Source organism: Akebia trifoliata, chromosome 5, assembly GCF_017979445.1.
Source record: "Akebia trifoliata isolate Shusen 1 chromosome 5, ASM1797944v1, whole genome shotgun sequence".
In the NCBI taxonomy this organism is placed as follows: domain Eukaryota; kingdom Viridiplantae; phylum Streptophyta; class Magnoliopsida; order Ranunculales; family Lardizabalaceae; genus Akebia; species Akebia trifoliata.
This window is the reverse complement of record NC_141379.1, coordinates 14,579,169-14,651,257: the sequence shown is the minus strand read 5'-3', so window position 1 is coordinate 14,651,257 and position 72,089 is coordinate 14,579,169. Positions and strand designations below refer to the sequence as shown.

General features: G+C 34.6%; 1 protein-coding gene and 1 long non-coding RNA gene across 5 annotated transcripts; one reads left to right on the top strand and one right to left on the bottom strand.

Annotated features, from left to right (window-relative positions):
• Positions 1 to 19,321: 19,321 nt before the first annotated feature.
• LOC147401540 (L-ascorbate oxidase homolog) lies at positions 19,322 to 23,023 on the bottom strand. 4 transcript variants are annotated; one of them, XM_086442855.1, is made up of 3 exons: positions 22,883 to 23,023; positions 22,512 to 22,799; positions 19,322 to 20,775 (listed from the first exon to the last, which is right to left on the bottom strand). In XM_086442855.1, the coding sequence occupies exons 2-3, from the start codon at positions 22,751 to 22,753 to the stop codon at positions 19,362 to 19,364; spliced, it is 1,656 nt and encodes a 551-aa protein (XP_086298981.1). In that variant the 5' UTR covers positions 22,754 to 22,799; positions 22,883 to 23,023; the 3' UTR covers positions 19,322 to 19,361. The 4 variants fall into 4 exon arrangements, with proteins under 4 accessions (XP_086298981.1, XP_086298983.1, XP_086298982.1 ...); XM_086442857.1 differs by having other exon boundaries at positions 22,512 to 22,795; XM_086442856.1 differs by having other exon boundaries at positions 22,874 to 23,018.
• LOC147401539 (uncharacterized) lies at positions 22,858 to 39,962 on the top strand. The gene is made up of 3 exons (XR_015178547.1): positions 22,858 to 23,578; positions 33,360 to 33,470; positions 36,553 to 39,962. It is a non-coding gene; the product is annotated as an uncharacterized LOC147401539 (long non-coding RNA).
• Positions 39,963 to 72,089: the final 32,127 nt, after the last annotated feature.

Genomic DNA, 72,089 nt, shown 5'->3' with positions numbered 1-72,089 from the left:
TATTGAGGAGATTTTGTTTACTCTTGAGTAAACATCTTTTAGGATATCTTTTGAGATGAAGTGGAGAGATTTGAATTTTTTTAGTAACATGTTTATTCTTAAATCTTGATTTTTTATGTTTTTCATTATTTGTATTAAATGTTGGTTACGGTGATCTTTGTCTAAAATTTTATCTAATATTTCTAGTATGAGTTTTTCCATTTTCAGATAGAACATTTAACTGAAACATATTTATGGAAGATGAGGTAGAAAAGACTGAATCTAAATGCCATGGGCATCCACATTCATCTTCTGAGGACTTATTTTCTTTTGAAGAAGAGGACATATGTAATTCATTTCTTTTTTTTTAAACTTTTGAGATGACATTTGTTTGTTGTGTGGCCAGGTTTTCCACATTTATAGTAAATAATTCTTTAGACTTATTTTTTTTTACTTTAGGATCTGAATTGGTTTTTTCTTTTTGAGAATTCTTTTTGGATTTTTTGAGGATTATTTGTTGACATAATTTTGAAATTTGTAGAATTTTTAGGTCTTCTACTTATTTTTTGTGAGGGTGCTCTAACATTTTTTTTTCGAATTGGTAGCAGAAATCTCCCAATTCTTTGTGAGATTTTTGCTTTTTTATTTATATTTTTGAGTTTTAATTCTGAACAAAGTTTTAATCCTACCACATTGACTATTTGTATGAGTATTCCAAATGAGAGTATTGATAATAATTTATGCTATCTACTTCTCCTTTAAGACTTTTTCTTACTTTGTCTATTAATAGTTTTGGTAATCCTAATAAAAATTTTTCTGTCAAAATACATCATTACATCCATGATTTAAATAGTATAATTTAGATAAATATACGTCTTTATACCATATAAAATCAGTTAATGTTGGACATTTTAAGTTCATTAAGATTTTTCTATATTTTTATCCCATTTCATCTAGCATTCCATTAAAATGGAGGAAAATGGTTGATATTAAGGTTAAGAAACCATCTGGTTCTTCTTTTCCTTTTTCATTTAGTTCTGGTTTCCCGTCTTCTTTTAGTTTGATATGTTTTATTATATTGTTTTTATATTCTTCACTTATCATATTATACCACCATCCATATAATTGGTTTGTGAAGTCACCGACAACAGATTTTGTCATATGTTCTATTGATAAATTATAGCGACTACATGCGTTTTCGAATATTATCATTTGGAAATTGTATTGATGACTCTTTTTATCCGTCTATGTTCCATTCGTATATTTCATTTCCATTATAATGTTTGGTTGGGTTTATTCTTTATTCAAATTGAAGGTCTACAGGTATAGGTCTTCTATAATAGTTTTTTTTGTTTTATATATAATTTGGCCTAGAATTGTTTGTTCTTGGATATTTAGACTTTTTCATTTATTTATTTGAAGATTTTTTTAGTTATTGTCAAGAGATTGTGATTCTAGGTTTTTAAAAGAGTTTGTAGAGGAAGAGTCAGAGGAATTTTTCTCTTTCTTCTTCATCTAATTTTTTGTTTATTTGTTCAAATAGAACATTTATTTTTAAATTTCCTTGAATTCTTTTGTTATTTCATCTAAAAAGATTAAGTTGTTTCTACAGGAGGTAATCTTTTTGAAGGTGAAAGGGTTTTTTTTTACCTTTATTGGCATTGTTGATGTTTACCCTATATATTTGTTTTAGATTTATTAGATATTGATCCTATATGTTGGCTTAGTTGGTGAAGATAGGTATTGTGTAATTATTTTTTTCTATCACATGAGATAGATCCTTTTGTGGGCAGGGATTTCTTTTTGAAATTGCGTTTCAAACTTTAGAGATGTTGCATTGAATTCATGATTTTTATAGCTTTAAAAGGAGAAAATGTTGATTCAATTTTTTTCATTTTTGTTGTTGTTTCCCATGTTTGTATTTTTTGTTTTAACATATTTACAGAAAGAGTTCGATTTGGTCTTGCTTGAGTTTTTAACCATATAAACAAAAGACTATGTACTTTTTTTTTTCATTTCTATTTCTTCGAACCATTTTTTTTATATTATCTTTTGTTTGGTGAGAGAAGTTTTTAAAAACTATTTATTAAAAGGGTTATTTAGAATTTCTTTTTTTTAGTAATTTTTTTTATTATGAAACTTTTTTTTTTAACAAATCATATTTACTTGTCTAGGTGGTTTATTGAAGTTAGACTTGGTAGGGTTATATTTTGTATAGAATTCTTTTTGTTTTGTATATATTGGATAGGAGATATGAATTGGAACAGTATTATATGTTTTGTTAGTCATTTAATCAAATGATTTTCTTGATGATGAACTAGTTGATGGCTTTAACACAACATAGTTCTTTTAATTAACTATATCGAAATTGATTTCTATAGTACCATCAAAATGTTTGATGATATTTTCTATTTGATCTTTTTATTTTGGAATTGTTTCTTGGGCTTCTTTATTTTCCATGAACTATTGAGATCAATGGTGTCCCATTGAATCTGTTTTAGGGTTATTATAGTGTTTCTAAAATTTGTAAGAACAATGTTGTCAGTCCTTTGGTTTGACTTTGATAAGTGACGTTTTTTATTAGAGACATCATAGATATTACAGTGATGTTATCTGAGTTTGGCATATTGAATTATTTTGTTTGAACGCCTAGGGTCAAAGATTTTGAAATTGTTGGGTCTATCAAAGAGAGAGAGAAGTTTGGGAAATAGTTAAAGAATACAGGACCTATCATGTAATGGTGCCTAGATCATTCCTATTAACTGAACAGAAAATTTGAGGTGTCTTCTATCTCTGACATGAGCCAGAGCATATTTATTAGTTATGTTTAGTTAAGAGAACTATTGTTACTTGAATTAGGCTAAAATGGATATAATTGTATTTTTTGTTTTGAAGTTTTTGTAACAGATCATGGGGAGTAATTAGATATTTTCTAATTTTGTTGAAATAGACATTGCTTGTTCTAATGTATTTATGATGTAATCATTTTTTTTAATTTTGATTTGTCTTTATAGATTTCTTTTGTAGGAACTTTTGGAATAATCCAATTTTTTATAGATTGTTCTATGTTTTCGTATGAAATTTCATCATTTTATTTAATTGATATTGTTTTTATTGGGTTTGTTTGAGAAGAATTATTACTTATTTGTAATTTTATTTTAAAATGTTTGAAAATTATTTCCATTTAAACCAAATTAAATTTTTAAATTTTTTTCGTTCCAGTGGCTAGCCAAGGATTTACTACTCGACTTACAGAACACTAACTATGAGCTTTACCACCCAACTAGGAAGCCTCAGACCTAGATCTAAATCCGATTTGATTTTAATGAAAGATAAAAAGTAAAATAATTAAAAAGAAAAATACAGTAAGAATTAACAGAGAGTATGAGTATTGTGTTGTAGAATCAAATTGAAAAACCAGGAGGCTACGACGAACTACCCTATATACATCGACAAAAGCTAGCTTCGGTCCAACGGTGATGGAGCCCTATGTTTTTATCTTTGACTATACAAAGTACAACGTATGCAGAAATTATAACAAAATATGAATTTATAAATTGGAAAATATATACCTTCGATTGATACTTTTGAAATTTACATATACTTCTGGAAACTTTTGAGACTTGGCTCTAATACCACTTACAAGATCAATTCTATTTTAACTTATAGGATTGAAGGAAACTTTACATCCAATTCTGTAATGTTTGAAAGGTTTTCTCTTTTTTTCTTTTTTAGTTTCGATGATCTTCAATGTAAAAGAACTAGTTTGAGGATTACTAAATATGGAAATATGGAATTATAGAGGTTAAGACAGATTGATTTTTTTTTTCCATTCTTGAGGAGGTGCATTTCTTATTTGGATCTTCTTCCATAATTGTATGAAACAATATTATCCTTGAAGTAGACATATAGATCACTTTATAGATATTAACAGGTGAAAGGGACGATTGGTTCCAGTGAAATGAAGGAAAAAAAGCCGACCATTCATGATGAGTTCCGTTTCTAACCTATCTTTGCATAGCTCGCACTTATCATTCTCTCCATTGGTCAAAAAAGATCAAACTGGATGAACTCACATTATGAACAAGTGAGATTAAATACATCCCTCCTTTATATCATAAAAAAAATCTCTTACACCTAATTTTTGGATGTTTTTGAAGCAATCTGGAACATAGACCTTGATTGTAAAACCAAGTACAGTAAAGTAGTTTTGTTCAGTACAAAAAAAGTTGGTCATACATCTATTGGTAGTTGTGATCATCCAGTTGTTAAGTTTTGATTAAGAAAATATTAAGTTATATTGTCTAGTTTTTAAGTTTTGATTAAAAAATATTACTTAAATGATTACTTAGTGTATTTGTATTCTATTTTTAGTCTACATTTATGGTTTTATTGGTCTGATGGCGAGTAGATTTCTGATTAAAGGAATCTTCATAGTATTCAGTGCCCATTTTATTCTAATTTCTTCTACATTAATAATCGTGTTATGATAATAAACACTTGTCGTGCACCTGGATATCCACTAGAGGAAATTGTTGCACTCTTCAACAGTCTTACAGATGGTGGTGTTCATGCTTCATTGTTGTTTTGAATCATACGATGTAGTTTATCCACGATGATGAATTGTTGCATTCCTCAACAATCTTGAAAGTCATATGAGGTGAAATTCTTCAACCGACTTGATCATCTAATGTTTGATACATTTCCATTGTTTCAATTTGATCCTGTTTGGGTTTGTTGTGGACTTCTAATGGTCTCTAAAGCCTTGTCCCAACATTTAGGGTCCAACTAAAATGATTTCTAGTCCTTTGGTAGAATTCCATATCTGATTAATGCATTCATACCTTCTTTCATTGCCTCAATTTATGTTCCTTTTTTCCCCAATGTTTTCGGTTTTAGGAGGAAAAGCCATATGAAATTGACATCCCATTGAGATTCATAGCTTATGTTGGCTAGATTATTTTTTTCATCTAGTAGCTTGATATTCTTCTGGCTTTTTAATTTGGTAATTTTTTTAATCTTGTTTTATTATGTATTTTGATATCTATATAATGGCTCTTAAGTAGACAATGCTAATGTAACTAATTGACTTCCTGCATATGTGAAAAGGTGGCTATGTAGAAATTATCTATGTACACAAAAGGCAGAAGGAGAGCCAATGGAAAATTGGGCGAAAACTACATAGAGATATCGCTATGGCAAAGTATGGAAGGAATATTTGCGTGTGGCGCTCGATCTAGTGGCACTTAGTGAAAGCGCCCTCGATCCACGGGGTGCGTGGATCTACTTTTGACCTTTGAGGTTTGGGAGTCGCCACCTAGTTATTATGGTCTAGGAACCAAATTTTGACTCTAAAAGGCAAATATACTAATTTACGAAAAAAAATTGAATCCGGGGATCACATTACGGGGTTGGAAGGTGTTAGGCACCAACCCCGCCCGGCCAATGCCGATCTCTACTTAACCCAAATAAGTCTACATTGCTAACAAAAACCTAGATAGAAAAAGAAAGGAAAAAAATAAAATAAAATAAAAGAGACTTTACCTTTGAACGCAACGGTTCTATTCCTTCAGATTCAATAAAACTGCTCCTTGTACCGTTCTCCTTACTTCGTTCTATCTTTGGATTTGATTTCGGATCTCCGAGGTAAGGTATCTCTTCCTTTGATTTGAATTCTTCGAATTTTGTTATCGATTTTAGGGTGTTTTTGAATGGTTTTTAGGTGTTCTTTAGGCTAAAATCGAGGAAGGGATGTTAGGTAAGGAGTTGGGGCTTCAAAACTAGGGTTTATGGGAGGCTAGGGGGCTTTTAGACCTACTTCTCTTAGGGTTTATGATTTGATACGAAAATAGGGTGTGGGGACCTCTATTTATAGAATTTTTTAAGGGTTGATTTGGATAGAGTTAGTGTTTAATTAGAGTTCTTTTAGTTAGAGTTGTATTTTAGTTAGAATTGTTTTAGATAGAATTGTATTTTAATTAGAATTCTATTAGGTAGAGTTGTATTTTAGTTAGAACTCTATTAAATAGACTTATTATTTAATTAGAACTCTATTAAGATTTTGACTTTTGGTCTTATTTGATTGACTTTTAATATTTTGACTTTAATCTTAATTGATTGACTTTTAATATCTTGACTTTAGTCTTGCTTAATTGACTTTAATTTTGACTTTAGTATTGCTTGATTGACTTTAATTTTTTGGAGAACCCCCCTCGATTATATCTTTAATCCTTTGGGCCCCCAGATGGAGGGGTCCTTAAAGAAATATCTCACGAACCCTCAACAATTTTTCATGAGAATCCGATTGATCGATTTTTTTAGTTCAAAATTTTAAATTAACTTCATTAATGTTTCACTTTAATTATTTAATATTTTATTTATTAATTTTGAAATTTTTAATTATGAAAATTGTGAAATTATCGTTTTGCCCCCAGAGAGGACTTTTCACGTTTTAAGTCAGTTTTTAATGTTCTAGGATGTTTTAGAATCGATTTTTCATAAGGAATTCAATGGAAATATTAGTTTGTGTTATTTATGAATTTTTTTGTGTAAAATGATCATGAACTTTATGAGGGGCATTTTCGTAATTTTGTCAAATTCTGTTAAAATTGGTGAAATAATTTATTTGATTTCGATTTGTTGTTTTATGTGTTCGAAAGGGTTTTCCTAATCGTAACGTAGGCTCTAGGATTGTTTTGATGTTAAGGGTATTTTGGTAATTTGGTCAATTTTTAGTGATTTTTATCGTGAAGCTTCTTTTTTATCTGCAAGATGATGATTTCTATATTTCTGTGGTCATATTTTCCTAGCGTAGCGTGGTTTCTAAGATTTTGTCAGTTTGAGATACCTCATCCGGATTTCTGAAACACATTTGATAACAAAATAAAGCAATGGAATACACATTCATCATTGGGAAATCATTGCGATCGAGTTGACGAGTTGATTAATCAGGCGGATGCAAAAATGGGATGTCTACAGATGCCCCTCTTTGGCAGAGGGTTGAAGCAAACTAGATAGCAAATCTATTTTGGTAGATAGTGCGATATCTGAATGCCAAAGTTAGTGACAGTTCATTTTGCAGCCTGATTTAGCAATTCGTCAGGGTGTTCGGATCTTGGAGGTTACAGCTCTCCCCGAACTAAAAGATTGTCAGGTCCTCGAGTTTGAGCTCCCACTGACAGTGTCAGATCCTTGAATTTTATAAAATTCTCCCCGACTAATGCAAAAGTGCACGTGTGTGCAATGGTGTGTTGCTTACTCAGTAAAAATGTGTCAGGTCCTAGAGATCTTCTCTTACTGACAATTGAAATGTGCTTATGCAACGAAAACAATCATGGCAAGGTCGAAGAATGAGGTAATTGGAGTCATAACATTGTAGGAACTTCTTTAAATCCTATTTGAAATTCTTTTTTAGAGTTCGAAAAAGTATGAGTCTCGTTTATCGGACTCGAACCTATTGTAACCACGCTTCTCGGGCTAAATAACTTAAACAATCCTGTTAATCTAATATGATTCAAACAAAGCTGGAGTCTCGTTTCTCGGACTCTGACTAAGGTTTAGAAGAATTTAAACAATCCTATTAAAATTGGAGTCTCGTTTCTTGTACTCGAGCTAAGGTTTATAGGCACTTCAAAAAACCTATTCATTCTATGATTCAAAAAGTTGGAGTCTCGCTTCTCAGACTCGACCCTACTCATTCTATTATTCAAAAAGTTTGAGTCTCGCTTCTCGGACCCACACTTAGGTTTGTAAGCACTTCAAAAAGCCTATTCATTCTATGATTCGAAAAGTTAGAGTCTCGTTTCTCGGACTCAAACTTAGGTTTATAGGCACTTCAAAAAGCCTATTCATTATATGATTCAAAAGTTGGAGTCTCGTTTCTCGGACTCGAAGTTAAGTTTGTAGGCACTTCAAAAAGCCTATTCATTCTATGATTCAAAAAATTGGAGTCTCATTTCTCAGACTCGAACTTAGGTTTATAGGCACTTCAAAAAACCTATTCATTCTATTATTCAAAAAGTTGGAGTCTCGTTTCTCGGACTCGAACTTACTAAGCCACGTTTCTCGGGCTTAGATTCATAGGAACTTCAACAATCCTATTAATTCATTTTATGATTCAAAATTGAGCTCAAAGTTTGAAAGATCAGGCCTTTATTGGCTTATCATGCATCTGGATTCATAATTATCATTGGGCTTAGTCGGACTTTTAAGCTTTTGTAAGATTTTCTTTTTATCATGTGATTAATAACAAAAATTCAAAAATACCCCTAGTTTCAAGGTTGGCTTTAATTGTAACTTGACTACGAGATTGGTGGAATGGATTACACTTGAAAAATATGGACTTTGATGTATGACAGATAGAAGAACTGACATTCCCTTAAATTTAAGACTCTTAAGGTTATCATATGTGCAATAAGGAATTGATCATTTTCTTTCGAATTTCTTTTGAAAAATTCTTGAGCTGGACTTAAAAAATCTTGATAAATATTAGAATAGAAGATCTTTCTCTTCAAAGTAGTTGATGATTCTACACCTTACATAAACGAACACTTGAACAAGTAAACATACTTTTGAAGATCCTAGAATGTTCAAGATGATTTTTGATTTTTTCGACTTCAATATTGTTTTCGTCGGATGTGAGCTCTTAGCTGAAAAATGAATATTGTGGCTTGAATGGTTCTGCATTTTCTAGTTTCTGCACAAGCTTCCTTCTGAATTTTTCTTCTTGATGGGACCTTTCCTCCCATTTGATGATGTCCTAATTTTTGCCTAGATCGCCTCTTCAGGTTTTCAATCTAGCGGGCTTTATTTTTCTTTTTCTGATGATACCTTGATTTTTGCCTAGGTCGTCTTTTCAGGTTTTCAACTTAGCAGATTTTTTTTTCATGACTATGCCCTAAATTTTGCCTAAGTCGCCTTTTTGGGTTTTCGACTTAACGGGCTTCTCTTTTTTCTTGATGATCTTGAATAACCAACTCGACAACTTCTTGGTTCCCTGCACCTTAACCGAATCAATTAGCATTCAGGAGGACTTAATAGGTGGGCTTAGGATATGATTTAAAAAGAAAAGATATAAGGCTCAACTTCCCAAAATGCCCCTAGTTTGATATTCTCTATTTTCTGTCATTCTTTTCTGTAAATTCTTTTGACTTTTTTTTTCTAATACCCCTAGTTTGGCATTCTTTTTTTTTCTACCAATTTTTTTTAATGCCCCTAGTTTGGCATTTTTTTTCTTTTGAACTTTTCAATAGGGGATTTTTCTTTTGGATAACACTTTTCTTAAGAGAATACACTTATTCTTCGCGTGACCGGGTCTGAAGTAACTTCTTAGGTTGCCTACGTACCCCAAATATATTTATTTTTTTCTTTTGGGATCAGGTCAAAGCGTAGTTCATACTAAGATTCCCTCCCAAGGTTAGTCAATGTGGTTTAGAAAGAAGAGGCTATTGATTTTTTAAAAGCTGCGAGAGGCTAAAAAAGGCTTTTTTTTTTGTAAGATAGGAAAATAGTTCGATCAAAGGAAGCCTCCTTTGGTGAATGCTACTCGACTTGGTCAAAGTTTCAGGAATTCGACATCTAGATTGCTCTGTCAAGTAAGGTTTTCTTTTGGATAATGAATATTCTTCAGTCTTCTTTTGTTAAATCGAATATGATCGAGTTTTATGACTGTTCAACTCTTCTGACACTTCGAGAAAATCTTTTATTCTCTTATGAATGAAAACTCTCCTCTTTTGAGTGAGAAACATGGTAGATCTACTTGCGAGTCTTAGCGACTTTGTCGATGCTTTCAACTATACCATTTTTGACTAATAATCTTTGACTTTGAAATCGCTCTTGACTTTACGTCTTGATCTATGTTTTTGTGTAATCCATCCATATATTCTTATGAGGCAATGCAAGAAACATTGTTGAATTTCTTAAGTAAGTTTACTATTCTTATGTTCTTCTGAGGATAATGTATCACCCATTTGTACTTTTTGAGTGTACTCTTTAATTCAAATATTTATCGAGCTTGATTAGTGAGCTTTGAGTCATTTCTCGTGTTATGTTCAAATCGTTACTATACGCATGATAATCAGAAGCTTCTTTATTTTATTGGAATTAAAAAACATAAACTGACAAACTCGTCGAAGACTCGAGAGTAAGACTAACGTAATTGAAAAAACTAACTGGATTTAATGACTGACAAAAACTGGATTGAAACTCAAAGAAAAATCAGGGATAATTATGTACAAAGCGAGAAGGTCCTTCTGGGTGGATGGACTACTTGGACTTAACATTGGTACTTTGACTAGACGACTTTTTTTACGGACCTAAAGTGGTACAGATGGAGGTTTAGAACGTTTGGGACCAATTATTACCTGATTGGAAGTAAACCAAGGTTAACCATTGACTCTAAAGGTTTGACTATTAACCACATGATTAAAGTTTTGACATAAAATAACCCAAGTCTGGCGGAAAATATCGAATCCAAATGCACCATAAGTCTATAGTGACCAAGAAAGTGAGAATGATTAAACGCGGGTCTACCCCTGATTGGGATTGAACCTTTGATCAGACAAACTAATTTGATCCTAAGATCGAATCTTTCTATACAAAGTGGTCTGGATCTTTAAAAGTGAAACCAATTAGTCCAACTGATTTGGTATTGATCAGTTTGATCCATTTGTCAATTGGGCCAACCGGTTTAAATGGTTCAAATTAATTGGTACATTTCACAAATTGAGTCGCATCGATATTGCGGGTTTTGTTTGATTATTCTGGATCGGTCTGTCCACCTACCTGTTGGTTGGATTGAATAAAGTAACCTAGGAACACCCATAGTCAGTTCGGGTCGTGACCTATAGGAAGGCTTCTAGACTCTAGGTTTACTACGTGCAATGCATTTTTATCTAGCCACCCTTGCCCAAGCACACCTATATACCTCTCGATACGTGGTGACTTGGTTTGATATACCGTATAGGTGATAATCTAAAACCTCAACTCACTTCTCTGAAGCCAAAAACAGTCAGTTTGATCTCCAGTTGAGAGGTGGGGCACAATGCTGAGCAAGGGCCCACTTAAATACCACTCGTCTAGAATAGACGTAGTCTATCCCCCTCATACAATAGGGTACATCGGGGCAAGATCTTGCTTAGGCACCGGTTTTGACCAAGAAGTGCAATTGATATACTTGGATTACCTTTTATATACCTACGGGTACGAGTCAAGAGTTGTAGCTTTCATAAATGGTTTGGCATCCCACGAGGGGACCGACCACGTACTAGTACTATGTTGGAAATCGGGACATGTGACTGTGTAGCTCACAATAGGTAAAAGGCTCAGGTCGCTCCAGCCTGGGTGCATCAATATATCTCTCAAAATCACCTGATCAGACGGTATTGATGCCCCAGTTTGATATACCCTAAGGTATGTGACTGGAGTTGTGGTTTTCATGAATGACGTCGCATCTCCAAAGAGATCGGGCCACGCACTAGTGCCACGTTGGCTATATAGGACGTGTAAGTGTGCAAAACAGTAAACGTGCATGTGGTGTGTGCAAAACAGGGTGGGGTGTGCCCAAGGCCTTTTTCAAACACATGGGCCCATGGGCCAGATTATGTCATCACATATGGATATCAAATGAATATTGATCAAGAAAATAATACAAAACCCATCACATCGAAATTAAGATGAAAGCAAACACATCACAAATATATCTATAGAGATCATGGCACATTATATGGGCATATAACACAAATAATAATTAATCTTATCCAATCAAGGGTTACTTTTGGGTGATCCAAAATAAATCGAGATTCCAATAGATGTTACATTGATGATAGAATGACAATGGTTGAGATGAGCTCACTCTCAGGAACATTAATTGTGCTAACATTAGATAAATTCGGATTTTCTGTGAATTAGGAAAATACAATCCGAACTTGCATCGATGATATCTAAGGCTCACGATAACGAAATCGAATGAACTCAAGTTCTAAATTAATCTACTCGATGAAATCTACATTTTATTAACAGGTGCCCAGACTTAGTTCTCACTAGAATGTTCTATAAAAATGTTTTAACATTGCTGTCCCAACCTTCATTCAGAAACAATTCTAGATTTACAGATTGAACTTGCATCGATGATATTTAAGGCTTCCGATAACGAAATTGAGTGAACTCAGGTTCTAAATTAATCTACTCGATGAGATCTACGTTTTATTAAAAGTTCCCAGACTTAATTCTCACTAGAATATTCTGTAAAAACGTTTTAACGTTGCTGTCCCAACCTTCATTCAGCAACAATTCCAGATTTACAGATTGAACTTGCATCGATGATCTAAAGCTTTCGATAATGAAATTGAGTGAACTCAGGTTCTAAATTAATCTACTCGATGAGATCTACATTTTATTAAGAGGTTCTCAGACTTAATTCTTACTAGAATGTTTTGTAAAAACGTTTTAACATTACTATCCCAATCTTCATCATTCCATCATTTTCATATGTCAATTTGAATCTTTCATTATTTAGGGGTCATCAAAAAGTGATCCTTAATTGGAGAAAAAAAATGCAATACCCAAAATCATCTACAATCAAGTCACAAAAATAAATAAACAGAAAAAATAAATAAAATAAATCGAACTAAATAATAAAAAAAAACTAGGTCATCTTGGCAATGCTCCCATACTTGGGGTTTTTCAAGTTTGATCCTCAATAGTCCCCAGTGGAGTCGCCACTGAAAGCGCCCTCAATCCGCGGGGTGCGCGGATCCGCTTTTGACTTTTGAGGTTTGGGTGTCGCCACCTAGTTATTACGGTCTAAGAACCAAATTTTGACTCTAAAAGGCAAATATACTAATCTATGAAGAAAAACTGAATCCGAGGATCACATTACGGGGTTGGAAGGTGTTAGGCACCAACCCCGCCCGGCCAATGTCGGTCTCTACTTAACCCAAATAAGTCTACATTGCTAACAAAAACCTAGATAAAAAAAGAAAGGAAAAAAATAAAATAAAATAAAAGAGACTTTACCTTTGAACGCTGCGGTTCTATTCCCTCAGATTCAATAAAATTGCTCGTTGTACCGTTCTCCTTACTTCGTTTTGTCTCCAGATCTGATTTCGGATCTCCGGGCAAGGTATCTCTTCCTTAGATTTGGATTCTTCAAATTTTTTTATAGATTTTGGAGTGTTTTTGAAGGGCTTTTAGGTGTTTTTAGGCTAAAATCGAAGAAGGGATGTTAGGTAAGGAGTTGAGGCTCCAAAACTAGGGTCTATGGGAGGCTAGGGGGCTTTTAGACCTACTTCTCTTAGGATCTATGATTTGATACGAAAATAGGGTGTGGGGACCTCTATTTATAGAATTTTTTAAGGGTTGATTTGGATAGAGTTAGTATTTAATTAGAGTTCTTTTAGTTAGAGTTGTATTTTAGTTAGAATTATTTTAGATAGAATTGTATTTTAATTAAAATTCTATTAGGTAGAGTTGTATTTTAGTTAGAACTCTATTAAATAGAGTTATTATTTAATTAGTACTCTATTAGGATTTTGACTTTTGGTCTTATTTGATTGACTTTTAATATTTCGACTTTAGTCTTAATTGATTGACTTTTAATATCTTGACTTTAGTCTTGCTTAATTGACTTTAATTTTGACTTTAGTCTTACTTGATTGACTTTAATACCTTGACTTTAGTCTTGCTTGATTGACTTTAAATTTTTGGAGAACCCCCCTCGATTATATCTTTAATCCTTTGGACCCCCAAATGGAGGGGTCCTTAAAGAAATATCTCACGAACCCTCAACAATTTTTCATGAGAATCCGATTGATCGATTTTTTTAGTTCAAAATTTTAAATTAACTTCATTAATGTTTCACTTTAATTATTTAATGTTTTATTTATTAATTTCAAAATTTTTAATTATGAAAATTGTGAAATTACCGTTTTACCCCCAGAGAGGACTTTTCACGTTTTAAGTCAATTTTTAATGTTCTAGGATGTTTTAGAATCGATTTTTCGTAAGGAATTCAATGGAAATATTAGTTTGTGTTATTTATGAAATTTTTTGTGTGAAATGGTCATGAACTTTATGAGGGGCATTTTCGTAATTTTGTCGAATTTTGTTAAAATTGGTGAAATAATTTATTTGATTTCGATTTGTTGTTTTATGTGTTCGAAAGGGTTTTCCTAATCGTAACGTAGGCTCTAGGATTGTTTTGATGTTAGGGGTATTTTGGTAATTTGGTCAATTTTTAGTGATTTTTATCGTGAAGCTTCTTTTTTATCTGCAAGATGATGATTTCTATGTTTCTGTGGTCGTATTTTCCTAGCATAGCGTGGTATCTAAGATTTTGTCAGTTTGAGATACCTCATCCGGATTTCTGAAACACATCTGATAACAAAATAAAGCAATGGAATACACATCCATCATTGGGAATCATTGCGATCGAGTTGACGAGTTGATTAATCAGGCGGATGCAAAAATGGGGTGTCTACACTTAGGATTCATCTTCTTAGTCTCGATAATGGATCAAAGCATGGTGCAATTAATGACACAAAACATGACAATTTCAACATTGGTCGGAAATACAAGAAACGGGTTTCTTCAAGCATGATTTCATTATCAAATTGTAATTAGTTTATTTACGTAAGTTATTCAAGAACAAAGTGTATTTAGTTTATTCATTTACTGTAATAAGTATAGTTATTATAAAATGATTGAAGAAAATGAACAACTCTCATTTTTAGCTCTAGGGTTTCCAAAGGGATGGGTAAAAGGTTGGACATACTTTTGAGGCTTAGGGAGGTTCTTAAGAGAGTATTTTGACAGAATTGTTTTGACTCGAAAAACTTCTTCCTTTTTCATTGAATAGGCCTCTCTATTTATAGACTTTTGAGAGACTTTGGGGGATTAAAGAGTCTCAATCTTCCCAAGAGCACAATATTTGGAAGAATACCTTCATTTGTGACCTCCGTAACCTTGTCTTTAATGGTCATTCTCAAGCTTTCGAGTTTCACAATCCAAAATCTTTAAATGTCAAATGGGTGAAAGTGCAAGATGTTCTAGAGAATTTCCTTTGGAGGGTAAAATAGTCAAGGTCACTTTCAATTTACTTGAAACTTGAGTAGAAAGAGCTATGGAATATGAGATGAGAAATGGGCTTATTAGTCATTGACCATGAAGTAGTCTCAACAAAGTAGGGGTAAGATGTTATTGTTCACTTGTGAGAATTAAAGGGACCAAGGTCAATGGTGAGGGAATGAGCCAAAGAACTTCAAGACCTTGGTGTATGGTATTGGGAGAGGATAAAATAAGGTTAAAATGGTAAAAGGCTTCTGGTCTCCAAAAGAAAAGGGAGTTAGAGAAGCGTGAGGTAAGATGGAAGAGAGTTCAAATTGAGAGGCTTGACCAAATTACCTTAGATCCAAATATGAGATGATAGATGGGGTAAAAGTGGGGTCAAAATAGTAAAAGGGCTTGTGGTCCCAAGAAGGTGAGTCTTAGTAAAGAGACAAGTGGAGTGGTACCAAAAGAATGAGGCTTAATGAAGAAACAAAATAAGTGGTCCAAAAAGAATGTAGCTTAATGGAGAGATAAGTGGAGTGATTCCAAGAGAATGAGGCTTGAAAATAGAGTGGTCCCCTCAAGTGTTTCTGTGTATATGTAGGTGAAATGGAGAAATGATGAAATTCAAAATAGGGTTCGAACAAGCTTGGTTTTGGGTTTGCTAACAAGGCCCATGGGCCCTGGCTCTTTTTAGTGGTAGGTCCTTAAGCCCTTTATGTTGCTACCTTGGACCGAATCTTTCTTACGCATGTTTCTTGATCTCTAAAGCACAATCGAGGCAAAATGGGGTGTTTAAACTCTTTAAGGAGTGTATTTTTGTTGGTTAGATTCTAGAGACATACTCATAAGTTGAACATGTCCTTGAGGGAACCTTCACCTTAAGCATAAAATTGTGTCCACTTGAGACTATTTTTGGTTGGTTATAAATCTAAAAAGATCTACACTTTTGACTCATAGCCTTTTAAGGCAAAAGAATGTGGTAGGTGTTATGCGTATATACATGTAATGTTTACAAATAAATTTATTCATGGACTTAGTTATGAGAGATTGCTTCACATTGTGAAGACTTACTCCCTCAACCTTAAGTTATTAGAAAGCAAGAAACTAACTAAAAATTTAAATTGCTTGAAAATTAAATGAAATTGAAGGAACTAGTTATGAAATTAAATACTCTTAAAGAATTTATTATGCACTTAAAAAATGAAGATTACTTCATATTGTGCAGGTTTACTCTGTCCTCCTTATGCCATTTGAAAGTAAAGAAAGAATGTAGACTAAATTGCTAGAAATTAGAAGTACTTTAAATAGAAAGAAATAGATGATATAGAAGTGGATTTGAGAGGGATTAATACATAAAAAAGCAAAATAAATCCTACACCCCACGTTAGTCATCTTCTTTATATTGCTCTAAGCTTTAAGGAGGGATGGGAAAATGAATGGATATAATTTTAACTCTTTTAGAAGGCTTCAAAGACCAAATTTGATAGAATTTTACGACTCCAAACTTGTCTCTTCCATTTTCCTTAAATGGGTGTCTATTTATAGGCTCTAGGGAGACCTTTATGGATATAAGTATCTAATTTCCTTAATTTCTAAATATTCCCAAGAATATCTAAATGAATAACTTCAAATGCACTCAAATGATTTTTCATTAATGGTTTTTACACCACTTTGAGTCTTACCAATCATGATCATCAAAAGATAAAGCTGTAATAACTTATAAGGTTCTAAATAATTCTATAGGGAGAGTAAAAGTGATTAAGTCCCTTGAATGTGGTCAATCTCTAGAGATCCTTGTAACAATGGCATGTAATTTGTGATATGGGTTATGGGCTTTTAGGGAAATTGCACTAGTTAGGCTTCTAATAACTTGAGGGTAGAAGTGTAAAGGGCCAAGAGATTCTATTGAGTGGGCAAAATGGTCAAGATCCCTTGATTCTAGTTAATTTGCAAAGAACTATGTAAGAATTATGTAGACTTGGTCTTGAATTAATAACAAGAATGGTGGGCACAATGGTCGATTATCCTAATTGAGTTTTAAAAATTAAGGATAGAAGGGTAATTCATTTTTGGTGGGAACAAAATGCTGACAATGGGTCAAGATTGAAAGAATAAAAGAATTACTAGAAAGCCTAAGTGAAAGAATTATGTGAAATCTAATGCAAGGGCATAGTGAGAAAATGATGAGATGTTTTTTAGGAATAAAAACCAAATTGAGGGTTTAAGACGTAATTTCCTTAAGAAAATTTTAAGCACTTAAGTGCACTCATTCCTAACACAGCCGTATAACTGAACTTAGCCTTAAGTAAGTGAAGGCCAAAGCAATTTTAGCCTAGACATTAGCTGAGCAAAGGCCAAAGTAAAAGGCAACATGTTAGGTGAGTAAAAGCCAACATAGGGAACGACTGGCCATTAGGTGACTAACGGCCGATGCATGGTTAAGCTTGACAATTGGTTAATAAAAGCCATCCTTAAAGTGGGTCCTACTTGATTGATTGAAAGTCTATTTGGTTGACCTTTCCTCATTGAATTTTGAATGAACTCTTGGGCTCGGTTAGGGCAAAATTGGGGTGTCTACAATTACCTTAATCATGGTCATCATCATAATCATGATCACCATCATCATTTTCATGGTCACGGTCATTGTGATGTCCTAATCATAATCATAATGATGGTTATCATGACACAACAATGAAGATCATTATTATGGTTATAATCATAATAATTTTGGTTGTCATCATCACCAACATGACTCTAATATGACCTTGATCATGATGTTGATTACATAGTGATGATAAGGATGATGATCATAATCATGTTGTTGATATAACAATGTGTTGGAAAAATATGGGATTTATCCCTTGTGTTTGAATATTAGTGTAAGTGATAGTGTTAAGTGGTTTGTTTTTAAGTTGTTGTGTAAATGTTTAAGTCTCACATCGATTAGAAACAACTAAAGATTGTAACTCTTATAAGGAATCTCTGACATAGTATAATGAATGCAAAAGAGATATGGATAAAGCCCCTGCACACATGAGGGCCCATGGGTTCTAAGCGGATTTGGATCTTTTGGTCCAAAAAACCTTAATGTACGTGTGTACGCATGCGATGCGTGCACAAAGGGGTGCAAATCTCGGATTTAAGCCTCACGTTGGTGCGTGTGAAAGGCCCACTTTTGCTAAAGTTTGTTGGGCTCTTTTCTTGAATTATTTTATCCATTAAGTTGAACTCAACGAGTTACAACTCGTGACTATTCTAAGAGACACAAGTGGTGGTTGTTCTAAAGTCCTCACAAAGTATCTGTTCAAACAGTCACAACTAAAGAACATTTTCACCAATTATGGTGTCTATCTAGACAGACATTTCCAAATCTATAAATTCTCATCCTTTCTCTCATCCACATAACAAAGTTTTGAATTTACTTGCAATATTTTATTCAATTTTTCTTGTATTTTCTCGAGAATTTTTAAAAGTACAGTCATAGTACAAGTTCGATTGTACATGCACACTTAGAGTATTGCCTTGTACACGTATGGAGCATTGTATTTTGGGAGTCAGACATCCATCAAGTGCTAGCACATTGCAGGGGTGAAATCTGCCTTAAGGTCATTGTATCTAATACTAGACCCGCTATAATCAAATTAATAATTGAGTACAATCGGTATTTCAAACTTATTTAGTACTTTGTTCTTTTATTAAAGTTTCTTTTCTGTTTGTTTCTGTAATTTAATTACACAAATTTACCACAATGATGATGGTAATTCTTATGGTCAGGATTATGATCATGTTGACTATGACATGATGACAAAGAAGGTAAAGTTGATGATGGTGACAATGATGATGATGATGATTACCATGGTAATGATGATGATGATGACAACTATGATTATCATCATAATGATGATGAATATGAAGATGGTTATGAAAACATAATAATGAAACCATTTTTTGCGCATTTCATTGTGATTGATAAAATTACAAAATGGGTCAGAGACAACTCTTTATTGTAGCTCAAATGTAACTTTGGATGCAAATGTAAGGCTTGACATAGAATGACATGTCTTAAAAAAAAAAGAACACAGAAAATATGAGAAAGCATTGAGACCCGCATAATCACCTCACTACTACTTGGATAAAATTTTCTTGGAATATTTCCCACAATTTCTTTATCTAAATATCTATATATATATATATATATATATATATATATATATATATATATATATATATATATATATATATATATATATATATAAAAGTATGGATTGTGTGGAGTCGATATTAGACATTGAGATGGTAGGTAGATAGTTCGATAAATGGACATGCGAATCAAGTTAGATGGTGTAGGGAGGTGGTTTGGGCAAGTCCTTGATAATGCCACAAAGATCAAGATAGTCAGGAATGTTGTATTCATCCCTCAGAGAACGAGCTGGTGAAAGGACACTAATATATAGTTGTTGTCCCAAGTAATTCCTCTCCCAAATATTCGACCTAAGGTTCCACATCCCGGCATTGTCCAATGTCAGCAAAATTGCTGCCCATGACTTAGGGTATACTTGAATTGTGTGCTTGCTCACTGCGTCTAGAAGATTATAGTTCTTTCTACGTTCTGGACTCCACCTCCCTGGTTCAATGGCTACAGCAAAAAAGGAATATCCATCTAAATGCCATGATTGTATTCCTTTCTCATGGTTCTCGAAAATGATCTCCACAAAATTACGATGTGTGCCATTCACTACTATTGGTCCTAATGTAATTCCACGTTTGCTACTTTCCGGTGTTGGTGCGTCCGCTATGGTGTCATATTTGAACACTTCAGAAGCTATGCCATAGTACTCAGCTAGCTTGAGTGGGGTTTTTGGGTCAACATGGGAGGCACCGTTAATGGCATACCTGAGCTTTCCATCAATGGTCCCAGCAGAGTTGATGATTTTGACGGTACGGGTGATATTGATACCGCCGTAGTGGTAAGAGCCTTGGGGATTGGGCCGGGCAGCACTGGCAGTGAGATTCCAACGGAAGGAACGAAATTGATTTAGGGACCATGCCCAACCCACTGGTGCCTCAGGGAGCACTGGTGTAGGGGGGGCCTTGTTGTTGGCATAACGGATTATGCCAGTGGCGGTGAGTACATATTTGGTGAAACGAGTAGAAGCCACCATGTAATAATCTCTGGGAGCTTGATCAGCCGTCACTAATACCGAGTAGCATTGTCCAAGGTGGACATCAAGGGAATCATACACATTTTGAACTGTATGAGACCCCTCTAATTCCACCAATTTCATAGAGTGTCCTTGGATCCTGAAGTTGAGGGAGCTTTTTATTCCAACGTTGCATATCCTATACCTATAGGTTTTCCCTGGCTTCATGCTAAAGAGTGGCTCGTCTTTGTCTGCGCCCTTTCCAGATTTTCCATTAATGAGGACACCGTCAGGCTTTCCGATAGAGCCTCTAGTATCCAACTTCGTTTTTAGAATGTCATGACCTTTAGAGTACCAATCACCAATTAGGACGGTGTAGTCATCTTCCGGATCAGCAAAAGGGACAGGAATAAGAAGGCGACTGTTTACACGAAGGCCTCCAAAGGCACCAGCAGCCTTGTGCATGGACAAGCTTGGGAAGTAGTAATAGCTACCTATTTGGTCCTTCACCTGGAAGTGGTATGTGAAATTTTTGCCGGGAGGGATTGGGCAATTGGTCCCAGGCATTCCATCTTGCCAAGAGTTCTTTCTTTGCTGGATTCCATTCCTGCAGTCATTCATTATCCCATTATTATTCATCAATATAAATAGGAGAGATGCTAACAACGCGGTATCAACATTAACCTTCACCTGGAAGTGGTATGTATTCTTTTGTATAGTATACATCCTTAAAAATAGACTCGTGCTGGAGTGACTTTAAAATTCATATCAATTCACACTTTGCTAATGTAGAAGTGTGCACGGAACGATAGATGCTTGTCACTTATATCTCAATGAAAAGCATCTATGATACACATCCATGTCAGTAAAGTATGAATCAAAGTGAGTTTTAAAGTCACTCCTCCAATATTATCCTAAAAAATAATATACTTTGGTTTTCGTGAAAATTAAGTTTTTTTTTTTTTAAACAATTATGTAAAAATATTTTTATAATTAACTTTTTGAGTACATTGCCAAATTACATGAAGATAAATGCATTTAACAGACAAATCTAAGTTCGAGGTTGCTAACATACCCACAAAGACAAAATATCATCAAAAGCTTAATTCTTTATCTCCTTCAACCCAAAAATAAAGGGCGTTTGTTAAGAGGCTGAAAGTTGGATATTTAATTAGGCCATTGCATAAGAGACTAAGGTTAGATCAGGCATGTCATTAATCTGAAAAGGTATCTTAAATATTCACCAAAACATAGGCAAACCGTCTTAAATAACCTATTTTATTATTTTTTAAAATAACAAATTGATAAATTTACCTTCATGCCCTTTCATCGAATGTGGGTTCCCAAGATTAATAGAGTGAAGAAAAATGGAAATGGATAACTTTTTTTTTTTTCCAAATTAACCAATTGGATATATTTTTAAAATATTTACATACCTGGTGAATTTATCCAGATGTGTAAAACGTTTTATAGTGAATTTAACATTATACCCTTTGATTTTGAAATATTTGACTAAAGGATAATAAAGGTAAATTTACCACAAACTATTTTTCTAGATACAAATAAACTTGTTCGAATGCATAAATATTCTAAAACTCGTCTGGGTACCAATAAAAGATTCTGAATCAATATGTACATAGCAAATTTGACCATACAATATACATAACAATATATTTTCATAAAATAAATAATTATGAAGGAAGCGACTAGTTGCACATTAGTCATAACCAGATGCATGTCATTACTTAAAAATTTGCCCATTGCACTTGGTTTGTATGATTGCACTCCAAAAAAAATGGAAAATAGTGGTGTGCAACTAGACAATCCCTTATGAAATCATTATATAGTCATTTTCATTAATATTAAAAAAAAATGGTATATAACCGTGACTTTTGGTAAAAGTAAATAGTAAAACAATCAGATAAATAGATATATATATATATATATATCTGATTTTTTTACTTTCTCATTTCTCTTTATGAAATTGTTATATATATATATATAATGATAAAATGACTCAATAAAACATTCGTGGTCTGTACGCGATTGACGTGGCAAGTGCACTAAATCATAAATCTTTTTCGTTGTGTATCTCGAAGAAAACGATCTATGCTTCTGTGCACTTATCACATCAACCATGTACAAATGGAGTACATTTTTCTAGTCTAATTATTATCTCTCTTTCCGAAATATTGAACATACGTGACTTTAGTAATTTTTGGTAAGTATCATTCAATTTTGATAAAACATTTTCTTTTTCTGTTTCTACATACAAGGAAAAAGCATCCAACTCTTTAATTATGAATCGCATGACACAACCAAAACTTTCAAATATATCCTTACCATGACAAGAGGAACGGCTCATCGAGGTTATTGAAGACGTTGACAACAATATTGTTGTTTGTGGTGGAATTTATGTTGGGACCAGGGAACTGGTTATTGATGAGAATTGCCCGCTGTGGAACGCCTAAAGGAGATATGGTACCGTAGGTAACGTTCCATGTGAAGAAAATATAGGGATCTTCTGCTCGGACCACCACAATGGCCGAGAAGCAAAACAACACTAGCGGTATCACCTTGTCCATCTTTGTGCTCTTAATTTTAATACGTAATCAATCTCCCTCTTCCTGGCTAGAAATAATTTATAAATAAAATCTCAATAAAACATAAAATTTTAAAATTTAAAGGAAGAAAAGACATATCACCTTAATTACCTCCACAAAAGACAGGAAGAAAGATGTAAAATAGAATTCCCTCTTTGTATTGGAAAATTGCAACAAAAAAAAAAAAAAATAGTTGATAAATTTATAATATATGTGTTTTCTACATAACTAATGGTTGAGGACTCTCCTCCCCACCTCGTTATGTGTTTTCTTTTCTTTTCCCCTTATTTTTAACTCTTCACCTTTCTATATAAATAGAGAGAGACGTTCAATAGGGGAGGAAACAAACATCCGTTCAACTCCGGAAACATCTCTGCACCCCTCACTCTATACTATTCTTTCAGAGTTTGAATTTTCTATTAATAATTGAGGCTGTTAAATGAGCAATAACAGGCAGCGCATGTTATTAACAAAAGCGAGTAGATTCGAGCAAACTATTCGGAAGTCCACGTCTCTCGGACCTTTTAGACCTGTCAAAGCCATCGAATGGTTTTAGCTGTTTTTTTTTTTTTTTTATAAAACAAAACAGAATCAAAACCTTCTGGTTTCATCTCTCGACAGAAATCTCTTCTCTCTCCAGAACCTCAAACACTCGATACTTTCGATCTCCAAAAATAACACTAAAGAAATCTCGATCTACTTCGATCTCTCATTGCCTCTCTCTCGATCTACTTTCTCTTGGTCTGATCTCTTTCAGAAACGAAGTAGACGAAGGAGATCTACGTTGCTGTGGGAGAGTCGAACCAGGTTTGAACTCGATCTCATCTCTCTCTCTCTCAGTCTATTCAGTTTATAGATATTCGAATTTTCATTAAAATTTGAAAATTTTCATCCCTAAACCGATTTTATGTAATTTGGACAGATTTTCGAATAGGATTTGCATAGATTTATGTCTGACATGCCGGATTTGTAGAGATTTCGAGCTTTTTCTTCATAATAAGGCTGTTGCACTCCAATTTACAAGTGTGTAGGCCATAAATCTATGAAGTTGTTGCAGTTTTTCTTCGTAACGAGTGTGTAGGCCATTTTTCGCCTAGCACTTAAATTTAAAAAGTTTGTTAGATTTTTTTTTTTTTTACTCTACTCTTTTTCTAAATCAGTGAATATTTTAATTTAACTATATTAAATTAAGTTAACTTTCAAATTTGAAGTAGGTGGGAATTTTATGAAGTTGTTAAATATGCAGGATCTGAAGGCATTGTAATCACAGTCATAGGAGGAGTTTACAATTTTATAGTCCAAATTGCAGAGCGACCATGGTTTTTAAACTCGGTATCGCGTCTTTTAAACTCGGTATCGCGTCTGTCTCGTTCAGCTCCGATACCGAGTCATCTTGGACGAGTTTTCCGATACGTTTGAGACGTCTCACGAGATAACTCGAAAATTTGTACATGAGTTGTAAAACTCGGTCAAAAAAATCACTTTGTGAGTTGGTCTCGTTCAGCTCTGATACCGAGTCAACTTGGGCGATACGTCTCGGTCTCGGACGAGTTTAAAAACCATGAGAGCGACTTAAAACTAATCTGTTTTTAATAGAAGAGAGAAAGTATAAGACATGACAGGTGATCATACTTTTGTATGAGAACTCCAATAGTGTAGCATTGACATCTTGTTTGAATGCATGAAACCCCATATACACTACGTCATATTGCGGGATAAACGACTGTCTTGAACAGTCGTTTTTGACAAAAACGACTGCCCCTGCAGTCGTTTGCGCAGTCGTTTTAAAAGGAGTCGCGATTAGAATGCGACTGTTGAAGAAAGTCGGGAAAAACGACGGCTTTAGACCGTTAAAACAGCCGTCGAAAAAAACGACGGCTTTCAACCGTTAAAATAGCCGTCGAAAAAAACGACGGTTCTAGGCAGTCGTTTTTACGAATTTACAATAAAAAAAAATTAATTTTCTGATTTCATAATTTGAGAATAAAATTGTTCTAAACTGACTTCGTTCCACACTGCTCTCAACTCTATGCTGACGTGGACGTGGGCCATAGATTTTTTCCTCAAGTTGTAAGATTAAATCCTTAATTTGATCATATTTCAATCCATAAAAATTATACACACCATCTATTTTAGAAATTAATAGTAACTGAAGGACTTGTTTTCTTCTTCTTCTTCTTTTATAGAATTTTTCAACAATTTCAAATACAATCAAGATCAATTGGTCCAACTGAAGTAGATGGTTCTTAATCTTCAAAAGAATTTGTACCCATTTGAAGATTTGAAACAATTGATTAGCTTTCAGTGTTCATATCTGTAGTTCTCCTACTCAACTGTCATTTTCCCGCTATCCGTGACAAAGTACGAGGAGATATAACCACGATCAAATTGCATCCCTTCCACTACATAAAGACTGTTCTCAGAGCTTTTTCCTTCTTCAAGTGTCACCACACCCTTTCTGCCCACTTTTCTCATGGCTTCAGCTATCATATTTCCTACATCTGCTAGTTCACTGTCTTCAACCTGCAACACCAAATATTATTTGAGGTAACTACTGCAGGGTCAAAGCAATAAAACTCATTGGAGACCATTAAAAGTTACCTCTTTCGACATTAGCTTAAGCTCAGCAACTAAAGCTTTGGTTGTCTTCTCGATACCTCGAGTAATTTGAACAGGGCTCGCACCAGCTGCTACCACCTGGATGAATTACCTCCTCATTAGTGATACATTTTGTCAAGGAAAGATGCTTTTTATAATTCTTATAGCAAATCAGGTGAGAATGCAAACCTTAACACCTTCAGCAATCAGACCTTTTGCAAGAACAACAGAGGTTGTTGTACCATCCCCAGCCAAGTCATTTGTCTTTGCAGCAGCTTGTCTCACCAACTTAGCACCAATATTCTTAACAGGGTCCTCTAACTTGTCTCATTAGTCAGCTTGCTCGATTTCTTTAGAATTTTATAATAAACATGATCTTGAATTTTATAATAAACATGATAAACATGATCCAATGAATGAAAGCAGATAATAAAAATAAATACACACAGTTGCCATCCACCAAGGTTGAGTTCCATCATTTGCTGGGCTGAACCTGGAGACAATGAATTAAGTAACCATCAGCCTTTTTATTAAGAGATTAGAGTATAAATAAAAGGGAAAAAACAAAACAATCAAGTCTATTACAAAGGTATACTCACCTCATGTTGTCGCTGTGTGCTTAGCCATGTCCGTTATGTTGTTCATCGAGAGGATTTTTGACCAATGTATAAACTAATTAAACAAAGGGATGAATTAAATTATAAAAATGCAAAGTCAGTTTATCTTAATTTCACAATGTTCTAACAAACAACCAACAACTATCTACCTATCTATCTATGAAAATGATACTAATATAGTCTGCCCCCATGAACATGCATGCAATATGCTAAATAAACTACTAGAGAACTCAGTTGCTGCAACCTCAGAATAGATTGCCTTCCGGTCTCTGTTGATCATCTGCATTAAGGTTTCCCCACCCACCACCCCAACAAGAAGTATTTCATCAGATCTTCTTGTCAACCCACACAAACAAAACTAAAAGACAAACTTTTGTTAACGCCACCTCAAATCATATGTAAAATCAGAACACTGTAAAAAATGGATTCAAATATTTTGTCGAGAATTTAAATACTTGGTAGTGACTCTTGAGCTCTCAGTCACATTATGCCAGGTGTAATGGGACATGACAATCCCGCAAAAGAACACTGTGAGAATAGCACTTAAATCGAATAACTGCAATACAAATTGAATTTACCAATGTTAGGGGTAAAGTATTGAAGATGTTGCATCCAATTCAATCTAAATGGAGAATTTTAAATAAATAAAAACAGGACCCCAGGGAGGTAACCCAAAAATTAGGGGGGGGGGGGGGTAAGAAAAACCTTACTTCTGCTAGCATGTAGGATAGGTAAGCCATAAGCATCATAAGTGCAACCTCGCGATCAGTAGAGTGCCTGGAATTCGTGAGAACTAGCCATTAGGTTTTTCCAGAAAAATGTAATAAAAAATTCATCAATTATGCTTCCACCACATCAATTGTGTGGGATGATACAAAACTGAATCTTCAATGAGCTCAAATACATTAATTTGTCCATAAAAAGGAAAATCTGAGGTAGCATCAATTAAACTAGAAGGATGACAACAATAGCATTGCAGCAAATGCGATGCAATCAGTGGGATGGGGCCCATCACCACAAGTTCTGCCACTATATGTGAGGTTGTTAGACAGTTTTTTCCAGTCCACGGGATAAGTAAATTATTATTTCTCACATAAAAAATCAGGTACTTTGTTTTACCAAAACCTGATAGACAAGGAAAAATGATCATACATAACATTATGAGACTAGATGGACAGAGAGCAGTAGTTGAGTTCATAATTAGAAAAAGTTTCCAAATTCAGAAAAATTTACACAACAATAAGCATTATGAAAGTGTAAGAGTGATTTCATTAACCAACCTGCCGAAGTACAACTTTTTGATAATATACGCACTAAGTAGACCAACCTGAAAGTGAAAAAGAAGAAACGTCATAGATCCGGTTGGATAATTCTGGGCCATTCAACAATTTTTTAATAGTTCCCAATCCAGCAATCGTTTATTTCTCAAGGCCGAAGAACACATGATACCTGTTATTAGTAGTTGTTCTGTTATTTAGTTGCATCGAACCTATTAGTTACAAGTTTTAAGTAATTTTGAGTGTGTTTTAAGTATTGTAAGATCAGACGACTACCTAGAATCACTTGCTCGAGGTACAAAACTCCCCGGTGGAAGTGAAGGATTCACACCATGGAGATTTGAAAGATAATGTGAAGTTGTGAAATGTACGAATAAGACTTTTGTTATGATGATATATGTACCAAGTATGTATATTTGTTTCTCCACTGAAGTTGAGAACTTCATTACAGATTCTCCCCTTGATGCTGGGCATAGTTACAATATTTTGGATCCGTAATTATTTGGTGAGGCCCACAAGTAGTTACATTTATAAAGCAGTCACATTTATAACAACTTCCATTATTATCGTATGACATATTAGAGCACATAAAGAGTAAACAATACAGAATAAATGGTACTATGTATCCCAAGTTTTTAGAGACAGAAAAGTAAACATTGGAACATCATTAACTATCTATCATGTGGTACTATGTATCCCAATGAAATCTGCAAACTATTTACTGAAATATTGGTCTCGGACAATATTTAAAATCATGGTAGAAATTGAAGAAGATTGAGGAATCAGACTCGAACATATTGAACATGTTTTCTGATTAGAGGATAAATTAATTCTTTAGTATCGTGTCGTGAGGTTTAAATTAAGAGAAGTATGCTCTATTTTAGTTGTAGATCATCCAATGGTATCAACTATAGGGACAATATGTTCATGAGGTTGATAACATCGATTGCCACTCCTTAAGTCCTTATTCCTCAAACCAACCCCAAATCAAAAGCGACAGAAACGCATCCATCACGTTGTCTACAACACAGCAATGGAAAAGTTGCTCAAAACAGCCCTAATTAAATGAGAGATAGAGAGAGAAGCCAAGCAATAAATTTATGAAGGGCTTAAGAGGTTCATGGAAGAAATCTTAAGAGGTTTATCGAACCCAAGTGACAAATTAAAAGAGTAAGATTACAAGGCCAAAACAGATTAGAATCTTAGGAGGTACATTCTCATCTAGAATATTACAAACATCACCTAGAACATTAAGTAGCTATGCTTGTCTCTCTGAACAACAACAAACTCGATTTACCAAGGATCTTGGAATCAATTGTTTTATGGGCAATCTGTTTTTGGTATGTTGGGACAATCAAATTTAGCATAAATAAGATCATGCTTGGAAGGATGATAACACAATTATATACGCTAGATAAAGAGTGCCCTAATCAACGGTAAACTATAATATTCTGGGCATCTATATGCCTAAGAACAAACAATGACAACTTTGGTTGAAATGAAACCTAGTACTTAAGGAGTCAGGAACACTTCCCAACCACACAACTCACTAACAAAGAATTCCTATACAATTGAACTCTACTCTTTCTCCCCAATAAAAAGTTGATTTATACTAAGATGTTAAGTGAGCAACTTTAGCCCATAAAACAAATGGCTAACATTTTGCACTGCAACAGTAGACACACTACCGAACCACGTAAATTCTGTGTTTTTTCTGTGTGATCATTGTTTTCTTTGTTGCTTTTATGTCATTTTTGTTGTTGTTTGGTTACACTTTATACAAGAAATGTCATAATGTCAAATAAGGATCATGGGTAAGGCTCACTGAAACCTTTAACAGTCCTACACACAGTTCAACTTGGAGCACTCTTCAGATATTTTAATTTGAAAGTTGCCTAAAATACATGGATTCAATTACATCATACAAGACCACAATAAAGATTTAAGAATTAAGTGGCTAAGTGTCATTACGCATAAAAATTTCAAGAAAAGTCCTCTATGCAATTACATCATACAAGAACAGATAATGATCTAAGAATTAAGTAAAAATCAGAATAAAATTTTCGAGAAAGTCCTCTACAACTATCAACTAAAGATTATTTGTTCAGATAGTTTAGCTACCCCAATTCCAATTACTAATGGGTTTCTTGTAAAACCTTTTAATTCCAAAAAAAAAAAAAAAAAAAAAAATAAAAAAACAACCCAAAGTAAATTGAACCTAAATCACAAATGGGTTCTCTCTAAGCTCACCTGTATTGGCTGTTTAACTTCAATTTGGTATTGATGGTGAATATGCTTCCACTAGAATTTAACAATCCAACTCACTGATTCTTTGTTCGTGAGGCTTTGAGCTTGAATGAGGTTTCTATAAAATCATGCGAGTGACTTTTCTTCACACCAACACCATTGGCTTTGTCACCATCTACTCTCAGCCTACACAACCACAAGCCCACAGCTATGATTTGAGTACCAGCATGAATAAAGTACGAGCAAGAGACACATATATAACTTCAACTAATATCCCATCAAATGGTCAACATGGAATTTAAGGCCTCCCCGCATGGAAGCTTAGAAATTTTTTTTGTTAAAATGTAATTTTTACTATTTTAGAAATTATTAAGAAAGCTACTAGTATTGGAATACAGGCAAATAATGTAAATTTAATCACCCACAAACCTTCTAGCTTCTTCATCCCGTAGTTTAGCGTCCATTTCCTTGCTTGGAGGATATGGTGGGAGGCTTGAATGCTCACACACATCTGTCCTCACAGTTTTCTAAGAGAGCACAAGGGAATAAAAATGTATCAAAAAAACAGAGAGATGAACACTCATTGAAAAGTGATACATATGAATTTCTTGTTAACTAACTTGATATTCAACAAACCTTGTAAGAGGAAAAAATCATAAAGTAAAGAAATTAGGAAAGAGTACATTGCAATCCATACACTCATGCAACATTTTAAATGCAATGTTTGAGTTGTATATTTAAGTCAATTAAACAAAAAATCTAAAATGGTAAAACATAGTAGGATGGTCAGAGATAACAACAATTTCATGCAACATTTCAAATGCAAGAGCTTGCCAATCCCAAATTTCTTAGGAGAGAGTAGGAACTAAAAGGTGCTTTGTAGGCTATAATAATTGGTAAAAGGCAAGCCAGTTTTTTACACTCCATTGGGTATCTTAGACAAATGATGAAAATTTTGTGTGGCCAACACTTACAAGATAGATGAATCCCATTTACAAAAGGAGACAATCATAATCACTTGTTAGAGTCCAACGACTTTGGAATAAGTAGAATTAAGGTCGAGTATATGGATTTTAAATTCACTATCAACACCAAGGATTTTAAGTGTAATCTCTGCTAAAGAGTATATGAGTCCTTTTTTGTGTTCCAATGTCTATGATTTGCTCAATCATAAAGCAATAATGGTAACAGAATGCGTTTATTAATGTTAAACTACACATTGAAAAATGTATTGCAAGAATAAGCAAGAAACTTACAAATTAAGAGATGCTTCGAAAATAGATGGAACAAAAGTAAGGTTATTTACATTATTAGGCACCATGGGTGCTACAATATTTGTAAACCCCAAAGGCAAGCTACCAACAACATAATTGTACAAGCTGCTAACATAAAGGAGGTAGGATCCACCACTCAATGGGGTCATCAACTTGATCAAGACATAAGTTTTCTTCTTTACTTTGTTAAGTTTCTTTGCTCAGATGGTGTGATTTCCTGTTCAGAATGCCTAAGGATTAATGAGATTCTAGACCTCCAAGAACTAGTGAGACTTTATTTGTATCCTCTTCTCACATATCTATTTTTGTTATCACACTTCCAACAACTAAGTCATACACCTATGTTTTGCTACTAAAGGTGGATATTTCCTACAACTACCATGCATTAGTATATAAACTACTAAAATTGTTGCAGATTTGATAGTTATAATTCCACTTATTTTAAAACTAGAACCAACAAAAACCAGAACCGAAAAAATATAGTGGTTATAATTCTTATTTTCATAGGAACTGAACCAGAACCGACTCATTGCAACCTGTACTTGTCTTCTTATGTAATCTTTACTCCCAATAGTATAACAAGATTTATACATACATTTCTTGTTTCCAAATATTGGGAACTACTTTCAAGTTTCAACACTACAAGAGCCCTCTTTGTCACAGACACAATCACAATTCAGCATACTAAGAGAAAAACTTTTTGAGGGACAACTACAAATTAATTAAGCTGAGCAGTTTGGGAATAATAAAAAAAAGGATTGAAAAACTGCAGCATCAAATCATAAAAAAGAAGTCCAACTAAATGAGTTTGATTCATAAGAAATCGGATTCCCAAAAAATTATAAAAAGAAAAAAATCAGTTAATTCGTACTAAACTATGATGAAGTATAAAAAAAATTCATGTGCAGATTACTAGTTAATGGACAACTATTAGATAGAGGAGCAATACTCATATCAGTACAAGATGGTTGAAAAGATGTCACATGCCTTTTCCATACATGAGGCACACATCCAATTATTAGATCAGATGTTCAAAGCCAATAAAAGAACACCAAACAAACTATAACTTTCAAGGATCAAAGCCAAATATAGTCATTTGAAATCAGCAAGTATATTACATAACATAGCAGAAACTCCAATTAACACAATGTGCATAATTTGCAATACACTCATTATTTACAAATCAAGCTCAGATCAGATCTTTGAATTGACCCGATCCATTGCTAATCCTCCAAAAAAGAATGACTTCAAATGAAAAAAAATATCTGAAACCCTAAATTAATTAAGGAAAATCTGATATTCAATAAAAAAAACTTTAATATACCTAAAGATTCGATCACAAACCAAGCAAAGGGAGGGAGATCGAACAATGCCCTAAAGCTTTCAATCAAACGCCGATCGATTCTGCCGTAAAACTTGCAAATCGAAATCTGATTGCGTCTTCAAAATCACAGATTATGTGGGTGAGAGATCGAGCGAAGATCTTTCACTCAAACTCCGATTGATTTCTTTACAAAAAAATCGAGACAGAGTCGAGTAAGAGAGAGAGATAGATTCAAGAAAGAGACTGACAGATTCGATAGAGAACGAGAAGAGCGACGGATGAGAGAGAGAGAGAGAGAGAGACCGATTCGAGAGAGAGACAGTCGAGAGAGAGAGAGACAGTCGAGAGAGAAGAGAGTAGAAGTTCGACTGTGGCGGAGATCGAACTTCTGTAAACGAAGGTCAATAAGGAGTTTTTTTAAGAGTGACTATTGGCACCCCAACTTTTACTTATTACCGCCCGTGTATGTTGAAACGACGGTTATACGACAGCTAAAAACTGTCGCAATTAACGACAGCTTGTAGCAGTCGTTTTTAGCGCAATTTGGCGTCGCCGAAAACGCAATATGACGTAGTGATATAAATATTCAAGCCACATTGTGAGTCTGTTTTTAAGGTTGATCTGAACTAACCCTGTTAATTGAATCTGGAGTTTAATTAAAGACAAAATCCTTGAACAACTTTAAATTGGTAGTCCTCAAGCTACACTTTTTTCCAATACAATGAGCTCCACAGAAACCTACAGAACTTATGTTTTGGAGGCGTTCCAATATTTTCTAATCATTATCTTGTAGGAATCTTGAGTGATTACTCGTTGAAATTTAAGTCAATAGGGGGTCACAGAATCCCTCGCATGGTTCTAAAAGCTTTAACACTTTTAGCAGAGTTAGAAGTTTCAAGCTTGGCAGATTTGTGGTGATTATGATCTCCTCATTATAGAGATCATACACGCTAAAAATTGTCCCTAGATTTGTCTCCACGTCGATCGTACAAACACGTGTACAAAACCTTGAATGATTAATCGAATCCTTGTGGAATTGTGCATCATGCGGTTGCCTTTTGTTTTAATCAATTCTTCTTGAAAAGTTTAAGGAGGGATTATGAAGATGAAGTTGGGATAAGCTTCAAAGTTAGTTCTGCATTGAATCGTCTATTATCAAAATAAATTTATATTTATATTTTCTTAATGAAGATTATTTGTTATAAACACAAATAATTTCACCTGACCTTATTTGGTTTGTACCGGTTGCAGGATGGACGCCGAGTGCATGTAATTAAGAGTGATTTGGCTGAATCTAACAGAATTGTTGGGGAACTGTTACAACTTGGTGGCTACTTGAAATTGATAAAGTTGGGTCTTAAGGTTAGGCATAGAATTTGAACTTATATATTACCTTTCTAGGCATGATTTTTTAAGCTAAACTCTTTAAGGAGTATATTTTGGTTGATTAGGTTCTAGGGACATACCCATAGGTTGAGCATGTCCTTAAGGGAACCTTTACTTTATGCATGAAATTGTGTCCTCTAGGGGCTATTTTTGTTGGGTTAGAGTGTTAACCATAGATCTAAAGAGATTTACACTTTTGACTCATAGCCTTATAAAATAAAAGAAGGTGGTATGTGTTATGTGTGTTTGCATGTAATTTTCACAAAAGAACTTATTCATGGACTTAGATAAGGGAGATTGGTTCACATTGTAAAGTAAAAGAAAGTGGTGTATGTTATGACTGAAGTTTTTGGGTCAACATGGGAGGTACCGTTAATGGCATACCTTAGCTTTCTATCAACGGTCCCAGTAGAGTTGACGATCTTGATGGTGTGGGTGGTATTGATACCGTCGTAGTGGTAAGACCTTGGGGATTGGGACAGGCAAAACTAACCATGAGATTCCAACGGAAGGAATGGAATTGATTTAGGGACCAGGCCCAACACACTAGTGTCTCAGGTAGAGTTGGTTTTGGAGGGGCCTTGTTGTTGGCATAACGGATTATGCCAGTGGCGTTGAGCACGTAAAACGAGTGAAGGCTACCATGTAGTAGTCTTTGGGAGCCTAATCAACTGTCAGCAATATTGAGTTGCATTGTCCTATGGGTAAACTAGGCATATGAGATTGTAGTTCTTTTCCATTTATTTCCAATACTTTTATCATTTCCATTTATTTCCAATTATTGGTAACTTGTTGTAAAATCCTTATACAAAGGGAAAATTACTTGACATACCTATAATAGGATTCTCTTGTTAACTACCTTACAAGACTAGAATTTCTCATAGATAACTACCATTCACCCCACACGACAATAAAAAAGCATTAATTAAAAAATATTACCATAGCTAACCACCACCATTTCTACCTTCTAATCTTAAGATGGGACCCCCCCCCCGCCCCCCCGCATCAGATGAAGCAAGAGAATCTGATACTTAATTAAGAAGTATATGAATTGGCTTTTGATATTGTATCGAGTGATTATAATCATGTTTCTGTAATGATATATCACGTAGATAAATTCCATTTTTTCATTTTGAAAGATTATTTAGGCTTAAACCTAGTGCTTGGTTAGTTGATATTTTGCAATGCAAGTTTGAGATAATTGGTTCAATTTAGAAAACACTATCGACAAATTCTCATGGCACATCATAGTGCCACATATTTGGGCAATTTGGATCAACGGACTCGTGCCATGACTGATCAATTTCACCCATACATCTTTATTGAATTCATAAAACTATAGTCTTTTACTCAATGTATCCATTTACACACATTATAAGACTTCCTAGCTTTTGTTTTGTTTTTTTTTTTTTTATAATTGAATTGCAGTCAAAATCTATTCGTGAATCTTGTCATACATGTATACCTTTTTTTCCTTCATTTTTCCAATAGGCATCAACATACCCATGCTTTATAGGTGTGTATATAAGTACTCGAGTTTGTACTTAATTATATTTGTTGAATCCACCATAAGAAATCTTGTATTATTCACACTTTAAGAGGTTTGGGTTACTAAGCAACTCATAAATTTTTGCACTTGTGGTACTTAAGATTGAATCTCCTTTTATAGAAAAAAAAAACAATAATTGTATCAAGCTATCAATTTCTGTATGCATTGAAATTAATTTTCTGATCCGATTTGTTGATATTTGTCTTGTGATATTGCAAAATTAATTAAATGGATTTTTCAAGAATCTTAAATTTAAAATGTGGGAAGAATGTTTAATTTTGTTTAATTTTTTTCTTTTTTGAGGAAATTCGAGGCCATCGGATTTAGTTAGCTAATGCGACATAAAATAATGATGATGATACTTTGACCTTAAGATAGTCTTTCATCGTAATAGAGATTGATCATCTTGATCGGGCGAGCTTAGTGCCTAAGACCTTCCGAAACCCGTAATTTGACTCCTTACCCATTTCTCATTCTCATTGACTGATCCAATTTGGAGTCATTTTTGATTCCGAGACCGAAACTAGGTAGCGACTGCCTATTCTTAAAAAACCCTCCCAATTTATCACAAATACTTTTTATTTTCATGTAAAAATTATCGAGGTGCTTTTAGCTAAATAATGGGCATGCTGACATATCCATTAGTGGTGAAGAAGAAAAAAAAAGATTCACGGTCAAACTAGTAGCATACAATCCTCACGGAGTAGCCACACAACTTGACTGTGACCAGGACATGCCGTTACAGTGGCCATATGAAAGACATAATGTAGTAGAGACAGTTATTGCTCACTTTTTCAAAATTTCACAATGTCGATCACAAGAAATAGCCTTCAAAGATAGAAAAGGTTGAATCACAATAGGGTATGAGAGATATTACCATGAGTATTGCAAGTTTCCTTGTGCTTTAGTACAGCAACTCCGGGAGAGCATTCGAGGCACAAGAAGGAATATCATGATTAATAGCACAACTACCCAAAGTATAGTATAGATAGAATGCGTGTCAAAAGGAAAATACTCAACAATGCAAAGTACATAAAGTAGGGGTTGTGATTTCATAGCAACTGGATATGAGAGATGTGGCGTCCCGCTAAACGCTAACACAAATCCCAAGGCCACCTCAAAATTACAACATGGCTCCCCCCTATTTATTTTAGCATTCCACGGAACTCAAAAACATCGTAATCTAATATACCACAAATTCTAACTATATAAAAAAAATACGAAAATAATAGCGAAAGACTAAAAATATCTAACCCGTGAGTATATCAGAGTGCGAAAGTTTACAATATACAAGATTACAAAACTATATACATCTCTGATGAGTATCTCGAAATACTGAATTATATGCACATTTCTCGTACATTTATCTTTATTTTTGTCCATATTTCTCCGTACTAAGTAATAATCATGATAAGCCTCGAAACACCATATTGCATGTTAATTAGGCTTAATTTTATATAAATAAATTCATTTACTAGATAAATTTAATTACGTGTGTTTCTTGTGCAGAAAATCAACATTTAGAAACCAAAATCTCAAGACAAAAATATTTGGGCCCACTTTGGAATGTCTTAATCCTTAACTCATGTTCTCATCTTTTATCTTTTTGTGCAAAGAAAAGTGGAGGCTACTTTACACTCTTCTACACACATTTTTCTCTATAAATAGAGCTTCAATCTCTAGAGAAAAGCTCCCTCCCTCTTAGTTCTCTTATCCAAGACTCCTTTAATCTAAAGCTCTTAGCCTATTCTCTTAATTTTTTTTGTATTTTTATCTTCTAGTTTAGTTTGTTTTTGGCTAAATAGTCTTGTAAGAAGTAGAAGAAGAAGAATTTGTAAGTTTATCCATGAAATGAAGAAAAGTTATTTCCTCTCTTATCTTCCTTCTCTTGCAATGACATTAAGCAAAGCACACCTCCATTGGAGAGTGGAGAAGCCTAGAGCAAGTTCTTGTGTTGTTTCTACTTTCATGCCTTTCTTTTATCTAAAATTCTTATGAGTTATCTTTATGATTTCTTATACCTTTTATTCTTAATATAGATATTTTATGTTTAGATTAGATCAAGATAAAGTATGCTTAAACTAGTAATTGGTAGTAGGAAATTCAATGAATTCTATTTTGTTGATGTTCTCTCATTTGATTTCATTTGCTAAACTTTTCGATATAAGGAGCTAACACCAAGCCCTTACGATTGAGTTATAAAAAGTCTAGAGACTATGAATTGTTCATCATCATGTTCTAGGTAGATCCACCTCCAATAGTGCTTTAATTTTATAAGTTTACTTGCTTTTAACATCATTTACTTTAGTTCATTTTCTAGCAATTTTACATTTTCTTATAAGTTCAAAAATACAAAGAAAAACAGTTTTAATTCCTTTTAGTTAATTTGAATTTTATCCTCTTAGCTTACCTCTACTCATCCTTTTTCTTGAGTTCGATCCCCTACTTGCCCCACAAGTAAGGTAAAAAGTAAGATTAATATTAACTCCGGTGAGAAGAATAACGATAGTCCCATCAGAATTTTGGCTTCGTTGTCGGAGAAAGGTAAAGGTAGTAGTGGTAAATTTTGATTTAAAATTCATTTCTTTCATTTTTATTTTTCTTTTTCTTTTGGTTTCTTTCTGTAAGTTCAAGCATTCTTGAGGCTTGAAAAAAGAAGGAAAAAGAAAAAAAATTTAAAAAAAAAAGTCATTCTCGTGTTCTTTTCACCCTAGATAACAGAACTTAAACTAACTGTAACTTTCTACTCCGATCTCCGATTAATTATTATAATATATCGATTTGTGATAGAACGAAATTTTCTATAAAATGTGACCAAGTAACCAAGATTTTTGTAAGTCAGATTCTATTTTTGAGTTCGTTTACTATCATTTCTGCTAACATTTCCGTTTTGCTCCTTGTAGGTGAATATTTTTTTTTCTTTTTTTTCTTCAATTTTCTTTTATCTTTAGTTAGGTTTATTTTTCTGTTTTAGAAACTTTTGTATAAGATTCCTTGTAACTTTTTTTTAGTTATCCAAGAAGGCTTGGATTGTAATAGACTAAGGAAGGACGACGGGTGAACTATACTGTCACGGCTCCTTAGGTTCGTACACCAAAATTGGAATTGGTGGCTTAAGTCGACTCAAACCGTCTTCACCCTGTCTAGCACGAGAAGTAATCCCGAAACACTCACATCTCTCTGTTCTAGTGGGTTACTCCTTGCCTTTTGTGTTATTTTTCTAACATGCACATACTTGGAATTGTTAATTAAATAGTAAAGAGCACCCCTCTCCTAGGGATGGCATGATAAGATAAGGATTGGAAGTCATTACCAATTCCTTGCTTTAATTAGGATAATCAACTCACTAGTCTTCCAATCAAATTAAATAAAATCAATTAGACTTGACTATAGGGTCCACGAGCTCAATAAGAGAAATTTCGCTTCAAGTTGTACCAATTGCATTTTTTGATCATCTTTTGTATCTAGTAAGATCTTGCCCTTTAAGGGGATAGACTCATTTTATTCAAGATAAGAAAGTGATTTAAGAGTGCCCTTACTTATGCATTGTGCGCCACCTCCGATATGGGATCCGAATAATTCAAAATTGACTTCATAGAGCTGAGTTGGAAGGCTAGTTGTGTTATTTCTACCCAGTTAGGAGCTGTCTAGTTTTAGGCAACCTATCTAATTCCAGTCTTTTCTTTTCGTGATTGTTTGATCGACTGTATGATTTGCATGCTTGGTAGACGTTCACAGAGCAACGTATTAGTACCATTTGATCCTAAGATCGAACAGTATATAGATATAGAACCTCGAGCAGATTTACGTTGTCATGGAGTTTAGCAGAGAATCTTGGATCCCATGCGTCCTATGTGATAATTATGGTCATCCTCCCGAGTGTTGTCCGAGTCTACCCATGTTTCATGTTACACATGCCAATATGCATCATCCGAAAAATTCTTATTGGATGGAAGCACCTAGTTCGTTCAACCAACCATACCACATAGATAATTGGTTTCCCTCGGATACCATACTGTGTCAGTATGAGTTCACTCAGGATAGTCATTTTGATAACCATGATGATTTTTATATGCACGACACCTCGATGATGAATCCAACCATAATTCCCCAATAATCCTATGATTCTCAATATTTTTTTGAATATAGAGCTGTAGAGCTAGAGACAACATTCAATGACTCATTTTTGTCCTCTCCCCAACTTCATCATTAGAGTCATTAATGATTGAGTTGTTAAATCAACAACAATAGTTCATCCAACAACAACAGTTCATCCAACAACAACAGCTCCATCAACAACAACAGGATATAGGTCAAGCCTTAGCCAGCATAGGAACTCAATTGAGTCACCTAGAGCTCTCTTTAGAAGAAGAAAATTTTGATAAATTCGAAAATGAGGATATCTCCATCTTAGAAAGTCCACATTCTTTTAAAATAACCTTAGTGACCAGTTCTACTCTTTTGAAGATTTTGATAATTGTCCATCAATAATTAATAACCCCGTCTCAATTGAAGTTCAAATTCAACCAATGAGGTTACAATTCCAACCGAAGCAATGATGGAAGTCCAACTAGGTCAACTTACTATGCCCTTAAAAGAAAGATAAAATAGTCAATTTTCAAATGAGATAACCCCCGAAAGCCAACCAATGTTTCAAATTCCCAATGAGCTAACCAATTGTACAAATTTGGTTAAGGAAACTAATCCACCATCAGAGGAAATTGTTGTTCAGGAATAATCAAGGATAAACTTTAATTTGTTAGTCACACCAATTTCGACCACTACTGATCTAACCTCGTACCCTATTCAGCCTATCCTTTCACAAGATTGTAAAGACCATGCCTGTCTTACAACTTCCATTCTCTTAAGAAATATGATGGTTGAGAACTATTTCTAAAAGGTGATGATGCTAAGAACTGAGGATATGTAACACCCCGTATTTTTAACTCGTATCTCAAGGAAATCAGAAAGTATTTATTTGAAGAATATTTTAGAAAGGAAACTTAGAGTCAAGTACCCGGATTATGCTATGTTCATTTTTATTGAAGATCGACTTCGCCATTAGTTTCAAAACGATCGAAATATATACTTTAGCCTATAAGCAAGTTTGAAATCAAGTTCGGGTGAAAAAGTTAACAAATCCTCGAATTTCGCGTCGAGTGGGACCCATACAGAAAATTTTCGTTAGAGGGATAATCAGGAAAATTCGACATTTCCATTAGATTCGTAGCGAAAAATTATTCAAAATGGAATACTCGTTTGTCATTTTTTGAGTCCGGATAGTCAAGTTACGGTCGAAACTAGAAATAATAAGGAAATTACAAGTATGCCCTCGCCCTTGTTATAAAAGAAAATTTATTTTCTTTTAAATCACTTTCTTTCTTCTCCAAAGCATCCAAAGCTCAGATTTTCCCAAAAACCTAGGGTTCTCCTCTCTTCTCCTCAAGATCCGTTAAGAATGAATGACCGTTGAACTTCGACGAAGAAGACAAAGTTGTCGGCTACAACGATAGCTACAACCTCACCCTCCTTGTTAACCCATTCTCATTTGTTTTCCCCATCCTCCATCAAAACCCAGCCGTGTGGTTCGAGTGAATCCTAACACATCTTCATCGAGGGTTCCATCGAGTGAGAGTTAGGCCCACCATTCATTGTAGAAGCAAAGGAGTGCCGTCGTCAAAGGGGATTGCAAACCCTAGCTCACCTTGCATCAAACTCAACTCAACACCAACTCCTTCACCACCAACTTTGATCCTTATACGAGTTCATTGCTTTCGGCGTCCACAAACAGGTAGGGGACTTTCAATTCCTATTGATAACTTTAGATTTCTCAAAATGTGCATTTAGGTTATTTTAACAAAACTTATTGTTTGCTTTTGAATCATAGACGGTTGTTGTTTGATTTCAAATTCATGATAGAAGTAGGTGTTTTGTTTATGTTTTATCGAATTTTGATAACAAAATCGTGGGTGGGTCGAATGGTTCGAAGAGTGGAAGAAGAAATCGAGAAAGGGATCGAAAAACCCAAAAAAAAAATCGCGAGTGAGGTTCAGGCTGTAGGTGGGAAGGTCGGTGCCACCGGCACCTACCGAAGGCATCCTGTCGGTCCCACCGACAGAATGAGGTTTCTGCCACCGACGAAACCAAATAATGCGAGAAAATTTTGTTCTGGCGGCAGGACCGTCGGTCCCACCGACATCTGCCGATGACCAATCTGTCGGTTCCACCGACAGAATCCTGGTTCTGCCACCGACAGACACAGTTTTGATCAGAACAGTGTTCTGACTCTTGGCTTGACCTCCTCACACCTTATACACTATTTGTCACCCTTTATTTCATTAAAAACATTTAAGTAAATGTCCTCTTTAATTTTTACTTTCCATTTACTTTAAGCTCTTTAATGAAATTAAGGTTTTACCCCCCATTTCGGAACAATGGGAATGGTTTTAAGATCCAAATCTCAAAGGATCAAAATCCGAATTTTGGTTTAAAGAACAAAACGTAATTTTCGACGTTTTCGGCAAGTTTTCAAAATGAAATAACTTTCGCGTTTCTTTGAATTAGATTACAAAAACTATATGGTGTCGAATCTCATGATCGAGACTTTCATTTCGAAAAACCCGTTTTCAATTTCGAAAACTTTGAAAAGTTGAGTTTCTGACACTTAGCCAAATTTTCACCAGCTTTCTCTATTTTTAACAGCCTTGCTCCCGAGCATCGCTGGGACTTTATTTTTATAAACTTTGATGATTTTTAATAGAAAGACCAAAAGAATGACTTTGAAATATTGAAAATGGATGGTCGATGTGAAAAGATGAAAAGTGAGAATGTCGAGAGAATGGGAAAAGGGAATGAACGGTAAAATGTCAGAATCACACCTGAGGGGTGATGTCTACATTTTACATTATATGTTGTGTGTAGGTTGGTGAAAGGATATCCAGGTTATTAATGAAAGGGTTGCATGTTTATTTCCGATTATGTTAGCGCGTGCGCTGAGTACTGTTGTTTATTTTAGGCCGGGTGGCCACAGTTGCATGGTAGGAACTGGATATCAATTCTCAACCCTGTTCTGTTAATTTCTCTTTTGTTTTAAATGAAAAACTATATATATGCGTAACTATTTTGTGAGCTGTTAAAGGATTTGTGAATGCCTGAAGGGATAGTGTGTCACATCATCCGGAGGGGTGCACTATCCTGGGATGTACGGTAGGGACCACCAAACTCATACGTGGTATGGGACGCGTATGAGAGTGGAGTCACAATTGGAATCCGGGTGCATTCCTTTCTTATCTTTACCAGTGAACGTGTATTGTAAAGGTGGTCGTATACGAGTGGAGTGTCTTTTGAGAATCACATGCACGCCTGATAGGCACAGACGAAGATAATTGGTCAGTGATCACTAACAATCTAGTAGTAGTCGAACGTTCTGACACATCGAAAAGAGACCCATTGCTTACGGTCACGTCAAACGGCCAGCCTGAGCCGGATAAATGGTCACCCGTGTGGTAAGTGCAGCGACCGGCCACAAAATCAGGAACTAAAAACCAGATTTATGTTGTAACATCATGTCCCGACTGGGAGCGATCTAGTCGTGAATCCCAACGTTCAAATTCCATTACTCCACCACTTGTATTATGTATCTGCTGTTATATTTCGAACTATAGACTGAAAAGCATGGTTATTATTTTAATGATTGCCAACTGTATTTGCATAAAATGGAATTTGTATAACGAGTATGGATGATTGATGCTATGTGTTACTCTTAAATTGTTTAGTTGCTCATCCCTGGCTATATGTACCAGTTAAATCGTAGTTTCTATTGTAAAACCTGCATGTTTTGAAATAACGCAGTATGATTATTCGATCACGTTAGGGGAGGTTATTAGTAGGAATTGTTTGTGGACCTACTGGGTAACCATTGTTACTCACCCTTTCCTTCCATTTTTTTTTAGTTGCAGAGCCTTCAGTGGGCGCAGCGGGTGCTGAGCTATTAGCCGAGGAACGCCTGGTCAGTCAAATCGACGACCAGAGTCCGTTGCCCGGTGAGCAACACGACTACTTCTACTAGGAGTCTGTTCATCCTAGGAAGTGTACATAGTATTTTGGGACCGAGTGCTAGGTCTATGTTAGAGTGAGGATAGACTTTGTAATCCTGTATAACTTTATACCTTTTTGCGCAACTCTGATCTTGCTTATTTAGTTATTCATAAAATCTATTGTCTTTCGTTCATTAGTCATTGTCGATTCGTTGCTTTATACAGGATTGTTTGGTATTGTTTATCAGGTTTGAGTTCCGTGAAACGCTAACATAAACAGAGGAGACCATGCCGAAATTTCGAGACGCCACCTAGTGCCTCGAGGCAGTATTGGGATTTGTGTTAGCGTTTGGCGGGGCGCTACAGGATAAATGAGGGATGTCGATCATTTTAAAAAATCATTTCCATGTCCCAATGATGATCGAAATATGTCTGCCTATCATTTGGGGTGGAAAATCGATCTTCGTGTCCGTAAAATTAGATGCTAGAAAAATACCTAGGATTCAGACTTTTTGATAGGTCTGGCTGAAGACGTTAAACTTAGCGTTGCTTGGGAGGTAACCCATGTGCTTTTGTTTTAATAAGTAGCGTAGCTAGGAAACAAACTTTCTTTAAAAAAAAAATCCAACCCTAATCCCTTTCCCATTATTTTCCTCTTTAAGACAACTCTCAATCAGACTAATCAATCAACGCTACTAGGACTACAGACTAATCAGCAATTGTTGATTGAGTAACAGAGATAGATGTTGGCCTATATTGAGGAGAAGAAGGCACAGGTCACTAAAAGTTCAGATTCAGATTAAGATGAGTTTCATTCTTAGATTAGGATGTTTTTAGATTATTTTTAATTCTTAGGTAGGATTTTATTTATGTAAAACTATTTCAAAAATTATAATTGTTATAACTTTCAATCTTTTCAGATCAGTTGTAACAAGATTCAGCACATTAATGTCCAATCCGTTTTAGATGTGATCTAACATTTTTCTCTCTTTCCTTACTGCGTGTATATTGAGGATAATATTTCATTTAGGTTTGGGGGTATTAGGTTAGCTCACAATTGCATTACATAGTATTCTAGTTTACTTTCATGTTTTCAAAAAAAAAAAAATTCAAAAATATTTAACACTTTCGAAATATTTTCTTCAAAATCTTTGTATGTACTTTTTACATATGAATTTCAAATATCAGGCTCATGTCCTAACTTTTGATCAAAAGTTCTTTTTTGTTGTTCCTCATTAAGAAAATCATGAAAAAATTACTTTGAAAATTTTACTTTTAATTAAGTACTTAGAAAAATAAGATTTTGTGGAATAAGAGTTGACCATCTTCTTTGTTTAGAGTGTTAGGGAAAATCAAATCTAGTGAACTATGACTTCCTTGTCCTTTGGTTGGCTGGTTAGAAGAAAAACAAAACTGGGGTTAATATGACTTAGACAGCAACCATAGGATTAGACTGGATACCTTGAAAAAGGCTACTTATTTTTTGTAAAAAGAATACCAGAAAATGGTGAAATATGAAAATGTTGAAAAATAACAAGCAGAAAGATGTGAAAAAGACCAAAGTAAACCAAAAAGTTTAGAACTGAAAAATTACAAAAAATGAAAATAGTCCAATGAGTCCAATTAGTTCAATAGGGTGAAAGCTGTCAATAGTAAAAACGTTAGTAAACTGGAATATCACAGGTATTAAAGTGAACATCCACACCTCTCACAATCCCAGACAGGATGTGTAGTTTCAAGTTAAAACTTAGGTAGAACCGACCATTCTTAGTAATTAGGAGGTAAAATCTTGTTCCTAAAAAAAGATATTATTTTAAAAAGAAAAAAAATCAGAAAATCACACAACCACTCAAGTTATCTTTAAAATTTTCTAAAATGAGGAATAAAAACTTAGAATTTTGTTCAAACGTAAATGACCTTTGACTGATTTGTGAAATATCATTATGTTCGTCTTACAAACATTGATTTTGATTTTGATATTTCTATAAAGTGTTGGAATTTTATGGGTATATTCTCTATAAACCCTCACGAGTCAAACTCGTCCACTAGGGATAACCTAGCAGTTCAAGGGCTTGTTGTATTCGCTAAATGCAGTCGAGGTGTCTGCAAAAGTGGTAGTTTTATTTTCTAGGAACTAGAAAAAAGATAAGTTTGGGGGTGTGATGAGTGTCTCGAAACACTGAATTATACGCACATTTCCCAGACATTTATCTTTATTTTTGTCCCTATTTCTCCGTATTAAGGTAATAATTATGATAAGCCTCGAAACACCATGTTGCACGTTAATTAGGTTTAATTCTACATAAATAAATTTATTTACTAGATAAATTTAATTACGTGTGTTTCTTATGCAGAAAATAAACATTTTAAAATCAAAATTTCCAGGCAAAAGTATTTGGGCCCACTTTGGAATGTCCTAATCTTTTGTAATGCCCTAATCCTTAACTCATGTTCTCATCTTTTGTCTTTTTGTGTAAAGAAAAGTGGATGCTACTTTTAAACTCTTCTATACACATTTTTCTCTATAAATAGAGCTTCAATCTCTAGAGAAAATCTCCCTCCCTCTTGGTTCTCTTATCCAAGACTCCTTTAATTTAAGGCTTTTAACTTATTCTCTTATTTTTTTTGTATTTTTATCTTCTAGTTTAATTTGTTTTTTGCTAAATAGTCTTGTAAGAAGTAGAAGAAAAAGAATTTGTAAGTTTCTTCATGAAATGAAGAAAAGTTCTTTCATCTCTTATCTTCCCTCTCTTGCAATGACATTAGGCTAAGCTCACCTCCATTGGAGAGTGGAGAAGCCTAGAGCAAGTTCTTGTGTTGTTTCTATTTTTATGCCTTTCTTTTATCTAAAATACTTATGAGTTCTCTTTATGATTTCTTATACCTTTTAATCTTAATATAGATACTTTATGCTTAGATTAGATCAAGATAAAGTATGCTTAAACTAGATAATTGGTAGTAGGAAGTTTAAGGAATTCTACTTTGTTGATGTTCTCTCATTTAATTTTATTTGTTAAAGTTTTTGATCTAAGGAGTTAACACCAAGCCCTTATGATTGAATTATAAAAAGACTAAAGACTATGAATTGCTCATCAACATGTTCTAGGTAGATCCACCTTCAATGGTGCTTTAATTTCATAAGTTTACTTGCTTTTAACATAATTTATTTTAGTTCATTTTCTAGCAATTTTACATATTCTTATAAGTTCAAAAATACAAAGAAAAATAGTTTTAATTCCTTCTAGTTAATTTGAATTTTATCCTCTTAGCTTAACTCTACTCATCCTTTCTCTTGGGTTCGATCCCCTACTTGCCCAACAAGTAAGGTAAAAGTAAGATTAATATTAACTCCGGTGGGAAGACCAACAATAGTCCTATCAATCTCCTAAGACGAACAGACTCCTAGAGGATGTAGTCCTGATGCTCACTGGATAACGGACCCTGATTGTCGATATAACCCACCAGATGGTCCTTATTCGACAGCTCTATGACTACTTCTCTAACTGCAAGCTCTGCAACTAAAAAATAGAAATAAATGGTGAATAGCGATGGTTACCCAATAAGTCTACAACCAATTCCTACTAATAACCTCTCCTAACCATGATCAAGTAAGCATACCGAACATTTAATACATGCAAATCTTTACAAAATAAAATATGATTAATCGGTACATATAGCCAAGGATGAGCAGCTAAGTATTTTAAAAAGAATCACAAACCATCAATCGTCAGTACTCATTATACATTTTTGTTTTTATATAAATCTAAATAACAACATTGAAACAGTAAACATGCTTTTCAGTTTATAATTCAAAGTAAAACAACATGTACATAATACATAATGGTGGAGCAATAAAACTAGAGAGTTGGGATTCACGATTGGATCGTTCTCAGTCGGGACATGATATTCCTTAATAAAATCGTAGTTCCTGATTTTGTGGCTGGTCGCTGTTTACCCGCTTGCGGGACCATTAATCTTGCTCAGGTTGGCCGTTTGACCGTAAGCAATGGATCTCTTTTCAATGTGTCAAAACGTTTGACTACTACTAGATTGTTAGTGATCACTGACTAATCATCTTCGTCTATGCCTATCAAGTGTACATGTGATTCCCAAAATAAACACTCCATTCGTATACGACCACCTTTACAATACACGTTCACTGGTAAAGATAGAAGGGAATGGACCCGGATTCTTATTGTGACTCCACTCTTATACGTGTCCCATACCACGTATGAGCTTGGTGGTTCCTACTGTACATCCTAGGAAAGTACACCACTCTGGATCATATGATGCACTATCTCTTCAGGCATGCACAGACTTTTTAACAGCTTACAAAATAGCTACGTATATATATATATATCATTTTTATTTCAAAATAAAAGAGAAATTAACAAAACAGGGTAGAAAATGGATATCCAATTTCCTACCATGCAAGTGTGGCTACCCGACCTAAAATAAATAACAATACTCTGAGCCTCTGCGGCAACATAAATTTAAATAAACATGCAACCCTTTCATTATCCCTGGATATCCCTTCACCAACTTACACATAACATACAATGTAAAATGCAGACATCACCCCTCGGTGTGATTCTGATATTTAATCGATTTGTCTTCTTCCCATTCTACCGTATTTTTACTTCTCGACTTTTCAAACTAAATATTTCTTTTTCAATCTTGTAAATTCAGTTTGATCATTCAATAAAAAAAACTATCCAATTTTTGTTAAAACAGGGTGCCAATAGGTATGCGAAAGCAAACTACCAAAATTGGAAAGGTTGGTGAAAATTTGGCTAAGTGTCGAAAACTTGATTTTTCAAAGTTGTCGAAATTAAAAATGGATTTTTATAAATGAAGACCCTCGACAACATGACAAGAGCCATGTAATTTTGTAACCTAATTCAAAGTAATGCAAAGCATATCACACGAATTCTTAAAACATTCCCGTCGTGACGAAATTGTGTTTAGTTTTTTCCGGCTCATTTGAAGGAGTTAGGGGAGCCATAAATAGTCGTTTTGGCATGTTAAAAGCATGATGAATTCAAAAAAGAATATCAAAAGAAAATTTCGGACAGTTTTTTATTTTCATGGTGGCTCACGGTGGCACCTTGACTATTCACAGTGGAACCGTCAGAATGCTGAAATTTATGAATTTTCCATTTTTTTGTCATCGTTTCTTCGAGTTTTTCACTCGTTTTTTATTCTAATAATCCACCCACGGATCTAATATTTAAATCATGGTAAAATACATTAGCTTTAGCATGAATTGAAACAATTACAATGACATTTTACGATTTTTAAAACACAACATAAGTTTCGAAACATCCCTAAATACAATTTTTCGAAATCTATGGTTATTAATAAGAATCGAGAATCCCTTACTCTTGTGGTTGTTGGACACGATAAGCTAACTTGGAAATTAAGGATTGGCAGTCCGGAACTTAAAATTTAGTTGAACTTAAGTGCCAAACGAATCGGGTTGGTTGCGAAACCCTTGATGGAGGTGTTCTTCGTCCTCTTATGACAGTGGATGACCCTTATTCTAAATGGGAGAGTCTCTATGTGGGTAGAATAAAAATTCCTTTGATAATTTTTAGTGAGAATCCAAGAGAACGGAAAGGAAATGGAGGTTGGCTGGGGTGAGCACGTGGAGTTCGACAACGTCGATGACTTTTCCTTCTTCGTCGAGGTTCAACTCGAATTTGATTAAGATAGATCTTGATTGTAAGGGTTGAAACCCTAGGTTTGTAAAATGGGCTGATTTGGGTTCTTTAGAGAAGAGAGGAAGAAATGAAATAAAAGAACGTTATCTTTCTTTTAAACAAGGCGGGGGGCATTTTTGACATTTTCTACTTATTTTTATTTTCGACGAAATCTTGACCATTCGAACTCGGAAAATGATATATGAGTATTCCATTTCGAATAATTTTTCGTTACGGACCTCATGGTGCAGTCAAATTCTTTTGATTCTCACTTTAACGAAAATTTACTATTTTGGGTCCCATTCAACACGAAATTCGAGGTTTGTATAACTTTTTCATCCGAACTCAAATTTGAACGTTCTTACAAGCTAAAGTATATATTTCAATCTCTTTAGATGTAATGGTGTAGTCGATTTTTTTTAAAAATGAACAGAATAATATTCGAGTATTTTACTCTAATTTCCTTCTTTGGCATTTTCCTCAAAATATCACATTTTGACTTCTTCGAGATATGAGTTGAAAATCCGGTGTATTACATTCTCCCCCCCTTAATAAAAATTTCGTCCTCGAAATTGAAATTTTACCTTATCAAACATTGTTGTCATTTTACTAACACGACATGTATAACCAACAACACCAATAAGCGCTTATCATTTATTCTTGGTCTCAAGCAAATTTCATTCATAACTCCTAAACCTCATGTCACATATTTTTCATCAACCCAATACATGCATTGATTAATCACTACAAATCATGATCATACTCCAACTAATTCATCATTTGTATAACTCTAAGACAACAATCAGCTCACATTATACCAATTCCTCATCAATCTCTATCAATAATTCTTTCACACCTTCTCTATCCTTTACCGTTGTTTTTCTCACCCACTACATCATCTATTTTGCATGCTTCTACTTGCAATGGAAATTACAGCTCAATACGCAGTCTTATTATAACCACACCACTACTATAATGCAATGTGGCACCCCGCCAAACGCTAACACAAATCCCATGTCAGATCACGTGGTACTAGGTGGCATCTCGAAATTTGAGCATGGTCTCCTATGTTTATGTTAGCATTCCAAGGCGTTCAACCTGCACCTAATAAACGACATACAATCCTGCATATACATACATAATATAATAACTAGCGGAAGCCTATGAAATTACCAGCTTTGACAAGGTAGAGACCTAGAGGGGGGTGAATAGGACTATTTGAAAATTCTTCTGAATGTGAATATTAGGATGTGAATGAATTTTTAATGAGTGTGTTAATCAGGGTGCATTCACCAAATTATTCATGAAACAAGATATTTATGCAAGTTATGATCAGTCATGATGTGCATCCAAATTGGCATAAAGATAAGGAAATCTGAGGCAAAATATGAGACACACGATTTATAGTGGTTCAGCACCTGTGCCTACATCCACTCCCAAGAGAACCCAAATTGATGGTTTTTTGGTGTCCACTAAAACTGAGGTTTTTGGTTCACCTTAAATCGCACATAGAATTTTTCGGGTTAATTCCGCAACCCTAAGATTGAGTGGACCACATCCACTCAAAATCCTTGAGTTTTATACTTCGGAAACTCAGTAACCTTTGTCACTCAACTTGAGTTCGCAACTCAATCAAGTGCTTGATTTTGAAGAAGAAATCAAGTAAACTATTACAAGAGTATTTTTAGAATTTAAAATACAAACAATCAAACTCACAGTTATGACGATTGAAGTGAGTTTGTTGTTCTTGAGTTCTTCATTACTCCCTTCAACAATGACTTCTTGCCTCGCTCGATGTTAGAATGTAACTCTTGAAGGGTGGAGTAAGTGGAGCTTGATCAACTAAGATGAGGTAGTTTGATATGAATGATTTCGACTACCCTTCACGACTCTTCTTACTTCGTTAAGCCTTTTGAAGTATGCTTATTGGCTTGGGCTAAATTTCGAAGTTGTTGATCAAAGCCAAGAAGAGGCTTAGAGCTTTTCTTTTATAGGAAGAGCTCTTAACAGCTTTCTGTCGGTGGCACCTGAATTCCAACGGTGGCACCGACCAAACATAACGGTCGAAAATCTTACCGTTTAGCATTTTCGGCAGTACTGACGGTGGAACCTCCAAGCTTTATCGGTGGGACCGATGAGTACTTTTACGGTGGAACCGCCAGAAGTATGCTTCTGCCACCGAATGAAAATTCATTAGTTAGTTCTGACGGTGGATGGCGGTGGGACCGACAAAGTGTTCTTCGGTGGAATCGATGCCTAATATATCGGTGGGACCGACAGGATTGTTCTTCTGCCACCGATAGAAGGTATCCCATGTTAATTGGTCGGTGGATAACGGTGGAACCGTCAAGATGTTCATCGGTGGGACCGATGAATATTCTATCGGTGGGACCGACAGGTTAGAGCTTCTGCCACCGATAGAAGATATCCCAAAATGTTCGGTCGGTGGCTGGCGGTGGGTCCTTTACTCCTGCCGACAGCTTCTGATCCCCTTGAGATATACCTGTTCTGATACTCCACGGGTGAAGATGTCCCTTGACCTTGATTGGTTTTGATATATTATGGATTTGTCGTTGAGTAATGCATACACAATAATATTTCTAGTAGTTACATCATGACATCACACGACTACCCTTGGAATTGACAAAACATGGTACTAACAGCCTATATACATCTAATATCGTATGATAGATCAGAGTGCGGAAGAAGAAAATTTACATACAGGATTGTACAGAGATTTTCTCACTCTAACAAAAGTTTTAATGTTCAGAAGAACATCTATAATACTCTTGGATAAATCGACACCACTAGGGGGTGTAACCCCAATACTCACCAAGTGACGAACTCTGACTGTCTATCTGACCCACCAGATGATTTTCACTCATGCTCTATACCTGCCTCGCCATGCTCTGAATCTAAACTAAAAAAAATGTAGAAGGAAAGGGTGAGTAACAATGGTTACCTAGTAAGGAAGAACACAATTTCTGCCAATAACCTCTTCTAATATTAACGTATAAGCATACTAAATTATTTTAAAATATACAAAATTTTACAGAAGAAACTATAGTTAATTTGTACATATAGCCAGGGATGAGCAACTAAACGTTTTAAAACTCACATTACATCGATCAGTAGTACTCACTATAACATTTTTTTTTTTTTTTACAAATCTAATTGATCAAATGGAAACATTAAACATGCATTTCATTTTATATATCAAAATAAGACAATAGATACATAATACACAATGGTGGAGTATTCGAATTAGAGAGTTGGGATTCACAACTCGATCGCTCCTAGTCGGGATATGATGTTACAATTCTTTTTTTGCTTTCAGTTCCTGATTTTGTGGCTGGTCGCTGTTTATGTAAAACCCCGAGTTTTCAAATCGTATCTCGAGGAAAATAAATAGTGGAAGTTTGAGAAAATCTTGAAAGTGGGACTTAAAGGTAAAACTTTAGAATATTTTTGATCATTTTTAATGGAATCTGACCTCACCATTAGATTCAAAATGATCGAAAAATATAATTTAGCCTGAAAGCAAGCTCAAATGCGAGTCCGAATATAAAAGTTGTAAAATCCTCGATTACCGAGTCGGACTAGGCTAAAATAGTAACTTTTTGTTAGAACAAGAATTATTAAGATTCGATTATACCATTGGGTTCATAACGAAAAATTATTAAACATGGACTATTTATTTGTCATTTTTGGAGACCAGAAAATCAAATTATCGTCAAAAACGAAAATGACATCAAGTTTAGGGGTCACCTTAGGCCAAAAATGTAAATTTTTGTTAGAGATAAAATTTGTAGAAATTGACTACACCATTAGATCCAGAACGAAAAATTAGATGAAATAGAGTATTCATTTATTAGTTTTGGAGTCCGGATGGTGAAGTTATCGTCGATCAAAACAATAGTCAAAATATCGATTTTGTCCCGAGACCTTATATAAATAAATTTTTTACTTTTTTTCACTATTCATCTTCCCCAACGAGTACAAAACCAGCCACTTTTTTTTCTTAAAAAAATTTATTTTTCTCTTGTTCTTCCAACGTCTATTCGTCGCAAAAGGTCCACTTTCAACGATCGTCGCAGAAGAGAAAAAGATCCACAGCTTCGACATCTACCAAACTCACCCAAGATCCCTTCATTTCATCTTCTCTTTTACCCCATATCGTCAAAAATCAGCCGTATACATATACGACGATTTCGAAACTTCGACCTCTGATTTCATCCGTTTCGGAATCAAATCGTCCTTCGCCGTAGAAGGGAGAAAGGACTACGACATCGAGATCTTCGAAACCACCAGGCCGGTTTTGAAAATTAGCCATCTCGAAGTACGAGCCACCTTAATTTCGGTGTTCTTCGCCTCGATTTCTGTGCACACGCTTCAATCCTTTTGCCTAGACATTGTAAGGAACTCTCAATTTCTATTAGTAATCGTAGATTGTGAAAATTGCATTTAGGATTTTATCGAAAAAAAATTTTGGATGTATTTTCGAAATATAGAATTCTTTTGTTATTTCAAAAATTCACGCCAGAAATTGCATGTTTGATATGTTTAATTGTATTTTTAACAAATTATACGTGGGTAGGATATTTTAACGGGTTATTTCCATAAATTGGGTCTTGTGCACTGCTCGGACCCCGTTTGATATAAAATTTGTATTCTTTTTCAATATTATTGATAAAAAAAATAAATTCTATAGTTGGAAAATGTGATTTAACATTCAATGAACTCATATTGAGTTGATGAATATCAGAAAATGGATATTTTATTGAAGAGATTGAAAACTGTAAAAAAAATCGGAAAAGGAAAAAAGGGTATGAAACAGTAAAATGTTAGAGTCACACCCGAGGAGTGATGTCTGCATTTTACGTTGTTGTGTTGTGTGTAGGTTGGTGAACAAATATCCAGGGATAATATTGGTGGTTGCATGTTTATTTAAATTTTTGTTAGCGCGAGGCGCTGTTTACCTTTCTGTTATGTTATTTATTTTAGGCCAGGTGGCAATACTTGCATGGTAGGAAAGTGGATATCTATTCTCAACCTTGTATTGTTAATTTCTCTTTTGTTTTCAAATGAAAGTATATATATATATATATATATATATATATATATATATATATATATATATATATATGTAGCTATTTTGTGAGCTGTTAAAGAGTCTGTGAATGCCTGAAGGGATAGTGCGTCATATCATCCGGAGTGGTGTACTATCCTTGGATGTACGGTAGGGACCACCAAGCTCATACGTGATATGGGACGTGTATGAGAGTGGAGTAACAACTGAAATCTGGGATATTCCTCTCTATCTTTACCAGTGAACTTGTACTGTAAAGGTGGTCGTATACGAATGGTTTGTATATTTGAGAATCACATGCACGCCTGATAGGCATAGACGAAGATGATTAGTTAGTGATCACTAACAATGTATAGTAGTCGAACGTTCTGACACATCGAAAATAGATCCATTGCTTACGGTCACGTCAAACGGCCAGCCTGAGCCAGATAAATGGTCAACCAAGTGTGGTAAGTACAACGACCGGCCATAAAATCAGGAACTAAAAGCCAGAGCAGAATTGTAACATCATGTACCGACTGGGAGCGATCCAGTCGTGAATCCTAACTCTCTAATTCCAATACTCCACCATTGTGTATTATGTATCTGTTGCTTATTTTGATATATAAAATGAAATCCATGTTTAATGTTTCCATTTGATCAATTAGATTTGTATAAAAAGAGAATGTTATAATGAGTAATGATGATCGATGTAATGTGAGTTTTAAAATGTTTAGTTGCTCATCCCTAACTATATGTACCAGTTAATCATAGTTTATTCTGTAAAATTTTATATTGTTTAAATGATTTAGTATGCTTATTTGTTCATGTTAGGAGGGGTTATTGGCAGAAATTGTTTGTTTCCTTACTGGGTAACCATTGTTACTCACCCGTTCCTTCTTATTTTTTTAACTTCAGAGCCTGCAGTTGGCGAGGCGGGCATTGAACCAGCGAGTGAGGACCATCTAGTGGGTTAGATAGACAACCAGAGTCCATTACCTGGTGAGTATTGGGGTTATTACCCCTAGTGGTGTCAGTTCCCCCAAGTAGTCTTATGGATTCTGTCTTGAGTGTTAGGATTTCTGTTAGAGTGAGGAATTTTGTATAATCCTATATTCTGGTTATTCTTCCGCACTCTGATCTTTCGTACGTTATTAGACGTATATAAGCTTCCGCTAGTACTATATTTTGTATATGTATGCAGGATTGTATGTCGTTTATCAGGTGTAGGTTGAACGCCTTGGAATGCTAACATAAACAGAGGAGACCATGCCGAAATTTCGAGGTGCCACCTAGTACCTCGAGATCTGACATGGGGGATTTGTGTTAGCATTTAGTAGGGCATCACAGATGGTATCAAAGCATAGCATTAGATCCGTATGGGATACACATCTACTATGTTTATAGGATTTGGCTGATACCACAAATATTATAGCGATAATCATAGAGTGTCATTAGGAGTCTGATATTCAAACTCATTAATAGTTTTGTATGGAATTACAAGTTCTTCTGTGTCTAAAAGTTTATAGAGCCTAGTAAGCTTAGGATAGGATTCTAGGTTTGTTCTGTTAGTAATGAAAATGGAGTCCATTACTAAATTTCAAGCTACGATATCAATTCATAGCTACGTAAAAGTAGTTTGACCTTATTCTGATAAGTGCCTTGTTACGGATAAACATAAGTGAGAGGAGTAGACGAGACATAGGTCGAAATGCAACGGAGACGAAACGGATTCTGGATCAGACCACTAACTTGATAGCACAGTTAATATCATTCATGGGACAGATGGTTGAGTCTCATGTCAAATTTAGAGAAGAAATATGAATAATACAACCACCACCACCTCGAAGCCAAATAGAAATAAAGCAATTTGTATGTAATAAAAGACAAACAATTACGAAATTAACAAATCATAGGAAAAATAACCATACATGAGGAGTGAAATTATAAACATACCAACTCAATGGATGTAAGACTTTTATAAGAAACAACAACATATACTACTAAATCAGTCGAAAGAAAGAGTTGTGGTATGTTATGACTATGGCAATCGAGACATAAAGGAGAGCAATGATCGGGTCGACGTCAATCGATTAAGAATGTATGGCTCAGAAAGATGCTAGACAAACCAATTCAGGGAACAATAAAGTCACTAGATTTTAATAAAGAGTATAACGTACTCGTGCCACCCGAACAGAAAATACTAGCGATCGAAAGCAAGAAATGGTACAAGACTTACCACAATTGCAAGGTGTGCCACTAAATCCAAGAAATGAAGGAACGCTGGATTTCTTTAGAAGATACAAATACTATTCCACCTCAAAGACCACTACCACAGGTCATGCCTTTGAAGAATGAGAGAATTCCCCAGCCCAAAAGACAGGTAAATCCAATGATGTGGTTGTAGAATTTTCAACGATTACATCCACCGACATTTGGGGGCTTTTCTAATCTGATTGAGGTCAATGAGTGGGTTTTGAAGAATTGAAAGGTTTTGAGTGCCATGTAGTGCCCGATAAATCAATGGGTGATAGTGACTACATTCCAATTGGACAGGGAGGCTAGTCATAATGTTTTAAGATGAATGTATTGTGAGATGGATCGTTTGAGTGGATAGACCTTGAGAAGATGTTTGTTGATAGATTATATTTGAGACTGCTAAAAAATTCAAGCACTATGAGTTTTTGAGATTAATACAGGGTAATCTATCACTTACAGAGTATGATATGATGTTCACTAGGTTGTCACGATATGCGCTCGAGCTTATCCTGACAGATCTGCAGAAGGCCGTAGACTCTTTAGAGGATTATAACCCTACCTAAGGGCCAGGAGGTCGATGATTGAGACCACCAATTATAAAGATACGATGAGTCGAGCTTAGAGGGTAGAGAAAGGGGAGATGGAATTACAGATATCCCGGGGACATATTAGTCAATCCCAGACTTCTTTTCCTCCCAGATCAGATTCGGGCAAGAAGTCGATGTATTCAAGGCCAATCTCCTCCGGATCAGTGTATCCATAATATAGAACTCCTCCACTACTGAGTTGTAGAGCTTTCCATCATTTAGTTAGAGAGCAGTTGGAGTTCCAATGATGGCTACAGGGCCAAATGAATCAACAAGGCAGGTTCAGAGCCTACAGACCCCAGTCTACCAACTGCCTATTCCACAGAGATCTACGAAGACAAGATCGTTAACATGTATGCATGTGGGTTGGTGGGACACATATTATTTACTTCAACAGCTATAAGAGGCTAACTACAACTAATAGTTAATAAGCTAAAGTGCAGATAAGACAAAGAACATCTAAACAGCTCATACAGCTACTAGAATAGAGCAAGAATTATTGCTTCCTAAGGGACGAGAACTCATAACTCTGACTTATTAGCTTAGTTAGTGCATAGTATCAGTAGGCAACGTAAAGGAAAGCCGTAGTGACACTAGTAGATAAAAGTAAGAAATGTCAAGTCCTACGTTAGCTATTAGCTTAGATAGAAAGCAATAAAACGATTGAAAGCGGACCATGTAAAGTGTAGTGTCATTTTGTTTTGTCAGTTCCGTCTCAACTAGTTAACTCCGACTAATTTCTAGTTGTAGTTCCGTCAGGTGCTGTTCAATTGGTACGCTAGTCTTTATATCAATAGTCTAGTCAATTACTTGTCTATTATGCTAGTAGATAAGCAAGTGTTTTTTGTATATCCTTCATGTCGAGAGCTACTTCCTCGAATATCAACATAGGGAGTTGCGTATCTTTCCTTTCGATTGAAGATGGCTTAACTTTGGGAGGCCTAACGACTAAACTATTAGATGAAGTAGCCCTTGTTTTACGACTTCTTGAAGCGATTCTCCTCATTTAAAAAGATAGATCATCTTTTTCTTTTTATCTTTCTATCCTCGGTGTCAGTTCTAACTCTTCTTTTGCCTTTTCTTTTCACGATCGCCTTCCAGTAGAAGAATTCATTATTATCGTTCTCGTTACGTGATCAATGCTTTCTACAGACAAGCGCTCACTTCAAGACTTCGATCGTGGCTCATTTTCACTCCTCGAAACGAAAGTGCTATAAATAAAGATCAGGACTTCGTAGAAGCAGCGACTACCACCTGTCTATGCCCACATCCATCCTTAAGATAGAAGGTCTACAATCAAGACATACCCTTCTTATAAGGTAAGGTTCATTTGTTTATACGAGCAATTTTTAGACGAGAAAAAAAAAAAAAACATACGTGTGGTTCAGTTAAATACTGGCTTTTCATAGGCGAGTCACAAAATGCCCTTGGTTATACGGTAAAACTATGCATTGAGGAGAAATATTCATGCAAGTATGAGTAAAACATAAGAGATGGTGTAATTGGTGAGAGAAGTAAATATAAAAGAATAGAGAAGATTTGAAAGAATTGTTGTTGATAGATATTAGCAAGGAAGTGATATAAGGTGAATTGATTGTTATCTTATGGTTATACAAATAATGGATCAGTTGAAATATGAGAATGATTTGGAGTGATTAATTGATGGATGTATTGGATTGATGAAAAATAGGTGACATAAGGTTTCTGAATTATGAATTTAAAATGACATTGACTTAGAACCAAGAATAGATGATAATTGAGGGTATGTATCGTTTATTATACATGTTGTGTATTGACGACGAAGTTCGATACAATATGATTTCAATTTCGAGGATGAAATTTTTATTAAGGGGGGGAGAATGTAAAACCCCGAGTTTTCAATTCGTATCTCGAGAAAAAATAAATAGTAGAATTTTGATAAAATCTTGAAAGTGGGACTTAGGGTTAAAACTTTAGAATATTTTTGATCACTTTTAATGGAATCTGACCTCACCATTAGATTCAAAATGATCGAAAAACATACTTTAGCCTGTAAGCACGCTCAAATGCGAGTCCAAATATAAAAGTTACAAAATCCTCGATTACCGAGTCGGACCAGGCTAAAATAGTGACTTTTTGTTAGAGTAAGAATTATTAAGATTCAATTATACCATTAGGTTCATAGCAAAAAATTATTAAAATGGACTATTTATTTGTCATTTTTGAAACCAGAAAGTCGAATTATCGTCAAAAACAAAAACGACATCAAATTTAGGGGTCACCTTAGGCCAAAAATGTAAATTTTTGTTAGAGATAAAATTTGTGGAAATTGACTACACCATTAGATCCGGAATGAAAAATTAGATGAAATTTCGAGGTGCCACCTAGTACCTCTAGATCTGACATGGGAGATTTGTGTTAGCGTTTGGCGGGGCGCCACAGTTTACCACGTTTGGCTGACTATTTATCCGGCTCAGACTGACCGTTTGACGTGATCGTAAGCAATGCGTCTCTTTTCGATGTATCAGAACGTTCGACTACTATAGATTATTAGTGATCACTGACTAATCATCTTCGTCTATGCCTATCAGACGTGCATGTGATTCCCAATTATACAAACCATTCATATACGACCACCTTTACAGTACAAGTTCACTGGTAAAGATAGAGAGGAATATCCCGGATTCCAGTTGTGACTCCACTCTCATATGCGTCTCATACCACGTATGAGCTTGGTGGTTCCTATTGTACATCCTAGGATAGTACACCACTCCGGATGATATGACGCAGTATCCCTTCAGGCATTCACAGACTCTTTAACAGCTCACAAAACAACTACATATATATATATTACTTTCATTTGAAAATAAAAGAGAAATTAACAATACAAGGTTGAGAATAGATATCCAGTTTCTTACCATGCAAGTGTAGTTACACGGCCTAAAATAAATAACAGAACGGAAACAGAAAGTAAATAAACATGCAACCAGTAATATTATTCCTAAACATCCGTTCACCAACATACACACAACACAACAATGTAAAAAGCATACATCACCCCTCAGGTGTGATTCTGACATTTTACCGTTTCATACCCTTTTTCTCTTTTTTCGATTTTTACCGTTTTCAATCTTTCAAACAAAATATCCAACTTTCTGATATTCATCAACTCAATTTGAGTTCATTCAATATTAAATCATTTTTTTCCAATTATGAAATTCATTTTCATCAATAATATTGAAAATGTACAACACTTAGATCAAAATGGGGTCCGAGCAGTGCACATGACCCCACAGACAGAAATAGCCTGTTGAAATATCCTACCCACCTATAATTTGTTAAAACAATATAATTAAACTATCAAATATGTAGGTTCTGACGTGAATTTAAAATAACCGATTGAATTCTATACTTTTGGAAACTCACCACAAATTTTTAATAAAAACCTAAATGCAATTTTCACAATCTACGATTACTAATAGAAATTGAGAGTTCCTTACAATCTCTAGGCGAAAGGACCGAAGCGCGTAGGCCGAAATCAAGGCGATCGGTGCGAAAATTGATGTAACTCGTACTTCGAGATAGCTGATTTTGAAAATCGACTTGGTGGTTTCGAAGATCTCGATATCGTCGTCTTTTATCCCTTCTACGACGGAGGACGGTTTGACCTCGAAACGGATGAAATCCGAGGTCAAAGTTACGAAATCCCCTTATATACGTACAGCTGATTTTTGATGATACGAGGTGAAAAAGACGAGAAAACGGAAGGAATTTGAGTGTGTTTTGTAAAGAATGAGGCTGCGGACGTTTCTCCCTTCTGCGTCGGTTGACGACGGTGAGCCGTTTGTCGTAGATCTACGATTGAAATTTAAAGAAAAAATAAAATTTTTTCGTTTAATTTTCGTTGGCTGTTGGACGGTTGGAGAAGACGAGTTTAAAAAAAAATTAAAATTTTATTTATATAAAATTTGAGACGAAATCGGTATTTCGCTTATTATTTCGATCGACGATAACTTGACCGTCCGGACCCCAAAAATGACGAATGAATACTCTATTTTGCCTAATTTTTCGTTCCGGATCTAATGGTGTAATTAATTTCTATAAATTCTATCTCTAAAAAAATTTACATTTTTGGCCTGAGGTGACCCCTAAAATTGACGTCATTTTCGTTTTTGACGATAATTCGACTTTCTGATCTCCAAAAATGACAAATAAATAGTCCATGTTCAATAATTTTTCATTACAAACTTAATGGTATAATTGAATCTTAATAATTCTTACTCTAGCAAAAATTCACTATTTTAGCATGATCCGACTCGGTAATCGAGGATTTTGCAATGTTTATATTCGGACTTGCAATTGAGCATGCTTATAGGGTAAAGTATATTTTTCGATCATGTTGAGTCTAATGGTGAGGTCAGATTCCATTAAAAATGATTAGAAATATCCTAAAATTTTACCCCTAAGTCCCACTTTCAAGATTTTCTCAAAATTCCACTATTTATTTTTTCTCGAGATACGAATTGAAAACTCGAGATTTTACATTCTCCCCCCCTTAATAAAAATTTCGTCATCGAAATTAAAATTATACCTTATCGAGCTTTGTTGCGATTCTACTAATACGACATATATGATAAACAACACTTATTTTCGATTACCATCTATTCTTAGTCCCAAGTCAATCTCATTTATAACTCGTAGACTTATGTCTCCCATATTCCGTCAACCCAACACATTCATTAATTAATCACTTTAATTCTAACTCATACTCCAACCAATCCATTATTTGTATAATCCTAAGATAACAATCAATTCACCTTATATCACTTCCTTGCTAATATCTATCAACAATAATTCCCTCAAATCTTCTCTATTCTTTATATTTACTTATCTCACCAATTACGTCGTCTATTATGTTTTACTCATACTTACCCTGATTATTACTCCTCATTGCATAGACTTACTGCAAACACATCACTACTATTTGCACACCAGTTAATACTCTTTAATAAAATAATGTACAACCTTCACACTTATTATATCCCTACTATAATACAAATATCTACTAACACTAAATTCGTAAACTGCATTAAAATCTCTATTCTCAATACACCAATATATTTATATTCAATGCAGTATTCCATTTCTGTTTATCGTGACATCTCCTCATAATTTTCATGATTTAAAACCTTAATCAAAAGGGTAAATCTTACATCAAATAAATTGTTTCACAACTAACCACGTGTGAAGGGCCTGACAAATACTTCTTCAACATGGTGAACTTGCTCAAAATCTATTCAACTACTTCAAACGATCCCATAAGCTGCAAGTCACACGCTTTCTTTCTCTACTCCCAAAATTATAGTATTGACCAGTTACTGTTTAAATATCATTGTAATATCAATTAATCCTTATTCATATAACTTTATATTTTGCCTAAATCATACATATATCCATTTATCATCTAATATTGACAGTACCACAATTAACCTTTACAAATCTCACAACTATGTCTCCTGACTTTCAATTCATAAGCAATATTGCATCTTACCTTCTTCATCTATTTCTCACAATGCTATTAAGTCACCATTAATGCAACCTTGTCATAAAATCATTCCTTCTCGCATTTTACATTGACCTACCTTGCTTTCAAAATTACATTTCTATCTAACTCTTCCCTATTATAATTCTAATCCTTTTAACGTTACTTTTAGCTTATCCAATTGCCAACTCCAACATGTTCCATTATTCATAAATCTACCCCTTACCTTTCTTAATGAAATTCATCATTCACACGTCGAGTTTATCTCCAAATACTCATTCATTTTGATCGCCTACCAAATTTCAATTTTTGATTGCACACCTATACTCTATAGGTTCTTATCTAATCTTTCTAAAAAATATCCTTTTTTTTCACAAGGTATCATCCTAAACATCACTTACCAACAAATATTTTTAGCCTTTACGCACACAAACCCAACACCATATTATTACCATGTTATAAATGTACTCATCCTCACAGCACATATTTCCCTGTGTAATGTTCTTTTCTACCCTACTCTACTGTGCATATCTCGTCAGCATTGTTTGTCTCCTAGTACTCAACAACCTTTTGTCAATCATAGTCTTCTGGTGGCGTAGACAGTTTTATTACTTGGCCTATCTCGACAATTTCTAACTTTAATAAGTGTGCATAATCTTATCAGAAGCATATGATCTAAAGGAAACATCATTGAATAGAAGTCCAATTTTCTAACATCATAATTAGAAATCGTACCTTCCAAAATTTCGTCAGAGACATGTACTTTCTCCTAGGTCACAACCCTTGCTAGCGACTGTGATAGAGGGCACTCTCTCCTAATATGTCCCACCTGACCACATGCGTAGCATGTCAACGATCTTGTCTTCGTAGATCTCTGTGAAGCAGGCAATTGGTAGACTGGGGTCTATAGGCTCTGAACCTGCCTTGTTGATTTCTTTGGTCCTGTTGGCATCATTGGAGCTTCAACTGTTCTATAATTCGACGATTGGGGAACTCTACAACTTGATAGTGAAAGAGTTCTATATTGTGGATACAGTGATCCAGGGGAGATTGGCCTCTAATATATTGGCTCTTGATCGAATCTGATCTGGGAAGAAAAGAAATCTAAGGTCAACTCATTTGCCCCCTGGAGGTCCGTAACTCTATCTCCTCTCATTTTATCCTTTAAGCTTGATTTACCGTATCTCTGTAATTGGTAGTCTCAATCATCGACCTTGGCTTTTAGGTAGGGTTATAGTATTCTAAAGAATCTACGGGCCTTCTGCAAATCTGTCAGGATAAGCTTGGGCACATATTGTGACAACCTAATTAACATCATATCTTAGTCTCTGTAATTAATAGATTACCCTAAACTAATCTCAAAAACTCTTAGTGCTAGATTTCTCGAGCAGTCTTTGATATAAATCTATCAACAAACAACTACTCGAAGTCTACCCACTCAAACGATCTATCTTCTAATACATTTCTCTCTAAACATTACTAATAACTAGCATCCCCGTCTAATTGAAATTTAGTCATCATCACCCACTGATCTCTCGGATATTACATAACACTCAAAATCTTTCAGATCTTCAAAACCCACTCATTGATCTCAATCAGATCAGAAAAATCCCCAAATCTCGGTGAACATAATCGTTGAAAATTCTACAAGCATATATCTGGATTTACCTGTCCTTTGGGTTGGGGAATTCTCTCATTCTTCAAAGGCACGACCTGTGGTAGTGGTCCCTAAGGTGGAATAGTATTTGCTTATTGTAAAGAAGTCCAACGCTCCCTCATTTCTTGGATTTAGTAGTACACCTTGCAATCATGGTAAGTCTTGTACCATCTCTCACTTTCGATCGCTAGTCTCGTCTGTTCGGGATGGCACGAATACGTTATCAACTTTATTAAAATATGATGGCCTTATTGTCTCCTACATTGGTTTGTCTAGCATCTTTCAAAGCCACACATCCTTAATGAACTAACGTTGACCCGAACATTGCTCTCCTTTATGTCTCGATTTGCCACATTCATAACATACCACAACTTTTTCTTTCGATGGATTTAGTAATATATTTTGTTGTTTCTTATGAAATTCTTTCATCCATTGAGTTGGTATGTCTATAATATCACTCCCCATTTATTGTTATTTTTCCTAAGAATTTGCTAGTTTCATAATTATTTGTCTCTTATTAGATACTAATTGTCTTCCTTCCATTTGGATTTAAGATGGTGGTGGTTGTATTATTCATATTTCTTCTCTCAACTTGACATTAGACTTAGCCATCTGTCCCATGAATGACATTGACTATGCTATCGGGTCAGTGGTCTAATCCAGAATCTATCTCGTCTCTATTTCATTTCAACCTCTGCTTCGTCCACTCCTCTTGCTTATGTTTATCCAGAATAAGACATTTATCAGAATAAGGCCAAAATCGTACTTACGTAACTATAAATTGCTACCGTAGCGTAAAACTTAGTAATGGACTCCATTTCCATTACTAATAAAACAAACCTATAATCTTATCCTAGGCTTACTAGGTTCTATAGACTTCTAGACACGGAAGAACTAGTAATTCCAATACGGAATTACTAATGAGCTTGGATGCTAAATTCCTAGTGACACTCTATAATTATCGCTCTAATATCTATTGTATCAACCAATTCTCCAAAACACAGCAGATCTGTATCTCATATGGATCTAATACTATGCTCTGATACCATCTGTGGCACCCCACCAAACGCTAACACAAATCCCCATGTCAGATCTCGAGGTACTAGGTGGCATCTCAAAATTTCGGCATGGTCTCCTCTGTTTATGTTAACATTCCAAGGCGTTCAACCTGCACCTGATAAACGACATATAATCCTGTATATACATACATAATATATTAACTAGCGGAAGCCTATATACATCTAATATCGTACAATAGATCAAAGTGTGGAAGAAGAAACTTTATATACGGGATTTGCAGACACCCCATTTTTGCACTCGCCTGATTAATCGAACTCGTCAACCCGATCGCAACGATTCCCAATGATGGATGTTTAATCCAATGCTTTATTTTATTACCAAATATGTTTCAGAAATCCGGATAAGGTATCTCGAACTGACAAAACCTTAGAAACCAAGCTACGCTAGAAAAATATAACCCCAGAAGATTAGAAATCATCATTTTTCAGACCAAAAAGAAGATTTGTGATAAAAATCACTAAAAAATAATCAAATTACCAAAATACCCCTAACACCAAAACAACCCTAGAGCCTACGTTACGCTTAGGAAAACTCATTCAAACACATAAAACAACAAATCAAAATCAAATAAATCATTTCACCAATTTTCACAAAATTTGACAAAATTACGAAAATGCCCCTCATAAAGTTCACGGCCATTTCATACAAAAAACTTTATAAATGACAAAAACCAACATTCCCATCGAATTCCTCACGAAAACATCGATTCTAAAACATCCTAAAACATCAAAAACGACTTAAAATGTGAAAAGTCCTCTCCGGGGGCAAAACAGTAATTTCACAATTTTTATAATTAAAATTTGAAATTAATAAATAAAACATTAAATAATTAAAGTGAAACATTAATAAAATTAATTTAAAATTTTGAACCAAAAAAATCGATCAATTAGGCTCTCAGGCAAAATTGTTGAGGGTTGCCAAGATATTTCTTCAAGGACCCCTCTATTTGGTGGTCCAAAGAATTAAAGATATAATAGAGGGGGGTTCTCCAAAAAATTAAAGTCAACCAAGCAAGACTAAATTCAAGGTTTTAAAGTCGATCAAGTAAGACTAAAGTCAAAATTAAAGTCAATCAAGTAAGACTAAAGTCAAGATATTAAAATCAATTAATTAAGACTAAAGTCAAAATCTTAAAGTCAATCAAATAAGACCAAAAGTCAAAACCCTAATAGAGTTCTAATTAAATAATAACTCTATTTAATAGAATTCTAACTAAAATATAATTCTACCTAAAACAATTCTAATTAAAATACAACTCTACCTAAAATAATTCTAACTAAAATACAACTTTAACTAAAATAATTCTAATTAAATACTAATTCTATCTAAATCAACCCTTAAAAAAATCTATAAATAGGGGTCCTTACATCCTATTTTCGTATCAAATGATAAACCCTAAGAGAAGTAGGTCAAAAAGCTTTCCTAGCCTCCCACAAACCCTAATTTTGAAGTCCCAACTCCTTACTTAACACCCATACTTCGATTTTAGCCTGAAAAACACCTAGAAACCCTTCAAAAACACCCCAAAATCCATAAAATTTTTGAAGAATTCAGATCTAAGAAAGAGATACCTTGCTTCGAAGATCAAAAATCAGATCCGGAGACAGAACGAAGTAAAGAATACTGTACAAGAAGTTGTTCTATCAGATCTGATGGAAAAAAATCATTGCGTTCGGAAAAGGTAAGTATTTTTGTTTTTTTATTGATTAGGTCTTTTTAACAATGTAGTTCTATTTGGGAATTAGTGGAGATCGGCGTTTGCCGGGCAGGGTTGGTGCCTAACACCTTCCAACTTGTAACGTGATCCCCGGACTTAGTTTCTTTTTTTTAGTAGATTAGTTTTTTTTGCCTTTTAGAGTCAATGTTCGGTTCCTAGACCGTAATAACTAGGTGACAACTCCCAAACCTCAAGGGTCAAAAGCGGATCCGTGCACCAAGCGGATCGAGGGCGTTTTTAGTGGTGACTCCACTGGGGACTTTTGAGGATCAGACTTAAAAAACCCCAAGTTTGGGAATATTGCTATTTAGACCTAGTTTTTTATTATTATTTTTGTTTTTAGTTTACTTGATTCGATTATTTGTTAAGACTATTGCACTCTCTCGACGTTGTTTGGATAAATTACAATGACTTGTTTAAGGGACATTTGGGATAACCCAAAATAAGGCATGATATCGGGAGGTTAAGGGCATGCGAATGGTTGATAACACATTATTATTTATTGGGATATCTTATTCTTTTTATATTATCCTCTATTGATTCAATTTTGAATATTTTTATTTGGCACGTAATTTTCTTATGATTTAATCAAGGGTTATTTATAATGACCCTAAATAGATAAGGAGATTTAATTAAGGATGGAATGATGACTAATGAATCTTGAAGTTTTCATTTTTTTTATTTTTTATTTTTTTTTTAGGATTCTATCTTTAAGCATTGTTTATTTATTTATTTATTTTTTAAATTTCGTTTAAAGGTGTGTGATGTACCCTTCGACAACATTTTTTTTTTTTTTTTTTTTAAAAAAAAAAAAAGAATTTTTTTTTTTTAGCATGCTGTCCATTGACAGCAAGGAGGAATTAACGAAATTTTTTTAAAGGTTCTGTAAATAGGTGCTGGTGCGCTTGGTGTGCCACAAATAAGTTGCTGTTTTTTTTTCTTTTACACCACCAATACATGATGATGTGTTTGGTGTGCCAAAAACAAAACTGCTTCTTTAAAAAAGTACACATCGTCTTCTTCATTAGTTTTATTCCCATTTTCATCGATCTCAACAGAGAGTTGAGAGATTTCTCTTCATCTCTTTGTTTTCTTTCCTTCTCTATGGGTTTGATCCATCGATTAACCTCTGCCAAACTCCATTCTAAAGATTCGATTGAATCATAATATAGTCCTAATCCAAGCCCAGCCCTCTTAATAAAAGGGTTCACTCAAACTTTCTTTGCAGAAGCCTAACCCAAACTATACTATAAGGTATACTTACAAGTCCATGGCTCGGTAGTAATTTAAGGGACCTGTGAATCCTGATTCTAGAAATTTATCGACATAAGATTGGAGTTCTTCCTCAGTAATCCATAACGGGGACGATGATGGATTCTCAAGAAAGTCAACAATCTCCATGCCAGGAGGAGCAATCAGAAGATCATCCTTGTTGATCAACTTGAATTTCTTCATCACTGTTAAATAATCGTATCGTGCAAAAGCCTTCTCTGCCCGTCCAGGTTCCTATCCAACATCACAATTAACCAATTCATATTAACAGAAATACATGCATGCATACATGGATAGAAAAGTTGGATTCAAGTCCTTAAAAATATGGTTCGGTCAGATCATCCTTGTTTGATTTCCTCATATTGAACTTTCTCTATACGTTGCTTTAAAAGGCAATCGATTTTCTTCGATTTTTCGGCAACTCACCTTTCAATTTTTTTATTTTTTTGATGCATTCACCAGGATCTGATTGGGAATCTATGTTTTTTTTATCATTCGAATTTTTGGAAACACAGAAGATCTGAGTTTTTTTTGTTTTGAACGAGTTTGAGTTCAGGTTAGAGTTTGTTGTTTGGTGAAGATGAACTAAAGATTACTTTTGGTTGAATAATGGGGAGTGTTTTGGAGAAATTTGGTTTTGTTCTTAAATTTTTATTTTTTCTTTCTTCTCTATTGGTGGGTTTTTGTTTGTTTAGAATTTAGGAGATTTTGGGTAAATTTTATGGATTTTCTAGAATTTTAAGATTCGAAACGAAATCGGAGAGAGGATACCAATTTTCAGGGATGGAAGCTTTATTAAAGGTTTTCCAAGTTTTTCTTAATTTAATTTTCCCTTCTCTCTTTAAATTGCAGCATTGATTTAGAGGGTTTTTTTTTACAAGTTTCATGACGTTTTTTGGTTCATCTGGTTTTAATCTCGATTTAGAATTTAAGATCAAGTAGGGGAGCGTAATAATTAAGTAATTGATTCCTATGGGAAAAAAAATTGGAGGGATGTGCGGGTTGGAGAAATCTGAGAAGAAATTTGGTTACGAAGACAGATTGGAAAAATTTGAAGACATTGGGAGAATTTAATGTTGAAATTGGAGAATTCTGTGATCGAATTTTTTTTTCTTCCTTTTGAACCCACAAAAGAACCGTTCCTTATTTCTGATTCATAATATATCGAAAATTAATTCAAGTTGAGGGAAACATTACTCCAATGAGATTCAAAGCCTGCTGTCCGAGTTTTTTTTTTTTTTTTGGGACCAAAAACTATTAAATTGGGTGAATCAGTGTAATTTATTCGTTTGTTCTAGTGGTTTATTTAAACATATGGGTTATTCGTTTTCCCTCCTCAAAATCATTATGGTCACACCTATTCATACTTGGAAAATATCCCCCTTATGATGTTGATCAATAATTTCTTTGGTCATGAACGTACAAGGTGGTGTGGCGATTTTTTTTTTCTTTCTTCCTTTCCAAATTTTGCACTTAGGCTTTTTAATAATTAGCAAAAGTTTTTTTTTTATTATCTAGTTATTTATTTTTAAAATAATAAAAAAAAGGTGGGGGAATTGATCTCTCATTTTATCATCAATTTAAATGTCCATTGAAATCCCAATTTGTTTAGGATCATCCAAAATAACCTTTGATTGGATCATAAAAATTACAAAAGTTATGCCTATTGCAATGATTGGATCTAATTAATTATTATAGGCTCTTATTCATTAATTGATTTGCTAATTGATGTATGTAGGAGATGTGCATGTTTAAATCTTAAATTGAACTATATGAATATGTTTTTGATCAATGTATGCCTGCACTTGTATGATTTAATATCCTCTATTGTATGATTTAATTGGACCCATGACTTAATCTGTTTAAAAAAAGCCTCGGGCACACCCCACCCTGTTTTGCACACTTACACGTCCCATATAGCCAACGTGGCATTAGTGCGTGGTCCGATCTCTTCGGAGATGCGATGTCATTCATGAAAACCACAACTCCAATCATGTACCTTATGGTATATCAAACTGGGACATCAGTACCGTCTGATCAGGTGATTCTGAAAGGTATATTGATGCACCCAGGCTAGAGTGACCTGAGCCTTTGACCTATTGTGAGCCACACAGTCACATGTCCCGATTGTCAACATGGTACTAGTACGTGGTCGGTCCCTTCGTGGGATGCCAAACCATTTATGAAAGCTACAACTCTTGACTCGTACCCGTAGGTATATAAAAGATAATCCAAGTACATCAATTGCACTTCTTGATCAAAACCAGTGTCTAAGCGAGATCTTGCTCCGCTGTACCCTACTGTACGAGGGGGATAGACTATATCTATTCTAGACGAGAGGTATTTAAGTGGGCCCTTCCTCAGCATCGTGCGCCACCTCTCAACTAGAGATCAAACTGGTTGTTTTTGGCTTCAGAGAAGTGAGTTGAAGTTTTAGATTATCACCTATATGGTATATCAAACCAAGTCACCACGTACCGTCTGATTGAGTATGCTCGAGAGGTATATAGGTGTGCTTGGGCAAGGGTGGCCAGATAAAAATGCATTGCATATACTAAGCTTAGAGTCTAGAAATCTCCCTTGTAGGTCACGACTCGAACTTGTCGTGGGTGTTCCCGGGTTATTTATTGAATGAGACCTTGTGATTGATGAATGTATGTGATGATGTGAATGATGAGATCAAAATGTACGTATGAGATCAAAATATTTTGTTGTCCTCAATGATTAAGGTTTTGTTTTACCTGATTAAAATGGGTGCACCAACCCAATAAAGAATTCATTTTTTGCAATGATTCATAGTAACCCAGTCCATCTCGATCCAACTTTTTTCTAATTCGGATTTTAATCCATTTTAATAAAAGAAAAATGCTTTTCAGAAGAAAAGTATTTTCCAAAGAAAAAATGTTTTTCAAAAGAAAAGAAAATGAAGGAAATGATTTACAAAAGATCTATTTTTGCATGGAAAATTTTTGAAATATATTTTTTTACAAAAAATCTATTTTTGCATGGGCCTTGAAAAATTACCAAAATATGTTTAAAGAAATAATCAGATTTGTGAAAATTTTTATATAATATAAACATTATTTTTCAATAATTTTCAAGAGTGCAATAAAATTATTTTCCTTCTAAATAATCATTGAATGGATGAATTAGTTTATAGATTGGTGCACAGAATTCAATAAAATCTTAGGGTTCATTTAAAATGTTATTAAGGGGGTAACACTAAAGTTGATTAAATCCACATTCGATTAGAATTCAGGGTTATCATTGTACCTAAACTCAATCGTCCATCGTCTAACTAGGGTTGTAAATCCAGTCAGTTAAAACCAACGTCAATATCAAGTCAACAGTCAGAAATGATCTCAGAATTTCTCAAAATTACACAGTTATTCCCTGAAGATCATAGTGTTTCAGTCTTGCCGGTTATAAGTAGTGTCTTGAGTCCTTAGTCCATAATCAAGCCCGTTGTTGTTACTTGTCTTGAGTTTTCATGAGTCATTTGGATTAGCTCGAGTCCATTTTTTTTATCAATCCAGCAAGGTCATGTTTTCTTTAGATTGAATCAACTCTTTTTTTTGTTGAGTTGAGTTAGTTTGTCGAGTCATAGAGGTGTCTGTCGCCCCTTCTGAATTTGATTGGATAAAGACAATTTTTGAATACCTCGAGCGCATTAACGAATTAACTAATAATTTGGTTTCAAGGATATGTTTTTCTTCTGAACAAGAAGATAAGGGTCGGACTCAACAACTTTCAATCAAGAAAGCAAAGGTCATTGACCTCGGAACATAAAATAATTCCTAAAGAGATTCAAGTAGAAACCATCTTATCCCTAGAGGAACACGAAGGGATAATGAATTTACTCAGAAATTTCAAAAGACTTGTTCACGTGGTCTGGTGAGGATATGTTAGGTGCAAGCTTGGGTGTTGTCTGACATGGAATAGATACTCGCTCGATGAAATGAAAACACCAACGAGATCAAAAAAGATGTTACAAAACGTTTCAATGTTGTTCTCACTGCAGCTATCATAAGTCAATTCAGGGTACCTTTGGGATTGATATCTGATAACGGGTCACACTTCAAAGTCAAGGATTACTTTGTGTTCAAAGTTCAAGATCTGGCATCATCTTCCTACCGTCCTCAGATTA

Coding starts and splice junctions, on each gene's coding strand:
- LOC147401540 (XM_086442855.1), bottom strand. CDS start 22,753: ATGGACAAGGTGATACCGCTAGTGTTGTTTTGCTTCTCGGCCATTGTG. Junction 20,776..22,511: donor GAGCCGTTCCTCTTGTCATG/GTAAGGATATAT, acceptor GAATGACTGCAG/GAATGGAATCCAGCAAAGAA.